Source organism: Leucopleurus acutus, assembly GCF_964270905.1.
Source record: "Leucopleurus acutus genome assembly, chromosome: 20".
Classification (NCBI taxonomy): domain Eukaryota; kingdom Metazoa; phylum Chordata; class Mammalia; order Artiodactyla; family Delphinidae; genus Leucopleurus; species Leucopleurus acutus.
Genome location: NC_139162.1, coordinates 46,570,143 through 46,637,450, shown reverse-complemented (window position 1 = coordinate 46,637,450; position 67,308 = coordinate 46,570,143). Strand labels below are relative to the sequence as shown.

The window sequence follows — 67,308 nt, the reverse complement described above, 5'->3', positions numbered from 1 at the left end:
CGCTCACCCACCCCTGCTCAACAGCTCTCCCATGGGCTCCCTGCTCCCCTCACTGTGCCCTGTCCTCTCCCTTCAGAGTCCTCTCTGGACTGCTGGTCTCCATTCCTTAAATCCACCTCCATGTGTCATCCTGGGAGAACTTTATTAATTGGCCTGACTCTCTCACTCCCATGAGTATAACCCCATTCCTGCCCTCAGGGTAAATTCCAGATTCCTCAGATCCACAGGGGCCTGTGCAAGGTGGCCATTAGAGACCTTTCCAGTATGCTCTCGTCCCGACACACCACTTCTTACCCTCTGGACTCCAGTCACACTCAGCTTCTTTCAGTTACTCAAATAAGCAGCCTCTTCTCACCTCTGTGCCCCCGCACATACTGTTCCCTCTGTGCAGAACACTCTCCCTTGCCTCGCTCAACTCATTCCTCCTCATCTTTCAATTCTCAGTTTAGATGTCCCCTCCTCCAGGAAGCCTCCCTGGACCTCCCAGATTAAGTTCCCACAGTCCCCGGGGCTTTCCTCATCCCAGCCCTGACCACTCTATGCTGGGCTTCCCCTCTGGACTATCGTGGTATGGGGATGGGTCCATCTCCCGGACCAGACCTGAAGCTCTGTGCATGCAGGGCTGGGGCTGTCTTGGTCAGCCTGTGTTGCCAGCACTGGGTCAGCCCCAGAGCGTTGCAGTGTCTTTCATGAAAGAATGAATGCCCAGCAGGCTCCACCCCTCCCTCACAGGCTCACCTGTCCGAGTCTCACACACAGCCGCACAGTCACACACTTCACCTCTGCGGCCGAGGCTAGGGCTGGGTTTGGACAGGCCCAGTCCACGGGCTCCTTCGGGCATGGCTGAGTGGCTCAGCGGCTTCTGCAGAAAGACCCCCTTCCTGGATATCAGGACCCCATAGGCCTCCCTGCCCCCCACGCTCAGAGGCTGGGGGCTGAGAATGAACAGTGTGGTCTAAATCCTGGGAGGGGGCCCTGGGAGTAACTACTGGGGGAGACAGAGGCAAAGTGATAGAAAGAGGGTAGCAAGGAGAGATAACACTGAGAAAAAGATGGAAAGGGTGAGACAAAAGAGTAAAGCGAGCGAAAGAGTCGTCCAAGCTGTGAGTCTGCTGTGTCTGGGGCCGGAGGCTCAGGGATCCTGGGAACTTTTGGGCTCCGGCTGGAGCCGAGGGCGAGGGGCAGGGCTGGGAAAAAGCCGTGGGCGGGAGGCCGCGGGGTCCCAGGGGAGGGCGGAGGAGGCTGGGGGACCGGATGCCAGGGTCCTGCAGACGGCTCCCTCCCCCGCGGAGAGCTGCGAGTTGGGGCGCTGGCCCTGAGTTCTCGACCCCCTCCAGCCAGTCCCTCCGTGATCCACTCACGGTTCCCACCGCCGCAGCTCCCCTGCAGCGCCTCCCCACACCCCTCTAGCCCCCAACTCCCGCCAGCTCCTCCGCTCGCCCCCCGCCGGCACGCCCCCTCATTGTTCAGCGGCAGCGGCGCCGCCCCCTCCCCCAACCCGTCGGGGCCCCTCGCCTCCCCCCTCACCTCCCGGGGAGTCTCCAGCCCCGAACCGAGGCAGCCCAGTTCCTATTCGACCCTAGCACGGTCCCCGGGGAGGCGCAGAGCCGGGACTCCTGGGTCTCTCTGCAAGTCAGGGGTTTGAACTTCGGGCTCTCAGGATCCGTGAACCAGAATCCGGGGTCTCTCGGAGGATGGGGTGCAGTGGTCCAAATTTCTTTGGTCCTCTAAATGGAAGATGCTGGGGGCGTCGACTCTTGAGTCTCAGATGGGGGTGCTGGGAACCCAAATTCCTGAGTCTTCTAGATGGGGCCGTGGGGTGGGGGGGCCGGATTCCTGAGTTCCCCTAACTCTAAGAGCAGGGATTAAACCAACTCCAGGAGGGAGCGCAGGGAGCCCCAAATTCCAGGGTCCTCTTGAAGTAGTTGGCGCTTCAACCCCAAACGGGCTGGATGGGGCGCTAGGAGTCCGTATCCCAAGTTCCTCAAACCCGGGGAGTCCTGGGCTCAGCTTTCTGGGAAACTCTGGAGGGAATCTCCGGTCTGGGATCCTAAATTCTTGGAAACCGGGTGCAGGAAGCTCGGCCTCCAGGGTCGCGCGGCGCTGATGTCCCGGACTCCTAGCTCCTCCAGGAGGGGGCGCTGGGCACCTGGATATCTGGGGTCCTCTAGCCTGGACGCTGGGGCCTGGGCTTCGGGGTCCCTCAGGACGCGGTGCAGTTTCGGGAGGCTGGAGTCTGCGACTGTGGACCCCTCAGGCTCCGGGATGGGTGGCGCCGGCTCTGGCGGCGGCGGCGCCACATACATCTGTGGCTGGAGAGCCCGGTCCCAGCAGTGGGGCGGGGGGCGGTCGCCTGGGGCTTCCCCTCCCCCCAGCCGCCCGGGCTCATATCCTGTTCCCGCCCGCAGTGGGGAGGGGCCGCCTTCCGGCCGGCCAGCTAACGAAGGGTTAAGACCCCTCCTCTCTGGTTTCTGAATATTCATGAGAAGGCGAGTCCCAGGCAGGCTACACCCCCACATTCCAAAAGCCTCGCGGACTTTTCCCTTTTACAGCAAGAGCCTTCCAGGCGTGAGAATCCGGAACTGGTAACGCACTTTCTCCTATTGGCCAATCCATAGATTCCTATTTGTATATGCAAAGACGAGGCGGAGCAATCCATCAAGGTCACGTGGCCAGGAATGACTGAAAGACCCCGCGGCGCAAGGGTGCGGCCGAAGCTCCAGTGGCGCAATCGGTTAGCGCGCGGTACTTATATAACAGTGCGAGCGGAGCGATGCCGAGGTTGTGAGTTCGATCCTCACCTGGAGCACTTTTAGTTTTCTCTTACCGGTTTTTGTCAATTTATGCATCTTATTAATCAACCCGAACATCTATATCACTTAAAAGAATAAACGTTTCGGTCTCCTAACTTTTTAAGCTGGGAGGAATCCTGGGACTCTGGGTGACGATCTGTTAGGGAGTGTTTTCTGTTGTGGGGAGATGCCGTTTTCCTCTTGGTCACCAGGGGGTGGTATTGCCTCTTAGATGCCTGGTAATTTGAGTCTGCAAATCAGTAGGAGATGTGTCAGGCTGTGGGTCCTCAGCAAACTGCCTATGTGATACTGTCTCCTTCTCCATCTTTTTGTCTTGGATTCCCGCCCCCCCACCGCCCCCCAGTTTTATTGAAATGTAATCGCCGTATAACATTGTGTTAGTCCAAGGTGTACAAAATAATAATTTTAGATACGTATAAATTGTGAAATAATTACCACAATGTTTAATTAACATCATTACTTCACAGTCACTATTTTGTGTGTGTGTGTGTCTTGGAGTTTTCTCTCTTTCTCTCCCCATTTCTGAATCGATTTTTTTTTTTTTCCAACAAATTCTGAAGCTTGTGACCACTATGTGACTGGTTCCTGTTTAGGGTTTAGGTGTGAGTGATACAGCAGTGAACAAGACAAAGTCAGAGTCCCTGCCCCTGAGGATCTGACATTCTAGTGGGGGAGGAAGATTGCTATAAACATAAGATCTAAGTACATTTGATGTGTTAGGTGGTGATAAACATCTTGGAAAAAATACAGAAAGGTAGAGAGGATGGGGGTTGCAATAATAGTAGTCAGGGACCATCTCACTGAGGAAACATTTGAGCAGAGACCTGAAGAAGGGGAGTTGGGATACCTGGGGGAGTATTCCAGGCAGAGGGAACAGGAAGTGCAAAGGCCCTGTGGCTGAAGTATGGCAAATGCACTGTTTGGAAGCCAGAGTGACTAGAGCAAGAGTAATCAAAGATGAGAGCCAGGCTGTGTAGGCTGGTGAGGACTTAAGACTTTGACTTTTATGTGATCTGACTCAGGTGTCATGACAGCTTCCCTCTGGTTGCCTAGTGGGGGAGTGGGGAAGAGACTGAGGGTAGGGGCCTGGGCCAGGAGACCAGGAAGGGGCTGCTATGATGGTTCAGGTGGGAGATGATGCCCGATAGAACCAGGGTGGGGGCCAGAGGAGGAGGCAGGAGGGTGGATTGTAATATCTGTTTAGAAGGTGAATCAGACAGGACTGACGTTGAATTGGGGTGTGGGGGTTGAGGAAAGAGTCAAGAGGAATGACTCTCAGGTGTTTGGCACTGGTAGCTGGTGTTAGGTGCCATTTTTGCAAGTGAGGATTTGTTAGTTCGTTTGTTTTCAAGGGGCAGAGAATCTGTTTTTCGCGAAGGGAAGGACCAGAGATGTGTTACTTCTTGTTCTTTCAGTGCCTGTGAATGTCTGCGTGGCTTGCTCTTCCTCTCCAACGTCTTTGGGTTTCTGGGTTTCTCTCTCTCTCTTTCCCAAACCTCCTCTCCAAGTATGGGGACCTGAGCCCTTTCCCAAAACGGGGGGCGGGGGTGCTTCGTGGAAGAGGAGATCAAAGGTCAGGGCCTGCCAGTGGGCGAGGGGAGAGGGCCAAGGAGGGCTGAGAGGTCAAGGAGGCATGAGGAGGGGAGGGGAAGAGGAGAACACTCGATGGAGGGAATGGGGTGAAGAGAAATGGGGTGAGGAGGGAGGTGGAACAGAGGGGATGAAGAGTGTGGACAGGGAAGGAATGGGTGGAGAGAGAAGGAAAGGAGGCCAGAAGGGGGAGGAGGAGGGGAATTGGAAGGAAAGAGAGGAGGGGATAGAGGACAGGGAATGGGCGGCTGGAAGGTAAGGATATTAAAAATGGGAAGGGGAGAGGAGTGGTGGGGGAGGGGAAGAGCTGGGGAGGGTGGGGGAAGAAGGGGAGGGGAAGGTCGGCGCAGGAGGGTCTGGGCAGGAGGAACTGAGAGGGAGAAGGGGTGAGGTAGGGAGAGGAGAGGGAAGTGAGGGGCGGGGGGAAGAGGGGTAGGAGGCCGCGACGGAAGGGGGCGGGGCGCAGGCACTGACGCGAGGCGGCTTCCTGGCGCTGGGCTCCTCCGCCCCAGTGTGGTTCTCGCCGCCTCTTGCCTTGTATGGTCCGAGGACGCTGCTCTCCCGGGGGCCCCGCCCCGTCCCGGCGCGGCCGCGACCCCCACCCCGCCTGGGGCGCGAGACCACGAGTTTCCAAGGCTCAGAAATGTCGAGATCTCGCAATCCCGAACTTCTCGAATCCCGACAGGCCAAGATTCTGGAATTCCGAAGGTCTAGGAGCCCGGAAAGCCAGAGGCTACAGTTCTGCGATTCCGAAACGTCTGGGACACCCAGGGTCTAGAAGTCGCCGAGACCAAGTCTGAGATTCCCCAGTGTTGACATTCTAGAATCCTGAAGGCTTTCAAGCTGCCTCTGCCGAGATGCCGAAAGCCTGAGTCCCCCACACTCTCCGATCCTGGAAGGCCGGGTGGTGGGACCCCAGGACGCCCCGGCTTCCGGGACGACCCCTCCCCCACCCGCACGCCGGCCTCCTTCGCTTGCCCTGGGCTCGTGCCCCGGCACATTCCGTCCTCCCCACTCCGCCCCGCCCTCCTCCCTCGGCCCCATGGGGACGGAAACATCCCGTCCCCGCCCGCGCCCGGCCGAGAGCTGGGTCAAGGATCCCGGCGGGACGGGAGTGCCTCCCACGCCCCGGGAACTGGCTCTCCTGGTTCCTACCCGGTGATCTCACCTGGCCCCGCCCTCTCAGGTGAATGGCCGGGCCAGGTGACGTCACTTCCTGCCAGGTAAGCGCGCTGGCGGCTCAGCTCCGGGGAGGTTTGGAGGAGCTATCGGCTGATTCCATCCCGCTTCTAAAAAAGACCACACCGTCCTCCCCTCCCATCTCACTACCTCTAGACCGCAGAAGAGCCAGGATTCCAGTTTACACACAGATTTCTTTTATTTAAAAATTCCAAAAAAAATAAAATTTTAACAATATATATTACTTCATATATTATAGTATACTTATAACAATAATTAGTCCATCGTTTCCAATATTACAAAAAAGAGGAAGAAAAATACAAGGGAAGCAGACGACCCAATATATATAAATACTATAAAATCTATTAGAATAAATAAAGTCGTCATAAATAAAAGGCCCAAAGGCGTGGGTGGGTGGGAGAGCAGGGGGTTGGCAACGGCTTTGGCTGCTTGTTTTTGGAGGGAAATTTGAGCACCAGGATTCCCCTTCAGGGGAGGATCCAGTCACCATCAGACACCGGAACCTCAGGATCTAGAAAAAATTGGAAGGGGGCAGCGGGGGCTTATTATTCACAGCATTGGGCGGGGGAGAGGTGAAAGAGGCCTCACTACCTCCAATTTGCTACATTTTTTTAAGACCCCAGAAAACACTCCTTCCCCCAACAGCATGAACAGCTTGCACACCGGGGACCTGCCCCAGCGTTGGGTCAGGGGAGTGAGTTAATGCACTTTGGAAGGTGGGGTGGAGCTACTTGATTAAGAGTCCCTCAGTTCCCCCGCAGCCTTGGGACCCCTTGTGGAACCCACAGCATAAGAGAACTGGCCCCCCTTAAGATCCAGCTAATCTGCACTAGGCAGTCACTTGTCACTCCGAAACGGAGATACGATTGAAGATGGGGAGTCTCCTGGGGGCTGCAGATGGTTGGGGTGGCCCAAAAACCCCGGCCTCGAAGACAGGCGAGTCAGATCCCCCCAGGCTGCTGCCGCTGCTGGCATATTCGTCAGGATCAGATCCCAGGGAGTGCGCAGAGGGGCTCCGAGCCAAGCCACCCAAGGGCCCCCAGACGCTGCTGGGGGTGGCCCTTCGGCAGGAAGGACAACAGGCTGGGGTGGGGTCCCTTCGGGCCACCGGGGTCCCTGGGGCAGCAGAGAAGGCAGAGGGTGAAAGTGGAAGGTCCCCAGGTGGTGGTGGTGGGGAGCTGGAGGGTGAGAAGGAACACGAGGACAGGGAAAGCCCTGCTAGGCCTGCTGGTGGTGGCGAGGTTCGGCGGCCTGAGGGCAGGCCTGAGAAGCTGATGCTCTGGCGCAGCACGTGGGGGTGGCCGGAGGCACCCAGGTCCTCGCTGGGGTTGTGGATGAAGTGGCAGCGCGAGCCGTAGGGGCAGCGGCCCTGGAGGTAGAACTTGTGGCACAGTTCCGTCTTGTACTTGGGGTGGCGACTGGCCTGGCGCAGCTCACCCAGGCCGTGGGCAAACTGGCACTTGGCCCCATAGCGGCAGCGCCCGCTTTCTGAGAAGGTCCGACATAGTTCGGTCTTGTAGCGGGAGGAGGTGGTGGGGGTCGCAGTAGGCGAGGTGGGTGAGGGCGACAGCTCAGGGCCTGGACGGGGAGCCAGGGGCGCGAAGCCTGGGGGTGGGGGCACCCAGCCGCAGCTGCGACCCTCCACCAGGCTGGTGGAGCGGCCAGGCAGGCGGGCAGCCACCCCAGACGAGCTGGAGTCGGGTGAGCCGAGGCTCCAGAGTCCCGAGGAGGCCCAGGCCGAGCTGGACTCAGTCTCTCCGTGGTCGGAAGGCAGGTCAGGGCTCAGCAACTGGAGGGTCTGTGGGAACAGGGATCGGTCAAGACACCGAAAATGCAGGGTGACGCCCCGCCCCAGCTGCAGGGCACCTAAGAGCTTGCCAGTCCGGTTTGTGGGCTCCCAGACTGAGCCCCACCCGTCCGCAGAAAACAAACATGGGTTCCGGATCGCAAGGATCCCGATTTGGAGGTTCTGAGTTTATTCGCGATTGAAACTCATCCCGAGGGACCCAGGAATCCCGGCTCCCCCGGCTGGATCAGAGGGGCTCTAAAGTCAGGACACACCGCTGTCCTCCAATTTTCAGCCTCTGGGCCTCTAGGGATCTGAGGTTCTCCAGTTTCACAAGTGGAGGAGCGGGCAAAGTTAACCCAGGAGTCCGGATCTCTTCGGTTTTAGAGTTGCCGGAGTCTTCTGGGTCAGGGAGTGAAGAGACAGAAGTCGGCTCCCCCTCACCCTGAGACTCCAGCCCAAGAAACGCCTCCGCGCAAAACCGCACCCTCAGCAACTACCAGGGGTAAGCCAGGTGTGGGGTCATTTCCGCCTGCAGACAGCCCCCGTCTGAGAAAAGTTCTCCAGCTTTCCATCTCCGAGGGCCACCCCACCCGTGTTTGGACCGAGACCAGAAAGTCACGGGCTCCATTTTCACCTCCAGAGCATCACACTGGTCTGAGACGGGAGGCAGGGACCCCGGGCCGAAGTGTGAAGCACTAAGGAGTTCCAGTTTGAGAAGGGAGCCAGGGGTCCCGGGCGGGAGTTTGTGGCGCTAGAGAGCCCTGGTTTGAGAAGGGAGTCAGGCATTGCGGACCTCGGGGTGCCGATCAGCGGGGGCTCACCTCGTAGATGGCGGTGAGATCCATGGCGGCGCAGATGGCCGAAGGCTGAGGTACAGGCCGAAAGTGGGAGCGCTGAAGTCAGGCTGCGGTGGGGTGGAAGAGCCGCCGCTTTTATCCAGCCAGAGGGGGGCGGGGCCTTGAGGAGTTGGCCCGGGCGGGCGGGGCCAGGAGGGGCGCTTCCCGGACGCGCGCCCCCGGCTCAGCCCGCCCAGCCCTGGACCGGACCCCATCCGCCCGGCTCCCGGCCGGGACTCGCCTGAGGGGGGCCTGCGGGCGGTCGCAACACCGCGGGGAGTGCGTGGGGTGGGGGGCGTCGGCCCAGTTTTCAAAGGCTGGAGGCTGAGGCGCGGAGAAGGGAACTGGCACGGAGGTGGGGGCAGGGCTCCTGGGGGAATTGACAAGGGCAGAGGCTGAGAGGGCGTGCGATCGAGAGACTGACCGGCAGGGGCGGGGAGAGACGCACGGAGAGCAAGAGACAGAAATGGAGAGACCAAAGAGAAAAACACAGGGACACACACACAGAGGGAGGGAGTTGCGCACACAGGGAGACGTGCAGAGAGAGAGACAGGGTAAGGAGAGGAGGCGAGGTGGGGAGGCACAGATTGAAAAGACAAGATATAGACGGTCCCAGAGAGACAAATTCAGAGCGGGAAGCGGGAGGGAGGGAGAGTCACATAAAGAAACAGAGAAAAAGGGAGAAAACTGGGAGAAAAAAGCATCCACAGACAGAAATCCGCAGGAGCAAAACGGAGAGCGGAGACCCACGGGCCTGGTGGAGAATTCTCTTCTGAGACCTGCCGGCCTGGCACGGTCTCGCTCTCAAACAGCCCAGATCCGGAGACCTGGACCGCCCTCCCCGCCCCCACTCACGGGGGTTGGGGGTGGGTGTGGTTCTGGACACCTGGTGAGGCTGGAAAGGGGCCTCCTTTCCCAATTTCCCAATTCCTCTGTGTCTTCTCACCCTCACGCAGATAATGGCACTTCTGATCGCTTCCTCTGGGCTAAGCACTGTTGCATGAAAGTGCTGTATTTACACACATTAACTCAAAGAGGTATTGTTATGCCTATTTTACACACCAGGAAACCCTGGCAGAGAGAGGCCAAGTTATCCTCCTTTAGTAAATGGCAGCAGCCTAATACCAGGGCCTTAAATTATGTTAAGAGTTTGTGCTCAGAGAAAACTCAAGATTGGAAAGGGGGAGATCTTTATTACGGTGGCAGGTTTCCTTGATGGAACGCTGTCTTGAATGGCAGAAATGGGTCATCCCCAACTGATGGTCGGATGGGTCTCTAATAAAGGGATGTACCTTGAGAAAACTCTAGATGTGCAGAAATCACTCCCCTTATTGGCAAGTCTTTTATTGTCAAGGGGTTGCACTGAGTGATGCTCTCTTAAGATATGGAGAAGAAACTAATTTTTAAATTGGGTCTCGATGAGCTAGCTGGCTGCCCTGAGTGAAAACACGGGGGTAGAAATAAACCGTTGACACGGAGTGCAGTTATAATGGTGGAAAGTTCATTCTTGCAGGTTGCGACTGCAGGCTGCGGGCTTGTATTGAGGTGGGGAGATTCTGCTAGACACGCCGACTTGCTCGTCCGACAGAGCACGGGGGAATCCCTGGTGCGGCGCTTTCTGGGGCCGAGGGGCCTTCCCGGCCGGTCTCGTGAGCTGGGCGGCTGCGGGCGGCTCTGGCACGGTTGCAGCCTCCCTCTAGCCTGTGACTCACTCGCACGGGGCGAGGGAGGGGGGGCTTCCTGGAAGCCGTGACGAGGAGGCTAGGCCTGGATGCCAGGGTTCCTCTCTGTAACCAGGGCTTCTGTCGCCTGTAAACAGACGCTCGAGGGCTACGGGAAAAGGGGGAAAGGGGAGGTGCCTGGCACCCGCCACCCGGCTGGGCTCCAAATCCCTGTGCGGCTAGTGGGACTAAGGCGGCGGTAAAACGAGAGGTGGGAGGCACCCTGGGGTCCCCGGTGTCCGGCTCGGCTCTGGCCGCGATCCTGGAGGAGGGATACCAGTTTCGATTCCCTGGAGACGGGGAGCATTTCCCATCCCTGAGTCAAGCTGACCCCCTCCTCTCTCCCAACTGCTGAGTCATCGGCCCGAGAGCCAGGACGTTTCGGACTGGGCGACTCTCGAAGAGGCTAGAGGGGGCTTTGCGCGATGAAGAACAGACCACCCCTGGAAACACTGACGGGGGCGGGGGTCCTAAGAGCCCGGGCCTCCGCCCCTCCTTGCTCAGATCTAGGAGTCCGGGTTTCCAAGCCACCTCCTCGCTCAGACCCAGGAGACCCGGCCCCCAGCCCCTTCCTTCACCAGACCCAGGAGTCCAGGCCCCCAGCTACCCTCGATCTCAAATGCAGGAGTCCGAGCCCCGAGGCCCCTCTCCCAACGGTGTAGGAGTCTGGCTCCCATCCCCCCCTCACCCCCCCCTCACCCCCCTCCCCTCCCATCCAGGCCTCAGGCGTCCCAGCCCAGGAGGAAGTTCAGGGCAGGGCTCCGCCCCGCTCCCCACGTAGCCTGCGGGAAAATCCGTGGCACCGGCTAAGGCCGGGAATCCCCTCTGGAATGACGGTGGGGAAGGGGACGGCCGGGGTCCCCCGTGGGGCGCAAAGGAGCAGGTCCTGGGCGGGCAGACCGAGGGGGAAAGGGGCGGAAACCAGAGAGGCTAAAAATACGGCGAGCGCTTCCGGCCTAGGGGGAGGGGAACGTTGAGCAGTTTCCAGAAAAACAAGCGGGGACGGGAAACGCGGGGGTGTGAGAGCCGGCCAGAGTGCGCGGGCGAGCTGGGGACAGTGTACGCGCCGGCACGTGTGCCTTGTGCGCCCCAGGCGTGATTGACTGGACGGGAGCGGGTGCGGCCGACGCGGGCTGGCAGTGCGCGCGGCTGCGCGGGCCCTGCGGCGTGTGGACCGCGTGTGCGGTGTAGGTGCGAGGTGGGGCTGCCCCGGCGCACCTGGATGTGCAATTGGGCAATTAGGTGTGGGACACAAGTGCGCCCACTTTCCTGTGTCAACGCTGTGTCCTTACAACCCACCTGGAACGTATGGCTGTGAGAATAAATGCGGGAAACCGCCTATGCCTGCGTGTTTCTGACCAGACTGTATTTACTCTCACCATCTATGGGGGAGGGAGTGTGTACTCAGCTGTAACTGTCTTTGAGGTGGCATCCGTGAGAACGTGTGACTTACATACCTCCCTGCACATCTGTGTGTAGCTCTGAAACACCTTGGGATCTGTAGTGACTGAGTGATTGTAACTCTTTGAGGGAGGCTGGCGAGAGTCGCTGTCTGTGTCCTCAGGTGTGGTGAGGCTCTGTGAGCACACAGCTTGGGAGCTGAGGGTGTGTGGGAGCATGTGCGTGGCTGTAGGCAGCTGTGGCTGTGTGCAGGGCGCCTGCAGCTGGCTGTGTGTGTGATCATCAGGTGTGTGAATAGTGTTCCTGTGTCTGTGTCCTCGGGGTGTAGCTGAAAACACCCGGAGGCCAGTGTCTGGAAGCAGTTCCTCTGTGGCTCAGTCACAGGGCAGTGAAACTGAACTTTGGTTCCTGACGTCTGCAAGCGCACATGATAGGGAGGGCAGCTGGCCCACTCCTGCGGTTCACACAGGCCTCCGTGAGCAGAGCAGAGGAAAACACGCACGCACACTCGAACCTGAGAAGCATTATCTAAGTCCAGCCTCCGCTGCTTTTGATAATGTTGAACTGAGGGCAGGGCTGAGTCAGCCTGTGATGGGCAAAGTCTGAGATGGGGTAGGAGATAGCCGGTTAAGGGGTGGTTAGAGGGTTGTTTGTATATTCACATAGTTGGATTGTTCCTTGAGTCTGTTTGTGGGACTGCCCCCAGGATGGAGACGCCAGGGACACCATGATGGTAGGATGGTGGGTTATGCCATTCTCTGCTAGGGAAGAGGGGTGTCATGTGCGCCTGTGTTTTGCCATGGTCTGTTTTGCCCTGTGTGGCTGTGCATCTCATATGCATGCTTCCCTGGAGTGGGTGGTTGTGCACGAGGCTGTACAGTCTCCCTCTGGGTTTAATAATCCACTAAGAACCTTCACTAAGGTCCTCTCCTATCCCTGCCTCTTCACCATGGCCCAGGCTTCCACATTATTCCTCAGGCAGGGCCTCTGCACTTACTGCTTCCTCTCCCTGGAATGTCCACAACTTATTCCCTTTCCTTCAAGTTCACTCCAATACTACCTTCTCAGTGAGGCCTTCATGACCTGGGTCAAGGACTTTAACAGGTTTAAAAATAACCTTGTCATCTATTTAACAAATAATAAATACATGTAACATCTATTTACAGATCACATTAATACACGTGAACCACTACCCAACCTAAACTCTCAAACTTTCATGTTTTCCAGTAAAGTAACATAATTCTCCATATGCAAATCTTTTTTTTTTTTTTTTTTTTGCGGTACACGGGCCTCTCACTGTTGTGGCCTCTCCCGTCGCGGAGCACGGGCTCTGGACGTGCAGGCCCAGTGGCCATGGCTCATGGGCCCAGCCACTCTGCGGCATGTAGGATCTTCCCGGACCAGGGCACAAACCCGTGTCCCCTGCATCGGCAGGCGGACTCCCAACCACTGCGCCACCAGGGAAGCCCCCATATGCAAATCTTGTGTTACTTATTCCCAAATACTTTTCTTTTCCTCCTATTATCTCTCTCCACTTCTGATCTCACTTCTCTGCTTTATTTTCCTTCTTGGAATTTCTCATTACCTGACATACTGTGTTTTACTTTATCACACTTAACTGTCACTAGAATATCAGCTCCAGCAAGGCAGGGATCTTTGGTTCACACTGTATAGGGCTTGGCCCAAAATAGATGCTCGGCAAACGTGTGTTGAATGAATTCCACTTCCGGGTGCACAATTTCCACCGTGTGGCTGCGTGAACTGTGCGTCCATCATCTCACTGCCCACCAGGTGTCTCCGCAGTCTCCCTGGGTATGGTTTTAAGCACTGCTGGGCCCCATGTCAGGGCTGCTGGGATGTCATGCCCCCATCTGTGTGTGATGTTGTGTTGATGCTGCCTCACAGGGCCAGCTGTACTTCATTCTGAGTGTGTGGGCCTGTGCACTGACACATCTCTACCAGTATGTGGTGTGTGCCCACAGGCTGGAAGCCACTGGGCTCTTCTGGGGAAAGCGTGCTGTACTCAGATAATTGCATCATGTTAGGTGGAAATATAACTTTGTTTTTGTATTTATTTGGACCTTACGTATGGTTAAGGAGATGTGTATGGGTGTCATATTGACAAGGACAAGGTTATGGTGGTCAGTTTTATGTGTCAACTTGGCTAGGCTACAGTCCCCAGTTATTTAATCAAACTAGTCTAGATGATGCTGTGAACGTATTTTGTAGATGTGATTAAAGTCTATAATCAGTTGACTTTAAGTAGGTTATCCTAGAAGATCTGGGGAGTCACATGGGGGGGGTGGGGGCTGATTCAGTCAGATAAATGGGCAGAGCTGTGGCTTCCTTTCAGAAGAAATTCTACCTATGGGCCGCAGCTTCAGCTAGTGTCCAAGAGTTCTGCTGCCCTGCCTGGAGCTTGGCCCTATGTGCCTGGCACTTCAAGGAAGGTCAGGGAGAAAGGGAAGGAACTTCTGGGATGTGTGTACACACACACACACACACACACACAGTTGCAGGCTCTGGGTGAATTGCAGGTCTCCATGGTACCGGGTTTTCCTCACAGATGTGGAGTCCAGGACAGGAGGCCTCTGGGCGGTGCCATGGGAACCAGGGTACAGAAGGTTTTGGGTGGGTCAGTCCCCCAACGAGGCTGAGTCACTTGAGCCTTTCACACCCACCAGCTGGGCCTGGGCTGGTAGCTCCGCCCTGTACTTGCCCAGGCCTGAAGGCCATGGGGAAGCCTGGTGGGGCACTCCCTCCCTGAAGCCCCCTCCCCAAGGTCTGCTTCCCGGAGCTGGGGCCCAGGCGCCTGTCTTCTTCCCCAGGACTGATGATTCACCCCTGCTGGGGCCTTTTCACTTCTCCTTTGGGGCTAAAAATACAGGGACCCAGGCATCCAACTGCGCCAGGCTTCACCGCAGATTGCACAACGCCCCTCGTTTGAGTGCTGCTGACGCAGACCCCGGGTACGGGGGCTGGCGGGCTGGGTTGCTCCCCGATCGGGCGTGCTGAGGTCAGGGCCTAGACCCCTCCACTTCCTCTTTCCTGGGTCAAACAGACTGGGGGTTGAGCTGACATGGGAGGTGCTGGGGATCCCTGGATGTGACTGTGGTCCCTGGAAATGAAGCTCCTTCTAGCCCCAGGTAAGCCAGGGGTTCTGGCTTCCATTCTGGCCCCCTGCACAGAGTCCCAGTTAGGAGCTGGGGGCAGAAGACAGCAAAGGGGCACTGGGAGAGAGATGGTCAGAGACAGGGAGATGGGGACAAAGAGATCGAATGACACAAGACGCTCAGAGGAACAGCTAGAAAAAGGAGCAGGCACAGAGACCACCCCCAAACTGGGACAGAATCAAGGAAGGATTGAGGGAGAGGGACCCAGTCAGGGTTCCAGAGCCAGGCCTGGTTGGGGGAGAGCCCCTGGAAGAGGTCACCAACAGGCACAATCCAAAGTCCACCCTCAGCCAGGGAAGAGAGAAGGCAGCCCGCAGAGGCCTGGCCCCGCCCTGGGCGCTCCCTGCTGGCCTCTGCTGCCCCCTGCTGGCGCCAGCCGCAGTGCGCAGGCAGGAAAAAAGTCAGAGACACAGCTGCTTTGAGGCCACTCTTCATTCCCTCCTCCACTGCCAGCCCCGCTCCCAGCCCTGCCAGCTCACAGGGCGCCCCCCGGGCCCGTAGGCGGTGCAGGCGTCTTGCCTGTGACCTTGTTGGCGCAGTCCAGCAGGGCAGTGTGAATGTCCTTGGCACAGGCAATCTGGGCTTTGATGACCGCCAGGTACTGCGGATAGGGCAGGCTGTCAGGCTGGACGGCGTCGGGCTTGGTGGCTGTGGGCACCAGTGTCGGAGAGTGCTTGGCACTGTCGCAACTCTGTGACAGGCACTCATGGGCCAGGCGCTGTGGGCAGGCAGGCAAGGTGTGGCATCAGCCTTCACTCCGGGTACTGCCAACCCCACCCCAAGGGCCAGCCTCGGGTAGGCTTTTTAGCCTCTGGAATCCTGGGGTCTTAGGGTCAGAGCCTGGCCCTGCCACTCGCTGGGTGACCTCAGGCATGCGGCTGCTCCTCTCTGCGTCTGTTTCCTCCTTTGGAAAATGGGCTTAATAACTACTTCTACTATCTAATAAGGTGAGAATGGTGAGAGCAGTGTGCAAGAGACACAGGCACAGGTCCTGGCAAGTTAACTTAAGTGCTAGTTGATGAATGTCAACTACTATTGTTGTGACTGTCCTGACCCTAGGCTTGGCATTGGCACTAGCTTCTCTGGCGGCACCTGCTCCTCCTGGTTTTCCTCCTACTTCTCTGGCTGGTCCTTCTAGATGCTTTTTAATCTATCTAAGCCTTAAATGTGGTAATTCCCGTATCCCTTCTCCTCCTCTCATTCTCATGCCCTCTAGGGGTTGTCTCACTCACACACACTACTGTTCCGACCTCTGTACTGATGACACCACTTGTGTGCACCCAGCCTCCCCTAAAATTCCAGAGTTCCCATACTCTGCCCCCCAAACCACTCTCCTTCCTGGGTCCCTGTCTCAGGGACGGCCCTACCATTCCAACTAGAGCCCCGGGCCTCATCTTGGAGGCTCCTCCCCCAGCCCGTCAGTCCCATGGCCCTGTGCACAAAGCCTTCTGAGTATCTCTCCCACCTTCCCTTTCCCACTTCCTCAGGACCCTGCTCTGGTGGAACCTGGCCCTCCTGAATCCTGCCATGGGCTCCCAGCCTCCACTCTCAGCCCCTTGCACCCACCCCTCATGTGGCAGCCAGAGAGGCATATTCCTAAAAAAGCAAATGGGTCCATGTCCTTCCCTGCTTGAAACCCTCCATGGCTCCCCAGCACCCTCCAGGCTATATTCAAAATGCAACAAGCACCAACGCCTAGCACACCTCAGCCAGACTGAATTTCATGATGTTCCTAAAGGGAACTTAAAGCAGAAGCTGTTCCGTCTGGCTGGAATACCTTTCTGCCACTACGAGGCTCCTCAGACTGACTTTTCCTTCAAAGTCCAGTTCAAAATAATGATGACAATGAGGATACTACAGGAAACGTTTGCCATGTGTCCAGTACCAGGTTAAGTGCTTTATATGCAAGATCTTGCTGAGTCCTTCCCCAAAATCCATTTTCCAAAGGAGAAACCCAAGGCTCAGAGGTAGAGATTGGTGGTCCGTCTGACTCCAAAGGCTGTGCTCTGAGACACTTGCCCTCCTCTCAACTCCTGCCCTTCTTCCATTTTTGTTCCAGCCTCCGCGCAGATGTGCTCTCCACTAGTAGTCTACCCTGAGCCACTTCCTCCCTAAACCTGCCCTAGGCAGGGTCAGGTGCCTTCTCTGGACTTCCACAGCCCCCTGAGCTTCCCTCATTTTAATCTTGCCCCCTCTGCCTGTGCCTCCACGACTCCAGCCCTGAGCCTTCTGTCTATGCTTCCCCCTTCAGAGCCCTCCATGCCCTGAGCTTTTCCCATCAGAGCCCTGACCACTCTGAGCTGTCAGTGTTTGAGGATATATTTGTCACCCCACTGAACTGGAAGCTCTGTGAGGGCAAGGATTGGGCAATATTGTGCCCCCAGCATCAGTTGCAGCATCAGCACAGGTCTGGGCCGCAGGAGGTGCTCAGAGAGCGTGTGTCGATTGACTGAATGAAGGTTCCTGAAGCACCAGGAACTGAGGCAGGGTTGTGGTCACCCGGTGGCTAGGAGACCCCTTACCAGGCAGAGCTCTAGCTGGTCACAGAGTGCGTAGAACTCCTCCAGACACTTGTCAAAGCGCTGAATGGGTCCATCGCTGCTCTTCCTACAGTCCGGGAGAAGAAGGTGCGGAATGTATTTCCAATCTCTGGGACTAAGTGACTACCCAACCAAGTATCCATCAGAAAACGAGGTATAAGCCCAGGAGACCCGAGGCAGGGCCTAGGGGACAGTTAATAGAAGAAGGGGCAAAAAGGGCAAGGTCAGGCACTAGGGAGCCAGGCTTGAAAATAAGAGAAAAGTGGGGTGGGTGTGGTGCAAGGGGGATGAGTTTCTAAGACTAGGATGGAGTTAGGACAGCCTGGAGAAAGAGGAGTACTCACTGTCCATTGTCAATGTTAGTGTTCTGAATCAAGTTCTGGGCTGCAACCTTCATCAAGGTCTAGTTTAAAGAGAAAAAAAAAGAGGTGCAGCAGATGGAGAAAGAGAAGAGGTGACACTTTTGGTAGATCTACACTCTTCCTTAAGATACACCCAATCTCAGGCCTCCTCTTCACTTGGCACTTACCCTCCTGTCACTCCAGAGTAGCTCCAGCTTCCATTCCTCTATAGCAATAACCACCTGTATTTTCCCAGAGGCCCGCTCTCACCTGGGGTTCTCGCCAACCCTCCCGGACATACCTTAGAGTCCTCCCTCATCCACCAGTCACGGTCAGTCTCTGTACAGGCCAGTCCTTTCCTCAGGCTTTAACGACCAGAGCTAACTAAGTTTCTCCTTTAAATTCCCTCCCCCTCGAATTCCAGTCAGTCTCAAGCTCATAATTCGCCCTGATCCCACCCCACACTGTCAATCCACAGAGCTTCGCTTTGGCCTCACGAAGAAGATCAAGTCTCATTCCTCTCCCCTGCCTAACGCTCCTTTTGCTCTCTCCCTGACTAAACAGTCCCTCCGCCCGCCCCCGTGGTGTCACAGAGCCAAATCTCCCGACCAATCACCTGCAGACTTTCCTTCAGCTGCGGGATGAGCATCTTATAGCGCTGCACAGGATCGAAGTCCTGTTGCTGTTGCTGCAAAAGCCCGCTCTGGGCAGGTCCCACAAGCTGTGTTGGTGGTTGTGGCTGCTGCTGGGGACCCGAGCCACCGGCCGAACCCGGACCTGACACACTAGCGGCAGAGGAAGCCGCGGAAGCCTGCTGCTGGGAGGCAGCCATCTTTCTCGCTTCGCGGGCGGGAAGTGCGTCAGAAGCGCGTCTTCCCGGTTTCTTTTTAGCGTCTTGGTCTCTAGGCCCCGTTTGCTGGTTAGCTCCGCCTCCCAGAGAAGTTAACCAATGGGGGGAAAGAGCCCACCCTCCAACTCGACTCTCAAATCCGACGTCTAGACTGAGATACCGATTCACCAATCACATTGCCTCGCTCCGCCCTTTGCCCAGACGCTCGCCAATCCGGGTGTGGTTCCAATCAGACTCTATTTCCCAGAAGGCGTCGCCGCCTGAGGCGACCTGCGGTCCTCAGAGCACTGGCGGCAGTTGGTGTTCTGGAGCTGTGAGGCAGTCCCTGGCGTTGTTTGCGGGTTTACCTGAGTACTACGTAGTACTCCAGTGTTGCTGGAACTCTTCTCACCAGCCCACCTCACTCCGACCCTGTCCCTGAGGAGAGCGGTGTCCACCCGAGCCCTGCCTCGGACTGGGCGTGCGCCGAAGTCGGCCCGCCTTTTACCGTGGCTTTCTGAGGCTCTTGTTAGGACTTACCTCGCGTCGTCGCCATGGCGCCCACTATCCAGACCCAGGCCCAGCGCGAGGATGGCCACAGGTAGGCAATACGGCGCCTGACTGTACTGTTTTTCTTTACGTTTGGGTAGGCATCGGCGAGGTGGGAGGGTCGAGCCCAGTTGTCAGCCTGCAACCTCACCAGCGCCCCCAGGTCAGCCCGTGACGTCACGGGGCGCTCACCCGCTCACGGGGGCGGGTCTCAGGAGGCGCGTTGCCCCCCTCTTTCCCTGCCGTGGAGTTCTGGAATTAAGCTCTTGGGGACTTTACCCAGAAGGGATTGAGTTTTTATTCTTCCAGTCAAACGTTTGGAGACCCCTTTTCCCAAAAACAATGGAGCATGTGACTCTTATTAAAGTACTTGAACACATCTCCTTCAAAAGGGATTGAGCACTTGGCTTCACTCATTAAAGCCTTTAGGGACACTGAAAGGAATACGTGACACTCTCATTAGAGCACTTGGGACACCCCTTCCAAGAGGAATTAGCGTTTGTCACTCTCTCCTTCCCTTTTAAAAGCTTGGAAAAACCCCCTTTGCTCTCCTGTCAATCCCTTTCTTTCCAGCTTTTGTCAGTGTGTCTCTTTTACCCACCAGGCCCAATTCTCACCGGACTCTGCCTGAGAGGTGAGCTCCACTGTGTTTTCTTAGGACGGGTGGGCCAATGGGGGTTGCGAACAGAGGTGGGGCATCAGGGGCTGGGTTTTGAGCCACTGTGTTCCCAGGTCTGGAGTGGTCTGCCGAGTCAAGTACTGCAATAGCCTCCCTGACATCCCCTTCGACCCCAAGTTCATCACCTATCCCTTCGACCAGAACAGGTGAGACTGCGCATGGGGGTTAGGGAAACGCCTCACTTAGAATGAGCTCCTTGAGGGCAAGGACTGCTCTTGTTGACTGTTCAGGCATACAACAGTAGCTAGCACATAATAGTAGGTGCCCCGTAAATATTTAAGTAAAGAAGCAGTGTCCAAGTCTCTTCGAGTGCTGCTCGCCTGCTGACTCCAACATGGGGGACATTTCGTTCTGAGTTCCTTCCTGGAGGAGCTTAGCCTCTGGGAAGCAGGGATGTGAGGGATAAGCCTGGAATTAGGCAACCATAATGGGCATGTTTCCCCACCCAGGTTCGTCCAGTACAAAGCGACTTCCTTGGAGAAACAGCACAAACATGATCTCCTGACTGAGCCAGACCTGGGAGTTACCATTGACCTCATCAACCCTGATACATACCGCATCGACCCCAATGGTGTGTTGGGAGACAGGGAGGGCCTGCCCTAGGCTAGCGAGGGCTGGCTGTGGTCCTCCGTCATAGTCCTTCTCTCACCTTGCTCTCTTCTAGTACTCCTAGATCCAGCTGATGAGAAGCTTTTGGAAGAGGAGATTCAGGCCCCTACCAGCTCCAAGAGGTGAGGGGGTGCTGAGTGGGGACTCAGGACTGGCTCTGATGGGAGGAACGTAGTGGGGTCCTGAGGTGCCCGATTCTCCTGCCCCAGATCCCAGCAGCATGCAAAGGTGGTGCCATGGATGCGGAAGACAGAGTACATCTCCACTGAGTTCAATCGTTATGGCATTTCCAATGAGAAGCCTGAGGTTAAGTAAGTTGTGGTGGGTAGGGAGGGAAGGTGGAGCATTCAGGTATATCCAGTGGCCTCTAAAGGCCTTTTTCTTCCTCCCTAGGATTGGGGTTTCTGTGAAGCAGCAGTTCACTGAGGAAGAAATATACAAAGACAGGGATAGCCAGATCACAGCTATTGAGAAGACTTTTGAGGATGCCCAGAAATCCGTAATTGAGGCACTGGGATGAGGGGGTGGGGGGAGGCAGACAGAGGTGTGGTTCCAGAGCACTTTGTACTCCTTCTCACCCTGTTTTTGCCTCTGCCAGATCTCCCAGCATTACAGCAAGCCCCGAGTGACACCAGTGGAGGTCATGCCTGTCTTTCCAGATTTTAAGGTCAGATCCAGGGCAGGGGGCAGAGAGGGATAGCCTGCCATCTCTGCCTGTCCCAGTCTAACTCCAGTGTCCTCCATGTCCCAGATGTGGATCAACCCTTGCGCTCAGGTAATCTTTGATTCAGACCCTGCCCCCAAGGACACAAGTGGTGCAGCTGCATTGGAGATGATGTCTCAGGCCATGATCAGGTAAGTGGCCCTGCTGTCCACCTTGGCCTGCTTCTTATTGTCTCTTTCTCCTCACTCACTCTTAACTGCTCCTCCTCTTCCCCCAACCAGGGGCATGATGGATGAGGAAGGGAACCAATTTGTGGCTTACTTCCTGCCTGTGGAAGAAACACTGAAGAAACGAAAACGGGACCAGGAAGAGGAGATGGATTATGCACCAGATGACGTGTGCGTGGGTTGGGGTTAGGTTTTGGGTATTGAGAAGTGTCTCCTTTTCTCCCTCACAGGGAAGAAATGGGGCTGACCCTATCCCCTTTATCCTCAGGTACGACTACAAGATTGCTCGGGAGTACAACTGGAATGTGAAGAACAAGGCTAGCAAGGGCTACGAGGAGAACTACTTCTTCATCTTCCGAGAGGGTGATGGGGTTTACTACAATGAGTTGGAGACCAGGTACTCAGCACAGTCCTACCTCACTCAGATTAGCCTGGGCTTGTACTTCAGTACCCTGGGGTATTGCAAGAGCCACCTTGGAGGTCATTTATACCTAAAGATTTGCCATGTGCATTTATAAGAGCAGAAGCCTGTTCATGCATGTGGGCTGGACCTGGTTCTAACACAAGAACCCAGAAAAAATCTATACTTAACACTGGAGATATTTAGAGCTTTTACGTAGAGTAGGACTACCAAGTTTACCGATACTAATGAGAGACTTCGTGTTAAGAGTAAACATAGCTAAAGTATGGAGTAATACATAAAATTAACATGAATGTTTTAAATGAAGCGCTAGATACCCAAGTTCAAAAAACATGACCCCCCAGACTTCCCTGATGGTTAAAAGTTTACTGCTGTGTTGGGACCCTTGGTGTAAGGTTGGGAAAGTGTGACCTGGAGTTTCTATTTAAAGGAGAGATCCAAATTCTGATCCCATTAAGGCAAAAAAATCTAAAAAGGGGCTTCCCTGGTGGCACAGTGGTTGAAAGTCTGCCTGCCGATGCAGGGGACATGGGTTCGTGCCCCAGTCCGGGAAGATCCCACATGCCGCGGAGCGGCTGGGCCCGTGAGCCATGGCCGCTGAGCCTGTGCGTCCGGAGCCTGTACTCCGCAATGGGAGAGGCCGCAACAGTGAGAGGCCCGCATACTGCGCGCACACACACACACACACAAAATCTAAAAGGCACAGTGGGCTGCTGGGGGCTGGGTGACCTGGAGCTCTTGGCAACCTCCAAGGGGCACTGTGACCCAGCACAGCAACCCATCTGCTGCTATGCTTGGGGTGGGGGTGGGGGGTGGCGGCGAGGCAACAAAGGCCCCGGGGGGGGGGGGGGGGGGGTCACAGAATCTTATTTTCCAAAAGCCAGAAATCCAGATTATGTTCTTTTAAAGTGTTGGTATCTAGTTCACATTAAAGTCTCTTTCTTTATACGTTTATGTGTATGTGTACAGGGCATACATATACACACATATAAAGTGTAGGGCAACCAAACTGCTATCCTGATGGCTGTCATGCCGCCCGTCCCTTACCCCCAAGTTTAGTCTCCTTTATTCAGTCTGTATTTATTCTGGTCTGCTCTAGGCTAAGCATAGATGAGTAAGGATGGATAAGAACCATATTAGACCAGATTGCCCACGGGGGTCCTTAACTGAATCTCACACACCCCTCCCCCAACTCCACCACCGCAGGGTCCGCCTGAGTAAGCGCCGAGCCAAGGCTGGGGTTCAGTCGGGTACCAATGCCCTGCTTGTGGTCAAACACCGGGACATGAATGAGAAGGAACTAGAAGCCCAGGTAACAAGCACCACTGACCCAGGGCACCCATGGGGAGGGTGGTAGTTCGTGCGGAGTGGGGCAGGAACCAGATAGAACACCCTCCCCTTCCCCTCAACCCTGCTGCTTCCAGGAGGCACGGAAGGCCCAGCTGGAGAACCACGAACCCGAGGAGGAAGAAGAGGAGGAAATGGAGACGGAAGAGAAAGAAGCTGGGGGCTCAGGTAAAGCTGGACAGGTCAAACTCTGGGAGCCCTGGGAGGGTGGGGAACTGGGTCTTACTGCTTCTTGCTCCTTCACAGATGAGGAACGAGAGAAGGGCAGCAGCAGTGAGAAGGAAGGCAGCGAGGATGAGCGCTCAGGCAGTGAGAGTGAACGGGAGGAGGGTGACAGGGACGAGGCGAGTGACAAGAGTGGCAGCGGTGAGGATGAAAGCAGTGAGGATGAGGCCCGGGCTGCCAGGGACAAAGAGGAGATCTTCGGCAGTGATGCTGATTCGGAGGACGACGCTGACTCTGATGATGAGGACAGAGGACGGGCCCACGGCAGTGACAATGATTCAGACAGTGGCAGCGATGGGGGTGGCCAGCGGAGCCGGAGCGCCAGCCCCTTCCCCAGTGGCAGCGAGCATTCTGCTCAGGAGGATGGCAGTGAAGCCGCAGCTTCTGATTCCAGTGAAGCTGAAAGTGACAGTGACTGAGTCCCAGGGCCTTCAGGGCTGGTGCGGATAGCTATTTCGTGCAGGAAGGCACTTTTCAAGTGGTCTCTTTGTGAGCCTTTTGCTTTGTTTCCCTCTCCTCCAAACCTCTGCTGTTAATAAAGCCAACTTCTCTTTACTTACCCTCCAGGCACCATGGTCTCATTCTCCTGCCCCCCACGCCCACCCCCACCCCCCTGGTACTTAAGGCACAGAAGCAAAGGCCACAAAGGCAGGGCCACTAGGTTTTTCATGAAATGTAGCATAACAAAGGTCAGAATCCTTTTTGTTTGTTTGTTTGTTTTTTTTTTCCAAAATAAGCCCAGACCATTAAACAAGTGAAACTCCAACAAATAAGTCTTCTCCAACAGCGAGAAAAACTGTACAGTTACTCAAAGCTGATTCTGCCGGTGGGGCTGGGAATAGAAGGGAGAGTGAAATCATGGTGAAGGGGCAGGGGCCGGGGAGGGTCGGGAGTGGATCAGGGTCCTGCCCATCAGAGTGGGGCCGCCTGCGTCCTGCACACTCTGCTGACAGGTGGGGGGAGGGGGGCAACTCTTGCCTCCCACTGTGTATGGGGGTGTCCCTCACCGCCTCCCAGGGCCAGGAAGACCCAGCTCACCCTTATGGGTAGTGAACAAGACAGGACTGGCTGGGAAGAGGTGAGGGTCTCTAAGAGGAACACCCTGCTGATTCCAAAACGAGGTGGCCCCTGTCCATCCCACTTCCCCGGGCTAGGAGAGGATTGGAGAAGCCCTGGGAGTTGGAGGGGAATGAGCAAAGGCACAGAAACATGGAGGGGCCGGGGTGGGGGACTTGCATAGGTTGATGAGTGTGCAAGAGGTACATAAATAAACCTGACACCCTACCCAGCCCGGCACTGGGAGAGGAGGTGGGGACCTAGAGCAGGTCCCCAGGGCCACCCCACCCCCTGGCTTCCTCCCTCTCCCTGGGCTCAGAGTTGAGGGAGGTCCAGACCAGGAGAGCAGAGGCAAGAAGGTCTGGGGAATGGGTGAGTGCAGGGAGGGTGGTGGTTTTAAAATTTTTTTTTTTTTGGTTTTTTTTTTTCCCAACATTTTGTATCTTTAATAACATACACAATGGTTACCAGCCATATTCATAACAAAAGTTATTCATAAAATGTATCTAAAAATAACATTTTTTCCTTTTCGGTGTGAAAAGCTTGAGAATGTCCCAATGGGGGGGGGCCGGTTGAGGGGGACAAGGGGTTGGAATAGAGGACCCTGGCTTCCCTACAGCCTGAACCCCCAAATCCCCTCCCTCCACCTGGGCCCCAGCACAACCCCTCAGGAGGAACAGGGATCAGAGGGTCTGTATGACTCTGGGACTGGGATGAATCTCTGGCTTACGATATAGTGTTCCACTTAAGTGAGGTCATGACAGAATGGGGGGTGGGGGTGGGATAAGGGTGAAAGAAAAGGGGATGGGGGTGGGGAAAGAAACCAAAAACCATCCCCTTTCCCTTATTCCTTACCCCCAAGTCTTTCAGCAACCAGACCTGGGAGTGGAGAAGGATTTGTTTCGGTGGGGGAAGGAGACGTTAAGGCAACAGACTTCCTGACCTCACTGGCTGCCCTGGCTCCCAGCCTTCAACCTCTGCATCTGGGGAGCCAGGGCTGGGGGCAAGTGGGGAAGGGCTAGAGGGGTCTGGAGGAGAGGGCTCTGCCCTCTCCCCTCGTAAAATTCAGGCTCCCCCTGCCACTTTCTTGGCTCAGAGAGAGGCCTGGGGGTTCTAAAAATGAGAGGGAATGATCAGAGAGAAAAACCGTTAAGAACTATATAAATATGTATCTTAAATAGGCCTAAGAAATTAATTGCAGAGAACCTCTGATAAACAGGGCAAAAGGAGGTGAGGGAGAGGAGAGTGGCTCCTGTCCTTGGGGAATGATGGGAATGGGGAAGGAGAAGAAGACGGCAAGGAGGTGAGGGGCGGGGGGAGGGAGAGAGAGAGACAGAGAGCGCGCCAAGACAGACACGCTCCTCACCCGCCTTTATCTCCTCAGCTCCTCTCAAATAACGTTCAGGAGAGCAGATTATCTACCTCACTCATCTCTCCCCAAATGTCAGATGGTTCTGAGCAGGCCCCACAAGATAGTGGGTCAGTGAGTCTCTGGGGGAGACTGTTTCCTTGCGAGGGGCAGGTGGCCGGCAGTCTGGAGGAGGCAGGGGTGGGACGGGGCCAGGTGGGGAATGAAGGAGGGAAGGAGGGGGCAGGCAGGCTGGCCAGTCCCTGCCCCCTTTATCCTGGCTGCCCCCTACCTCCCTGGGCCTCAGCAGAGATCCCTCGACGGGCCTGGGAGTGAGCAAGGCGTGTGCCAATGTTAAACAAAAGTTAAAAGGGTGAGAGAGTAGAAAAATATTAGAATGTATAGCTGAGCCAGCCCACCCTCTCGCTGTCGCGGAGAAGCCCGTTGGGGGTTGGCCCCCGCCCGCCGCCCGGGGAGCCTATGGGTGCGCTGGGCTGTGGGTCCCGTCAGATGGTGGAGGTTTTGTCTGTCCCATCTGTGGTAAGAAAGGGAGGAAGGGAGGAAGGTCAGGAGCTGGCGGGAGGCCCAAGAAAAGGTGCTCAGGTAGCCTGTCATCCCAGTCGGGCCCTCCCTGGAGTCCGGCCTCCCCTGGGGACCCCTCAGGATGACTCTGAGTTGCTCAGTTCAGAGGTGGAGACGCTGGTGGGTAGGTGGGAGCTGGGTCAGGGAAAGAGGAAATGCTCACCACCCAAGGCGTGTTCTGTCATGCTCAGACACAGAGACTCCAGAGTGGGATTGATCTCCAGGTCAGGCCCAGGGACCGGGCAGTCTGTGTGGGAGACAGGAGAATGGAAGCAGTAAGAACTGGACTGGGGTGAAAGGTAGAGTCATGAAGACAAAGGCTGGCATGAGGCAGAGGCTGAGGGGGACGAGAGGGAAAGGGAGGAAGGGAAAGTAAAGGCAAGAGACAGAGACACAGAGAATGTAAGACATGCACACACTTGGATGGAAGGTATGACTGGGCAGAGTTGAAGGACAGACAGGCCTGGGAGTGCCACTAAGCAGGCAGAGGTGATGATGGCAAGGGCAGAGGCTTGGCAACACAGAGAAAGGCTGACAGGAAGTAATGTAAAGCTGGGGGAGCTGCTTGGAGGCCACGACTATTTTGGACACACTACACGTTCCCTTGGGCACAGTGAGGGCATCTGCCCTGAGCACTGGGCAGCCCCGTGCTCCCTGACTGATGACTTGCTCTGTACTTGGTGCGGAAGCTTAATTAGAGCCGTTCCCTCCCACCTGGACTTGCTCCTCTGTCAGGATGCTGTTGGGGAAGGCCTAGCAGGCACGGCAAATCTGGACAGCAGCCATGGGGGCTGGTCTTCATAGTCTCTCAAAGGGCCTCCTGTTCTGGAACCTGGGCAAGAGCCCACCAGGTCCCTGGGCAGACCTGACACCACCCACTGCTTAAAACCCTTCCTGGGCTCCTCACTGCTTCTAGAGGAACTCTAAGCTTTCTACCTAGGTTTAGAAGACCCTGCTCTTTTGTGCTCCAGCCTCACCTCTCACGACCTCCCCTCTGAACCCATGAGCCATGTCAGACCATCTAACTGTCTCTCCTTAATAAAAAAAATTTTTGACCTTGGGCAAATCACCTGAGACTCAGATTCATGACTAATAAGATGAAAATAATATCAGTGCCTTCACATGTGCAGTCGGGAGGATTTCATTCAACAGTGCAGAAAAGCTGTCTGACACAGTCTAGCACACGGCATACTGGTGAAAAGAACTGTTCTCAGTTTTTACTCCTGTAATTCATCCACCCAGTCATTTAATATCATTTACAGATGCCTACCATGTGCCAAGCCCTGTGCTAGGATGAATGGGACAAATGGGGTCTCCTGCCTCCCACAGATGGCAGTTCGCATAATCTCATAAAGAATCCCTACTGATTTGGCTATTTGTGACATGAAGAGTTTAGGGTTACAGGCAAATCTAAGCTCTCTCTAGAGGCAGCCCTTTCCAAACCAGCCTTATCTGCTTCTGCAGCCTCAGTGCCCACCAGCAGGCCTGGCATAGGGAATCACCCCTGACTTACTAAGCAAGGCAGGGCTAGCGCTTCTCTAACCTCCCTTTTGCCCACTTTGCCCTCATTCTAATCTCCCATCTCTAGGCTGATCTGTGAGCAGAGGGGAGGACAGACCTTCCACCCTTTAGTGTAGAACCCATTCCAAGAGCTGAAGTCTACTGGTTCCTGCTTGGTCACCTGGCTCCTGAAAGAATGCCAGTGGACTGATAGGCAGGACTCCCTTCTATAGACACCTGGCTGCTGTGACTGTCTCATCCCCTCCACCCTTCCAAACTGAGTACTTAATGATTCTCGAAGAAGATGGGGACAGAGACCAGTATGAACACTATTATGACACAGGGAGGGAGAGAGATAGAGATTGGGGGTGGTGGGAATGAGGAGTGAGAGAAGATGACAGGGAGGGGGAGAAAGACAGAAAGACAGAGAGACAGAACACATGCAAGGGATAGTGTGTACAAGACCCAGAAGAGAAAAGAAAGGCCAGCTAAGCGTGCTGTTGAGGCCGAGTCGTAAGGGTGGGCACTGTACCTGGAGGGAACATGAGAATGGCCTGGGGGGACGAGTGGACCGGGAGCGAGTGGGTCCGTTGCACAGAGCTGCGGCTCTGGCTGGGCATGCTGTTGCTGCCTCCAGGGTTGGCGAACCACAGGTTCTGCATGTGGCATGGGAGACAGAAAGCAGTGGGTGAGCGGGGAAGAGGCCCAGACCCAGAAGTGGTGGAGCTGGCAGAGTCGTCCCCTCCCCTCTACGCTGGGCCCAGACACAGAGATATGGACACATATCTCAGGCACCACCACCCCAACCCCAGAAGTGCCAGGTCCTTTGCTTCCAGCTGGCTCACCTGTCGGCCCTGGCCCCCAAGGCTGGGGCTGGTGAGGGCATGTCGCGGGGAGATGCCCCCAATGCCCGAGGGGCTCAGAAGGCCCATTCTGCCAGGCGGAAGGGCCCGGGGAGGCATTGGGAACTGCCGCTGGGTCCGCCGGGCCACCCCCATCCCCACAGAGCCAGCTATGGGGAGTGAGTTGGAGCCGAATGCCCAGCTGTGAGAGAGCAGAAGGCAGGGTGTCAGTTTAGGTGGATGGGGCCCATCTGTTCACCTCTTCCTCATCGCCCCCGCCCCCCGGCAGCCCCCATGGGTAGACAGAACACAGATCTGCTCTGAGCAGGGATTCCCTGTCCAAAGCCCTGCTCTGTACATTGTCTCCTCCTGCCCCAAGGGTACTCCCAGGATGGAGAAGGGGAGTGTACGAAGGTTTCCTCAAGTCCACTCAAAGTAGTTCTCCTAACTTCAATTCTCAAGCACAATATTTCTGCTGTTTGTTTGGAGTGAGAAGGGACTTCAGAGTCCTCTGCACACAGGTGAGGAGAACAAGGGACAGGCAAGGGGCCAGCTATGGGGACATGTGCTGGTTTTGCCAGCTCAGCACTCTATTCTAATGGAAAATCAGGGATCACCTGATTTTCTTATGGCAAAGTCCTCACTGGGTGACTTACATAAAGACACCCAGTTACTGAATGAGTATAACAGGATTCCCAGCCCAGAATGCAATCACCCCTCTAGGCACTATCTGTCAACCAACGAGGGCCTAGGGAGGGAAGTCCCTGTGCCCTGGCCGCCCGCCTACCCTTTCTGCTGCCGGTAGTTCTGCATCTCTAGTGCGGCTTTGCGCGGGAAGGTCCGGAGGAGCTTCAGCACTTGCTGTTTCCAGGACAGCAGCCGTTTCTTCTGCGTTTCCGTGAAAGCCTAGAATTAGGGGGGTGAAAGGGGTGTGTGTGCTTCTTTCACATTTGCCTTCCATCCATTTGCTCAAATATTTATCAACTGCCTGTGCTGGTCAAAGCTGGGACACAGAGGTGACCTGTGCTCACGGAGCTTACAGTTTAGTTGGGGAGAAGATACACACGCATTCATAAGTGATAAATGCTGTGAGGGAGAAGCACAGGAGGCACAAGAAACCTGATGTTATAAGGGGCTGGTCAAGGCATCCCTGAGATACAGACGTATCAACTGAGATCTGAGGGGCCAGCAGATGGGAGGGGGACTTACTCCCCAGAGGATTATGTACTAAGGCTCTAAGAATGAGTGCTCAGGGGCATCCACTGAACCCAACACTGGGAAGGATGAGGGCTGGAGAGGTGGGCACGTGCCAGTCAGGCAGGGCCCTATTGGTTATATAAGGAATGTTGGTCCTGAGAGTGATGGGGCAGCCTTTCCCTTCTTGGGACCCCTAGAGAAGGCCTCACCTCATGAGTCAGGCACTTTTCGATGAGCTGGAGGTAACTGGTGATGTTCTCCTCGTCTGGTCGGGACACCAGCAGCTGGGTGCACACTTGGGGACATGGGAGAGGGCAGGAGGTTAGCTACCAGCATGCCCTCTGCCATATTCCAGCTTCCCTGGCCCAGCTGGGTGGCACAGAAGGTGGGTCAGGAAACTCATGCTGGATGAGTACTAGCTATGTGCCAAGCACTGTACCTGGCTTATCACGAGGATATATAAAGTGCCCAGCATAGTGCCTGGCATAAAGCAGATGTGAAGTAAATGATACCTTTTCTCCTTTTTAAGTCTTGCAACAGTCTCATCAATGTAGGCATTTTTAGCCTGAGGCTCAGAGAGGTTGAGTCACTTGTCCCAGGCCACTCAGCTAAAAGAACTTAGACCTGGGACTTCCCTGGTGGTGCAGTAGTTAAGAACCCGCCTGCCAATGCAGGGGACACGGGTTCGAGCCCTGGTCCGGGAAAATCCCACAGGCCACGGAGCAACTAAGCCCGTGAGCCACAACTACCGAGCCTGCGCTCTAGAGCCCACGCACCACAACTACTGGAGCCCGCGCACCTAGAGCCCGTGCTCTGCAACAAGAGAAGCCACTGTAACGAGAAGCCCGCACACTGAAATGGAAGAGTAGCCACCGCTCGCCACAACTAGAGAAAGCCTGTGCGCAGCAATGAAGACCCAATGCAGCCAAAAGTAAATAAATAAATAAATTTATATATATAAAAAAGAAAACAAACTTATTAAAAAAAAAAGAAACAACTTAAACCCAAGTGTAAAGTTGCCTACACTGTGCTGCCTTAGGAAAAGGCGAGCCCATTAAGAGCTTCACCATACCCATCCTGTGGACTTTAGTCCCCTCTGAAAGAACCAACGGATTCGCCTTATCTGTTCACTCCTTAGTGTATGCAGTTTCCACTGACACAACGTCCCATCTTCTGCTCAGGCTGGAGACACTTTGAGGGTAAGGGCTGTCTCCCACCATCAGCCTGGATGCACCTGAGGGCAGGGGCCCTGTCATCTCAGTCTTAGCCACTCTCTGTAGTGCTCTAATCCCCAGAGTGCTTTGAAAAGTTTTGCTTCCATCATTTAAACTGGATTTGACCTTTGATGCCGGGGTTCACTTGGCACCCTGCCCCAGAATTTCCTGCTGGGCCCTGGGTGGTCTCACCTTTGCCCATCACCCGTGTAAACTGACTGGGGATGTCTCCATCAGCGACGGGAGCCGGGGCTGGCTCACTGCCATCAGTGGGAGCTGGAGCTGGTGGAGGGGGGTAGCCCTCTGCAGCTGGAGGGTCCTTGGCCTCACTGCCCTTGTCTGTGCCAGGGTGAGCCAGGGGAGGCTCCGCACCTGGCAGCGGCGGCTCCCCCCGGCCCCCGTCCTTGGCAGTAGAGGTGGTGGCGGTGGCGGCAGCCACAGTGGCCTGAAGGACACTGTAGGCCTTGATGGGGGTGATGATGATCTGCTGCAGCTCCTGCAGAGCGTTTCGCAGATTCCCGCCTTCCAGCACATCCTGAGTGGGGAAGACACAGCCTGGGTCACATGCCAACCCCCAGAGCTACGTAGAATGACTATACATGTGGGCTCAAACAGTCCTTGCAGAGAGCTGGTGGGACCCTGGGTTCCAGCACACAGAGAAGGCAGGTAAGGGCACTGCCAGAGCATACATACACACACACATGCACAAACACACACATTTGTACATACACAGTCCCTGTTCCCCCCTCAAGGTAGAGTCCCATGGAGCTTAGAAGGTGGGGCCTCAGGGTCCCACCGAGGATGGAACCAGATTCAGACCCAGAGATCTGGACTAAGACACCGAAGGGGGCAAAAACCAGAAGGTAAGTGGCAGGGAAAGGGAAAAAGGGATGCAAATCAAGGCAGATGTGTAAGGAGAGTGAGCGGATAAGAAACAACCAACTGGCAAGAGAGATCATGCACACAGGGGAGACATTCTGCTCTATCAGAAAGAGCTGCTAGAAATGGAAAAGTGAAATGGAAGAGAGGGGCTGAGTCAACAAACAAGATTCTGGAGACACAGGCCAGGACAGACAGGGAGGAGAGCCTCTTAGCTTAGCCACAGCAAGTGAACCCTGTGATCCGACCTGCACTTGGTCCTTGGACCCTGGTTCCCTAGGGCTGGGGAGGTCCCGAGGTGGGGGCCACATGGGCAACAAGGCTGACCCAGAGACTTCAGCCACTAGCACCACTGGGTAGCCAGTTGGCCTTGGATGGGGATAGCAGGTCCTCACCTTCTCCAGGGATTTGAGGACACTCTGCCTCTCACGCAGCTTCTGGATGCTCAGGGCTATCTTGTGGCGGGCACCTTTGGTGACATTCTGCGGTAGGGCAGAAGGGGAGAGGAAGCTGGAAATGGGAGGCTGAGGTACTGAAGGTGCCCCAACAAGGCCCAAAGAGACAGAGGAGGCTTGGGCTGCAAGGGTAATGTCAAAATGGTACTGGCCCAGCCCCGCCCCGACGGCCCCCTCGGCTTTACCTGAGACTCCAAGTGCTGCTCAGTCAGTGTCATCATCTCCTCATAGCTCATCTGTGAGAAGAGGGCCGCGTACTTGTGCAAGCGGAGGCTCTTAAGCCACGAGGGCACATCTGTGGAAAAGAAGGGAGGGCCTAAGATCAGGAATCTGGCCCTGGTGACAGATGTGGGGAAGGACCAGGCATAAATCATAGGCAGCCTTAAAAGCTGTAGAAAATTGGAAGGAGGTAGGGAGAAGCCAAGGGTCCATAAGCTACCTTCTTCTGTCCAGCCAGACCCTTCCAGGTGGCCTTCCCTGGTCAGAACACCCGATCCTCCTGAGTTGCTGGGTTGGATGTGTACTAGGATGACCTCTGATGTCTTTAAAAGTATTCCTGGAACCTCTATTCCATCAGTTACCTCTGTGTCCTGGCTTTCTTGTCAGACTGGTGTGCCTGAGGGCAGGGGCTTTTCCCCCATCAGACTGGGACCTGTGGGGGTCCCTCTGCCCAGCCTTAAGCCCTAAGGGCAGGGCCTGTCCACTCTCCTCAGACCTGTCCCCTTCTCGGGGATGGAGGGGGGGAGAGGAAGAATTGGGTGGGGAGGGACAGGACAGGTGGGCTGGCAGCTACAAGCTCTCTTCTGTCCTTGTAAGTTCTGCGGAAGCCTCTTGAGGAGGGTCCTAGTGTTACTCTCCCACATTGTACCTTTCATGCCACTGCCGTCCTCCTGAAAAGTGTTCCGGCTGGAGCCCTGCTCCTCCGTCTGCTCGCTGCCAGAGGAGGCCACGCTGCTCTGGGGCGAGAGGGGTGCGTGGTCGGGTGTGTTGAATGCAGCCCGGGCCCCAAGCTCCTCTGGACTCGGCCACTCACCAGGGGCCTGGGGGCTCGTGGGGATGAGCGACATGGAGCGCTTCAGCGGGCTGGGGTGGATTTGGCAGGGGAGACCTGGCCGGAGGGGGAGAGAGGCAAGAGGTCAGGCTTGGGGATCTGACCACAGGAGACCGTGTCCCCCTGGTTAGTGCCATGGACGGCAGCTCAGCCCTGGAATTCAACAAGAGGAAGGGAACCTGGGGTCTGAGGGGAACCACCTACCAGGTACTGCTGGTTCCCTCACTCCTCCACCCCCCAATCCATCAGCAAGCTCTCAGCCACTTCTCTGAACCGCTCCACTTCCTCTGCTAGCACCCTGGGCCAAGTCACTGGCGTCCCTAGCTGGAATTACTGTCACAACCTCCTCACCGGTTTCTTGCCTTCATCCTTGCCCCCTACAGTCTAATCAACTCACAACAGCCACACTGATCCTTCTTAAAAATGCAAATCTGACCCAGTCAGTCCCCGATTAAATCTTACCTGTAGCTTCCCTTTGCACTGAGAATAAAATTCAAACTCCTCCCCCGACACCTACAAGGCCCTGCAGGATCTGGGCCCTGCTCACCTCTGACTTCTCATGACTCGCCCCTTTGGTTCAAGCCCTTCTAGCCTTTGCCGCACACCCGCCCCAATTTGTTCCTGGAACAGTCAGGCTTGTTCCAGCCTCAGGACTTCTGTGCTTGCTCGCTCTTCTTGTTCTCCTGATCTTAGCAGTTGGCTCCCCCAGGTCTCATCTCAAACACTCACCTCTTCTGAGGCTTTCCCTGAACCCTCAGTCAGCAGTAGCTGTCCCCCACCAACCCCCTATCATATCACTCTGCCTTATCTTTTTTTTTTTTTTTTGCGGTACTCGGGCCTCTCACTGCTGTGGCCTCTCCCGTTGCGGAGCACAGGCTCTGGACGCGCAGGCTCAGCGGCCATGGCTCACGGGCCCAGCCGCTCCGCGGCATGTGGGATCCTCCCGGACCGGGGCACGAACCCATGTCCCCTGCATCGGCAGGCGGACTCTCAACCACTGCGCCACCAGGGAAGCCCCGCTGCCTTATCTTTCTTACAGCACCTATCACAGCTTGAAATGACCTTATCTAGTTATTTGTTCACTTGCTTATTAACTGTACGCCCCTCCTACAAGACCTGTGACAGCAGGGCCCTGTCCTGTCTTAAACATCATTGTATCCTCAGTAATTACAATGGGGCCTCGACTAGAGGAGGTTCTTCACAACTACTTGCAAAGTAAGTGAATGAAGTACATAAACTGCTGCCTCAACATCTCTGTTATTGGGCTTCACCACCTCCCAAAGATTTTTCCTATACTGAGCCCAAATCAGGGTGAATCCAGGCCCTCATCCACAGGATGTTTCACATCCTCCATCCATCCCATTCCTGAGGTGAGAAAAAGGATCCAACTTGATTTTTAACCATTCTAAGGACAGGGCAGGTTCCCATGAGCTTCCAGACCTTTACAAGTGCTATTCCCTCCCCCTAGCTCACCGCTCGTCCACCCTTATCTGCCAGCCACTTCAGCCTTCACTCCTGGCTCAAGTGTTCCCTCTTCTGTGACTCCTTCCTCTGCGTTCCCTGGGCCCCTGTGCTACCTCAAGTCCAGCACTTACTGCCCCCTTCACTAGCCTGCCTCACACTGGACTCTGGGCTTCTGTAGGATGGCTGCAAGCCTGCCCAATCATTTCTGTACCTCCAGGTCAGGGCAAGATACACACGAATTTTCGAAGTTTCACTAAGTCCAAAAGGAGGGCACCCACCATCCTAAGGGTGCTAAGGGGGCCTCTGAGCTTGACACAGGAAATCTAGAAGTATCCCAAGTCAAAAAAAGAAAAGGAAACAAAGCCAAAAGCCTCACCCTGGGTAGGTGAGAACATCAAGGCCTGGGGAACTGAAGTCCTTTGCCCCAATTCCCACAAAGAGTTGGGAGGCAGAGACAGAAGAACCCCAGCCTTGTTTGTGATGGAAAGGCTGGGATTCCTGCCAGTGCTACACTGACACCCAGCCTCAGAAGGACAACCAGCCTGGTACAGGTCCCCAAAGCACCTTCCCTCATCTGTGACAGTTATCTATGATCCTAGCCAGGAAGTCACCTGAGGAAGAGGGCAGCGCATTGATCCCACCCACTAAGGCTAGCCTCCTCCCCCTATCTGTGACTTCTGGGGTTCTCTGCAAGGGGCTCCTCCAAGCCTCTGGACTCCTAGAAGATGTCACCCTCTGGGCCCTGGGGGGGGGGCTGGGTAACCCTTAACACAGGCCTTTTTTTTTTGCCTGTCTTGGTGTTCCTGGCTTCCTCCTTCCTCCCTTCTCAACCAAGAAGCGGGAAGGCGAGGCTGAGAGGGCTCGAAATTATCCTCATTGGAACGATTGTGCAGTTCCTGAGGAGCCCATTTTGGACCCACACTGGGGTGGAGGCTGGCCACAGCATGAGAACCATAAAAACAGGAATGCCGGCCAGACATCCAGGGCCTCACACTCTCCAAGAAGCCCTGGCCTGTCCTTGGCAGCACCCCAAACCCACCCTGCCTGCCCTTACAGGCCAATCCTTGCTCCCCACTCAAAAATAGTTTAATGGCTTCCTGTTTCCTGCAACTGCTTGAAATTGAAATTGAAAAGCTTCATCCTAGCCTTCAAGGCCCCCTCTGAATGTGGCCCTAACATACTGAGATCTGAGAGTCAAGACAGACCTGCGTTCAAATTCTGGCTCTGCCATCTATTAACTTCATGATCCTGAGCAAGTCACTTCATCTTCCCCCTCTGTCTCCACTTCCATGTGAAGTCTCTGGCACAGGGTAAACATGAATATTTGCTACTGCTATTACTCATTTAAATCCTCGCACTTCTCCATCCTAGCCAGACCTGTCTGCATACTGTCCCCTCCAATCTGACACCCCTATACCTTCAATTCATGCTGTGCCCTGTACCTGGAATGCCCAATTCCTCTTCTGGTTCAAATCCCCTATTCAACATTGTTCCAGCTTGGTCCTCTAAAGCTGCTGTCCCCATCGTGGGGAGGAAGGACTGTATGGGCACCCTGCATGGGTGACCCGTCCCCTTGATGAGCATCTTCGGGAGGGTCACTTTTAGGCGGGGGCAGTGTAGCACAGTAACAAAGAATATAAGCTGAGAAGCCAGACTGCCTCGATTGAAATTCTGGCTACACCACCTTGGGCAAGTGACTCCTCTGTGCCTCAGCCAATGAATTTATAAGTATAAACTTCTCAGAACAGCTCTTGGCAAAGACTAAACACTGAATATATTTTAGCTAGAATTACGATTATTAATATACCCTCCCAACATGGACCCAGAAACTGTCATGCTCTGAGACTAGAAAACAAGGTCCAAGACACCTTGGGTTGCTAGAGTTCCTGGAAGTACCCTTCTACCCCTCTATCTTCCCTGATTCTTGCCAGCATCTTGGAAGGAGGCAGGTGACCAGGATATCCATATTCAGCTGGGGAAGAAAGAGGCTCAGGGGTAACTGATATGTAACAGGTGCCACACAGCTGGGCAATGAAGACCCAGGGTTCACCCCACCCACTGGCACAGGTAACATTTCACTGCCACCCTCTCCTGGCCTGCTTTACCCAGTGCCTGCAAAAAGGGGCTGGCCACCTTGAGGTTAAATTTGGAAACTTCTTGCTTTGAGTCAGGTCCTGTCACCTCATCAATCCTTGGAAACGCCATTCTCCCTTATACTGTTCAACTAATATTTCAAAAACTCACTGGAATACCAGCTCCTCCCGCTGACCCCAGCCTCTGTGGGTGCTTGCTAAGAAGCCACTTAGTTGAAGGATGGCACAGTGGTCAGATGCAAGCTCTGGTATCAGACTGCCTGGGTCTAAACCCTGGCCAGTTCCACCACTTGTTCTGTGACCTTGAATACAAGACTTCGTCTCTTTGAGTCTCAGTGCCTTCATCTGCAGAATGGGGCTAATAATATTGTTGTGATGAGGATTAAACGAGATCATGCCTGAAAAGTGCCTATAAAAGAGCACCTAGCACAGTCAATGCTCAACAATGTTACCTACTATTACTAATGCCTTGCAGCATAAGTTACACCTAATATGAACAGGCTTACAAACATACATTTCTCAGAAATGAGTCTGTAGGCTGGAGCCAGATACAAAAATCCAGAATGTCTGGGCTGGAAGGGACCTCAAATTATGATGGTCTATAACTGAAGTCAGGCAGTTATCACACATGCCCAAAGTGGGATGGTAGGGGCAGAGGCCGACTGGGACACATGTGCAGGGTCAGAAGGTGGTGACCAATATTCAACTCCATCTTACGGTTGCCACCAGGAATACAGGCCTTGAGTTGCCAGATCTTTTGACTTTTCAAGAGAAGCTGAAAATCCAGATTTTTAGGAGAAAATTCCCAATTCCTTACATCACCAAATTTATTTAAAAACATAACAAAACAAAAACCAAAGTTTTGTTGAGTTTGAGCTCAATAAAACATGTCTGCAGTTCAGAAATGGCTCTGGGAATGCCAGTTCACAACCTCTGCACTGTCTCATAAAGCTGAGGCCCAGAGAGGTTATGTGACTTGCCCAGGGACACAGAGCGAGTGAAGAGAGAGCCCGGTCCGACCCTTTTCAAGTAGGCATGGCCTCCCGGACTCCCACCTCCTCACCTGCGTTTGCGTTGCTCCCAATACTGTTGATGGCTGGCGGCACTGAGCTGGGTGGGTGGAAGGGCACGTGTCCATTTTCCCGGGGTGGCTTGTCCTGCCAGCCTGGTCCTGCCTCCCCAGGGCCCAGCTCTGCAGGGCCACCCCACTCATCCGAGCCCTGGCGTGAGTGGTAGGTGGGCTCAGGCCGGGTGCGGAAGCCGCTAGCTAGCCGCTCTTCCAAGTGACTCAGCCAGAGGGCCAGCGCATTGCGGTCCTCCAGAGTGGTGGCCGGGTGGATGAGGGCATAGGAGAGCAGCTGGCGGCTCTCCTCGATGAAGGCATTGCTCTCAATCGAGTAGGCCAGCACTTTCTGCAGCAGCCTCATGTACTCCGACTTGGCCTCTGTGTTGCCTGGCTGAAGCAGGGGTAGGTGGGACAGCAGGAGGGACACCACCTTCTCTTTGGACTCCTGCTGCCACTGGCTGACGATGGCTGCAGAGGGGACAAGAGGGAATGTCAGGGGAGCCAGGGTGGGGGACTCCCATAAAACCAGGAGAGGTGCCTATAGCTTGCTCCCTCAGCTCCAATCTCATTTCCCTTCTCCTTTCATGACTCTGACCTTGTCCCTCATACAGGTGATATCTAACACACTCAGCCTGCTTCCAGAGTAATTTTTTTTCTGGTTCCATCACTCCCACTCTCAGAAACCTGCTTTGACTCCTAATAAGCCAAACTTGCTACTCTGGAATCTGAGCCCCTCCTGCTGCCCCCAGGCCTGCTCTTCTTGCTGTATCCCGACTCTTTATCTTCATGGCCTGTACCTGCTTTCCCCTGACTATCAAAACACCCTCTTTCCTGACTTGGAGGACAATGGAATACAGTGGTTAAAAGCTTGGGCTCAGGAATTCCCTAGCAGTCCAGTGGTTAGGACTCCACACCTCCACTGCAGGGGGCACAGGTTCAATCCCTGGTCTGGGAACTAAGACCTCACATGCCATATGGCTTGGCCAAACAAAACAAAACAAAAAAACCTTGGGCTCTGGAATCAGATGGTCTGGACTCCCCAACTCACTAGCTGGACCTCTGTCACTTGAACCTCACAGAGCACTGATTTCCTCACCTGAAAAATTCTGAAGATAATTACAGTACCCAATTCACAGTGTTGCTCTGAGATTCGAGAAGCTAAGAAAGAATGGAAAGTGGCCTGGCATATAGGACATAGTTAATAAATGCTTACTGTTGCTTTTTAAACTGGACTCAGCCTCTAGATTCTCCCCTTCCAATTCATCCCATACACCCAGATGGAGTGATCTTCCTAAAGCACACCAGGATATCATGTTCCTGACCAGGAGCTTATAATGGCAACCAGCACCAATGGACTCAAGTTCAAGAGCTCCTAGCCCAACATCACCTTCATTTCCAGGGCACTCCCCCACCTCCTATTCATCCAGATAAAGACTTGGTTTAGGATATCCCCATCCTCCCTGGGGCTCTCTCCATGCCATATTCATCCAAGCTTCCATACTCAGGCTGAGATTCAGCGCTTTAGCCTGCAACAGTCTCCTTCCTCCTATCCAAATTCTACTTCTTTTAGGGATTGCCTACACCTGCCCTTCTCCAGGAAGCCTTCTGTGGCTACTCCATGCCCTGGTGATCTGGTGATGTCTCCTTCCCATCCCATCGTCTGAGGGCCTGTCTGTCCTGTGAAGATGAGTGAGGCTTCCTCTCTCTACCCAGAAGTGAGCTCCCCAAGAATAAGGCCCCAAGCTAGCCACATAAAGGAGGCCTCGGTACTCCCCGGTGGTCCAGTGGGTAAAACTCCACGCTCCCAATGCAGGGGGCCCGGGTTCGATCCCTGGTCGGGGAACTAGATCCCACATGCATGCCGCAACTAAGGGCCTGGATGCTGCAACTAAAGGTTCCTCATGCCGCAACTAAGACCCGACACAGCATGAATGAATGAATGAATAAATAAATAAATATTAAAAAAAAAAGGAGGTCCCAGGAAGGAACTGTTACAGGACTGACTGTCCTCCTTGAAAACCTTGTTACCACTTCCATGACTAGCTCAATGGAGTGGAGGATGGCAGGTAATGCTGATGGGGCAAGGGAAAGGGACAAAGTATACCAATACTTGAGAAAAGAGACAATGATCAAAGACTGGGACCAACTCTGCCCTCACTCTTGGGCAACTGAGCTCATATCTATAGCCACGGTAATGATTTTCAAACACCTAACAAGGAAGTTCTGAGAGTTGAGTTACTGGGATATTGGTGAGGTCTTGGAAAGGGACAAAGGAGCTGGTTCTAACCGAACAGAGCTAGGACCCCAGAGGGGTGGGTGATGAAAAAGAACAGGCAGTGATGTGGCTTATGTCCCTCCTCTCCTACTTACTGATGTAAATGTGATCACCTCACTGAGCTCTACTTTCTCTATCCATAAAGTGGGGCTCACAATCATTCCTACCTGGCATGGTTGCTATGAATTGAGACCAAAGCACAAAGGAAGGCACAAAGTAAGTCCTCAGTAAACATCAGCTGTCATTTCTAACACCATGGTTATTATAACTTACAGGGGCTCCCTCCTTTTGAATACCCACAAAGATTCTCAAGGCATAAGCCAACTGCCGGACCAGGAAACAGAGAGGCTGGGAATGGGCATGTATAGAAGGAGGGCCTCAGAATTCTAGCCATCGGGATTTCAAGTGAGCCCTGATCTGGAGCCCTCTGCCTCTGATGGTGTCTCAACCCAATTTCCTTAAGGCTTAATATTCCAAGGACCTCTGGTCTCCTTTGGCCACACTACAGACCAGACACCTGGCCACTGGAAGCCTTGCATAAAAACCTGAGAAATACTTTTTTCACACATTTCTTTCCCTTAATGACCTGTCTGGAAATCTATGGCTTGGGAATTCACATAACTAATTCTTACATTTGTAGCGCTAAGAAAATGAAACACATACACCTCTCAACTCCTGGCCATATAAGTGCACATTTTCTTGCCTGGGCCTCTCTGACCCAAGCTTCCTAGAGAACCCCTGTTAAAGTGTTCAAGGGTTCATCCATTTATTCAGAGTCATGTTATGCCCACAGTACTGGCCAAAACAGATCGAAGAGTAATACTACACAATAATAGTAATAATGGATATTTACTGACCATTTATTCTGAGCCAGACACATGCTAAGAACATGACCGTCTTTCATCCTCACCTCAACTCTTGTTTTAGCACCCCCATCTTGTAGATGAGAAAATACATTTGGGAAGGTGATGTCCAAGGTGACAGAGCCAAGATCTGAACCCAGGTCCCTCTGCCTCGAAAACTGGGAGGAACTTTTACCCACAACCCTCTACTATCTCTCCAATGCTGCCTATCTTCTTCTTCCCCCTGTCCCTGGCTTTCAAGATCCCTTTCAGGACCTGCCACACAAGGCTAGGAAACCTCATCCCCTCCATCCATCTTCTCCTGAACTAGCTCCCCATGACCATGAAGCTATCTCTCAGGTCAGCTCCATATCGAAAGATCTTTCCAAGGTGGGATAAGCCTTCCTGACTTCAGGGAGTCTTCACCTTTCGAGCTCTCCCACCTCCATCTGGCACTGGATCACATGGGAAGGACCTCCCTGGTACTCCATTTTCCTGACTTAGTCCCTGAGTTTTTAGTTTTTGATGAGAAGGAAGAAGAAATATAGTGACTGAAGATTAGGGACAGAAAGTTAAGGACTTGCATCCCAGGTGTGGTACAGTTGCCTGGGCAATATGCCTCCTCCTCTGTAAAAGAGGGATTACAGGGCTGTTGAGAGGATTTAAGGAGACAATGAATATAAAGCACCTGACAGAGTCTGCCCTTAGTAAGCACTCAGTATGTGACTCAATGATTGGTGTTTTTCTCCCTTCTCCTCCAGCAGAGTTGGCCTACCCCTTTAGCCCTACCCTGATGCTCTCAATCGCTGTTGTTCAGGCCTTGCAGGGTAGCCAGAGGCATCTGGGACAGAGAGAAGCCTTGTCTAGTCCCTCCCCCACCCCAGAGTACTGCCAGGGCTAAGAGACACAGCTTCTCCTCTGGTACTGCCAGGGGACATGACAGAAGAGCCCCAAGGGTTGGGCTCAATGAAGGACCTTGTTCTACTGCAGTGAAAGGGGAGAGTGGTTTTGGAAGAATGGAGGCTGACCCTAGGGAAATGTGTGTTCATGTGTCTGCACAGCGGTGAACTGGGAAGGGTGGGCCTCCCATGACTGGAAAGCATCAGAGAGAACTGGAACTGGTCCAAGGAATCTGCACAGCCTCAGGCCCCTTGGGGTGAGCCCAGCAGGGGCTGCAGATGATAGGTAGGGATGGAACTTCTAGTTTCCTGCCCAGGGCAGAAAAGTCTGGCCCAGAGTTGAGGCACAGCAGAGGCCCAATGAATACCTGCACAGCTGAACCCTGATGGTCCCCTGGAAGGTAGTGGTGCCTGTGTGTGTATAATGTGCCCTGTCTAGGATCCCTTGACCTCAGGTCTCTCTGTCTCATGTCCTAGCAGAGTATACTGAGTAAAGAGTACAAGTTCAACTGGCAAACTTGCCTGGATTCAAAATCTAGCTCTGCCTCTAAGACTAGGTCAACATAACTGTGGGCCAGTCCTTTAAACCTCTCTGAGCCTTGGTTTCCTCTTCTGTACAACGGGGGTAGTTAAAAGCCCCTACATCACAGGGTTATTGTAAAGATTCAATGAGACAATCGTGCAAAGCACCTGATCTGTGTTAAGTGCTCCATGCATTTCAACTATTATTGTCATTGCTGATGGTTGAAGATCTAAAGCCTACGCTATTTCGGGGCTGGTGGGAGCAATTCACACAGGAGGGCACATCTGGTCTCCCCCTTCAGATTCCCCACAGGGGTGAGGAATTTCATGCAGTTATTTACCAAAAACAGACACGTCTCTGGTTCCTCTGAGCTAGAGGCACAACAAGCAATGATGAAATTCTGGAGGTGGGCGGATGGGGGAGGGCACTGGGGAATGCTGTGATGTCAATGACTGCTGCTCACCAAGCTGCAAACCTGGACTCCAGAAAGGATGAGGGAGACTGCATATGAGTGCTCTCCTTGGCCAGGTGACCAGAGCTAAGTAGGTCATGACCCTGGTTGCTGGCAAATCACAGGAGCCAAATATATCTTGGAGACTGCCATAAGAGCAAATCCATTTTTACATGCTGGGCTGTTGCAACAATCGTGGCAGCCTGAGGCACCAGCCAGAGGGGATGCGTTTTGGCTCCAAACATGCCCCTCTATGCTTCATCCCATCTCACACAAACATAGGGGAGGGCAAGGGGGTTCACATTTTTGTTTGATGAACTGTGTTAGTAGAGCTTGAAAGGGGAGGGTGGAGGCATTAGAGTTGAGCTTGGGTGACTCACTCACCCACAGCCCCTTCTTGACCTCGGTTTCCCCACCCAGATTCGATGAGCCAGAGAGGGCAGGGCTTAAACCTGCTGGATAGGGGGACTCTGACTCAGAGGACAGGCGGAGGGAAGAAATGCAGGAAATGTGGCCCAGGAAGCTATAGGACCAGGGAGGGAAGGAGATTTCAGCTTCCCCGGCCCCACCCTTCTGGTCCAAGTCAGCATGGGAAGTGGGGTGGGTTGTAGGATTACTGTAATAGCTCCAAGCAGGCAGAGAAGACAGCACTAAGAGAAGGAACAGGGATAATGACAAGGGTAAACCTGGGGCTTCTCCTTCCCTGTTCCAGAGACCCTTGGGTGTTCCTTTTCTGTTCCCAGGTTTTATCTCAGACTCTGCTTCCATGAAACCAATGCTGGCTGCCCGGGCTGGGGGACTTCCCTACACCCTCCTAGCTGCTTGAGATGAAGGGACACAGCCCAGACCAGAGCCTCTTCCATGCCCCTCTTCTCTCCACTCCCAGTAGGTCATGTGACAGTACCTTCACCATCTTCCTGGGCCCACCCAGAATCAAGTGTCAGCATCAAAACTAGTAGTTCTCCACTGGATGCACACAAGGGCCAAGTAGGGAGCTTAAAAAACACCAAAGTCTCTGGAGATAGGACCAAGGCCTCAGGTTCTTTTTATAAAGTGACTCTGACATGAAGCCAGCATTGGAACCCACGCACCGAGATTGAGCTCTCTGCATTCCCTGGCCCTTTCTGAGAAGGAGATGGGTGGGTAGGCAGCTCTGACCCAAACCTGAACCCAGGGTCTCCCTGGGAGAACTGAAGGAAGTAGCAGGATTGGATGGGTGGGACATGGAGTATAAACCCAGAAAAAGGCAGAGGATCTGCCTCACTGTTCGGCCCTCCTGGCCTGATGGGATCTGAAAAGCTGAAGAAGAGCTTCAGACTCTGTTATAGGCAACCCTTATCCAGAATTGGTAGACCAACTGAACTGAAGATTTGGTTTGTGGGGTAAGTGTGCATCTTGGTGGGAAGGAGGGACAGGTTCGCTGAGGGGCCCACCCCATAAAATACTAAGGGCTACTGATGTACTTGGAGAGTATCTAGAACAATCCCCGTACTGTCTAGTGAATCCTCAGGCCCAAGAGGGATGGGGCTGGCCCACGTCACAAAAGGTGTTAGTGGCAGAGCTTGATCTAGAACTCCTGGGTGTCCTGATTCCTATTCTCATGTCCCATGACAAATGAATCATCAGTAAAGCATCATCTCTCAAACTGCCTGGTCAGCAAGAGAACTTGGGTACCCACTACCAGGCCTATCCTCTCAGGACTCTGATTGAGTGGGTCTGGGTTGGGGGCCCAGAAATCTGGATTTTAGGTCACATTCTCCCCCATCAGGTGATTCTGATGATGCAAATTTGGGAAACACAGTGGGATGGGAAAGCCGTAATGAACAGAGGATGCAGAGCTCCTCCAAGCCCTCCAAAAGGATGCAGGCCTCCAAGCCCAGGAAGCAGCTCCTTCCTTCACAAATAAGGCAGGGCAGCTGCTCTACCTGAGGTTGGGAGGGAGACAGGAGACACAGTCTTGGAGTCCCCATGTCTATTAGGAAGAGGCCTTCAAGGCCCCACAGGATTTACCTCTGTGATCACTTCTCTCTCCAGTCATGCTCTGCTCTAATCCTGGCAGGCTTCCTGCTGACTCTGGAACACACCATGGCCCTCCCTCTCTTCCCTCATTTTAAGTTTTCCCTAACTCTCCATCCACCTAAGTACCAACTTGTTTTCCTCTCACCACCTGACATGGGGCTATGGCTAAAGACCTTGATTCATATATTCATTCACTAGTCAACTCATTCCACAGCAGTTCTCAAGGACAGGCATTAACCACAATATCTTAATGTAAACCGTCTGAGATGGGTCTCAGGCATAAAGTATACCATGGTATAAAGTGTACCATGTCTTTCAAGGGCAATGTGGTAACAACAAATATTTTAAACGTACATAACTTCAAACTAGCAGTCCCACAGAATTCTAGAAATTTATCCTAGAGATGCTTAAAGGGTACTCATTATAGCACTGCTTATAAGAGTAAGACAAAACATACCATGCAGTAGAGCCTACTTACTGATCAAGAGGAAGAAATTTAAAGTCAAATTCCAGCTCCACCTCTGACCAGTTGTACAACCCAGGGCAAGCCACTAATCTCTGCAGACCTCAGTCTTGTTTGTAAATGGGGGAGTTAAAAGACCTTCCTTACAGAGCTGTTGTGAGGGTTACGAGTAATAAAGGTAGTAAAGCACTGCCTGATACACAGGTCAGGCTCTGTTACCTTACTGTTCTTACAATCAAGCAGCCATTAACAACAATGAGGTATACACGTATGTGCTGAATAAGGAATGATCTTCAAGTAATACTGTTAAGTGAAAAAAGCAAATTGGTTAATATGTGCAATGTTCTTTGTGCTAAAACAATCAAAACAATGAAAAAGCTGGAGGGAGAACTTGTATGTGCTCATACATGCACAGAATATCTCATAAAACATACACAAATTGGGAACGTGGAAGTCTGGAAGGGGACCTCACTTTTTACCTTTCATGTGGTTTGATTTTACCACAAATTTTGAAAACAAAAGCAAAAACTAAAAATGCTCTAATAAACAAACAGCAGTAAGCACGGGTGTGATTCTGATATACAGCCAGGATTGGCACCCAGTGCTCACCCAACTCCCTGCTCAGGATGGGGTGGTGGGGATGTGTGACCAAGCTTCTTAAGACACTGGCCTGCCCCAAAGGAGCCCCCACTCTAGGGGCAGAGCCATACCACAACCCCAGAATGCTTGCCCTGGTGCTAGAGCAGAGGGGAACCCTCCCTGGCGGGGAGGATGGGAGGGCTGTGAAATAGCTGAGGCCTGGGCTTGCTGGAGCTAAGCTGGGTTCCTGCTGCCCACTGTCTGCGAGACAGGGACTTAAGCTGATGATTCCTGGCCTGAGGAACTGTCTTCCCCTACAGCCATGGTGCTTCTGTGAATTGTACATAAAAACTCAGAAAAATGAAGGTGACTGCTGCTAAGACGGGTAGGCCTGAGAAGAGGAAGGAAGCAGCTCTGGGGGTCCCCAAATCCCAATCCTAGCAGCCCATGCTGATTTCCTCACCTATAAAATGGAGACAACAACATTACCTATCTCATGAGGTTGCTGCGTGGACTAAATGAGTTACTGACAAAAATAACAGTTAACATTTATTGAGTGTTTAGTACATGCCAGGCACTGTTCTCAGAGGGGTCGTAACTAACCTAGTAGCACAGTTATCATCTTGATTTTAAAGAAGAGGAAACCAAGGCTCAGAAAGGTGAAGTTACTTGATTATACAGCAAGTGACACAACTGGGATTTAAACCTCGACAGTCTGACTCTAGAGCCACCAAAGAACAGTTTTCAAAGTTACTATACAAGTAAAACCAGTACTTGGCTTGTTGTAGGGACTCAATGTGAACTGTTATCCTGAGGAAGAACATGGGAAAGTTTGGACACATGCTACTTGGGGTCCTGGGGTCCTCTCCCCAGCTAGCTTTCAGGTGCACATACGCCCCCCTTCTTTGGCCTCCATCACTCCCACCCGTCACCTAGGTCAACACCTCTCCATCCAGCCTTGTGGAGGCCCAGAAGGCCAGAATGGCTTCAGCAGTGCCCCTTGAGATGGTTCTCTGGACTGACTCCTAGCTAGACCTGGGGCCTGGGGGAGAGGTTCTAGCAAAGCCTAGCTCACCCATCCCAATGTCAACTTCGTGGGACAAAGAGCACTTCTCTACTGAGTGTTCAGGAAACTGATACGGACTATATCTAAATTCAAAACTCTCTTGAAGCTGTTTATGCCTTAGGTGCAACCTACCTTTGAGGGGGTAAAGAACAGTATAAGATGACATGTGAATTTTGGAAGAGTTCTAAAATTTCCTCCTAGCTCTGACGTCCCGTAGCTTGAGAAATGAACTAATGCTCACCTTCCGTCCCCCTTTCATAGGTAATGACTTTAGTCTGTTCCTTTTAGCCACCCAGACCAGCCACCCTACATGATCCTTCCTCTGTTATGGGTAGTTTCTAGTTTGCACTGCACTCCCCCAGGAGCCCCCCATTCCATGTCTGAGGATTTCTGGCAACTAAGCCCCAGAAGAGCCATGACGATGACCTGGGAGGTCAGGGATTTCTCACCTACCAACAAGCCTAGAACCCACATTTCTTAGTGCCATTGCTGGGTAGGCCTCCTCAGACACCTGATATCTGTTCCCGTTCCAGGTCTCCCTCCTGCTGTGCGCCCATCGCTGGAGACTCACCAGCACTGTTGGCCTCCGACTCCAGCAGGTGAATGTCATTGCAGTCCGCCAGTGAATGCTCCAGGCAGAGCTGTAGGAAGCGGGCCTGGGTGCGGGTGACTCGCTTCAGAAGTGACAGCAGGGCCACTGTCTGTTCACACTCATTCCAGCCCTTGAACCAGCCAGCGAGGATGCCCACCTGGTCTCGGAACATCATGGTGCCAGGCCTGGGGCCAGGGTGGGGGGGACGGCGGTGGCAAGGGCCAGCGCCGTCACATGGTCTCGGCTGCGGGCTCCTGTTACCTCTCCCCTGAGGGCCAGGGCTTGAGGATGTTCCCTGGCGTGGTGGCAATGGGTGGTGCAGGGAGGAGGACACCTGCTCACATCGGGGGAGATCTTGGTCTAGCCACTCCTCTCCAGGCTCCTGGAAAAGGAAGCAAGGTCGTCAGAGAGAATGAAGGGGCTGGAACTGGCCTGGTGAGTGTGGGCTGAAGGGGTAAGGAGGCCTCATGCCTTCCTCTTTCAAGGTACCTACCCTGCTGAGCTCCTGGGAGAAAGATGAAGCTAACCAGATACTAAACCAACTCTCCCTCCAATCTCCAGATCCAGAGAAAAGGCTTGATTGGGACTCAGAGACCCAGACAAAGGAGAAGATGCTGCCCCTCAGGTCTGGCTGTCACAGGGCCAAAGGAAGTGGATTTAAAGCAGAGAGTAAGTTGGCAAGATATTCTAGATGGGAAATAGGAGACAATGCACACTGTGGCAAAATATCTGAATTAATGGAGACCTGGCCCCAGGTGACATGACTAAGCAGACATGTGATGCTGAGCACATGCCCTTTCCTTGCTGGTCTCTGGTCACCTCCTTCAGGGGGCTGGGCAGAGTGACTGCTCGCCTGCTAAAAGGACCCTATGGACTCTTTGTATTATTTCAAGCTAAGACCCACAAGGCTAGGATATAGGTGGGTGGTGACCCTGGTGGAGATCTCAGGTATGTGGATAGCTAACTGATCAGTAACTGGGTGCCTAAGGGTAGGGGCAGAGGTCCTTTTCAAAGATCTCCAACATGCTGGGGGGAATCTCATCTGTTCCAACCCAGCTCTCCCACTCTGATCTCTAAGATCCCACCTATCCCTGTTCTGAAGTGAATCTCTCCCTTCTTCTTCATTCCCTTGAAGGTTACTCCTGACCCAGGTCCTCTGGGTTGGGATGTCCCCTTGGCTCCCAGACATGGCAGCTTGTCACTCAGACTCCTAAGAGCCAAGAGGATACCAACCTGAGAAGGCGACACATCAGATGTTAAAAACTCCCAAGCAAGAAAGTGTCCAAATTCCTTTTGCAGGCAGGAACTACACAGGAGCTGTGTCAACTGGGCAGACAACAGGCCTATTCTTCAGTTGACTGGTTTCTGGACACTACTCTTAAGGCTTTTTCTAAGTGTCTCCCGCTCCAGGTCTCCACTCACATTTCCCCTCTGCCTCTCTTGCATCCAGTGCTCTTGGCTCCATCCCCAAACCATTTGGCTCCATCTCCCTCTGGCTGCCAAGAGGACTGAGAACTCCATACAAAGACCCATTGAACCTGCTGGGCTAGGTTTTAGGGAGCTATTGCCATCTCCCTGAATGTCTATGCTCCTGCTGAGGAGGGCTGTGAGGTACAACTGACAATGGCTGTGACTCACCTCAATAGATCCTCAGTGGGACAGTTGAACAGAGCAAACTGGTCTGGCTGTCAATCCCTTTGGATATAAGAAACAAGAGAAAGTGTGTGAGGGGGGGGGGAATGAAACCTTGCTCCCCCAGCTAAACAAGCCTCCCAGAAATCTTTTCAAAAGACAAATCAAATGTTGCCTCCCTGGCTTAAAATCCTCCAATGACTTCCTACTGTATTTAAATAAAATGCCTACAGGGCTCCCTGCAAGACTCTGGTGGCCCCTCCACCCTCCCTGTGTACCAAGCTCTTGTTCACTTGGACCCATCCATGGCTTCCCCCAGACCTATGCATGGCTGGCTTCTACTTGTCACTCAGGTCTCAGCTCAATGTCATTTCCTCAGAGAGATCTTCCCTGACCATCCAATCTAAGGAGTTTCTCTCTGTCACTCTATTAATGCTATTTCATTTATTCTATATAATTTGGCACCCTCAGATATCATCATATTTTTGTTTGTTGTTTCTCTCTTCCCAACAAATGCAAGCTATATAGTTGCGCAGTGCCCAGGACAGTGACTAGGACTTAGAAGGTGCTCAATATATATTTATTGAATGAATAAATGAAAGTGAGCATGGAAGTCACACTTGGGACTTCTACAGCCCCTGGGGAGAAGGTGATAGAAGGAATGGCCCAAAGGATGGTAAAGGGATTTGGAAACCTTGCCCTAAGAGAAAAATTTGAAGGCACTGGGGAAATTTCCCCTGGGGAAGAGAAGACTCAGGAAGAATGGTATAACTGACTTCAAATACCTGAAGGGGTAGCACACAGAAGAAGAATTAGATTTGTTTATTTACTCCAGAGGAGAAAAAGGGTAGATGGCTCTAAGTGAGAGGCACTTAGATATGGGAAATGTTGAAACTCAAGAAAATTCAGTTCTAGTCTTGCCCTAGCCACTCTGTCACTTTAATCTTTGAGCTAGTCTGCTTCCCTTCTCTAGAATGTGTGAGATAAGGAGCGAGACTGACATTTGTCAGACATGACAAATGTGTTTTACCTCACAGGCTAACTCCAATCGATTGGTAGTGGCTGCCCGGAACACTGCAGTGAGAAGGGTCCTGAAGAAATGAAGCAATGGCAATATCCATCACTGGAGAATGACTAATAAATTGGAGCACACCTCATATAAGGGGATGTTAGACAGTAATTAAAAATATGCTTGATCTTGATAGCAGCATACAAACAATATATTTAGATCTAAGTACGGTGTTTGATCTTTAACTACGAAGATGGTGGGATGTCCATAAGTACATAGTAATATGTACAATCATGCCATTTTTGTAAAATGAAAAAAAAAGAGCCATATACAAAAGCCCTTATATATCTCATATGTCAATGTCTATGTATATATGTAGAAAAATGTGTATGCTGTTCATATTGGTTACCTTGAGAGAAGGAGGAATTATTAACACTCTCTTTATATAACTTTGTACTATTTCGCTAGTTGCAAATGAACATACATTACTTTTGTAATTTTTAAAGATAAATTTAATTTAAAAAAATTAAGGCTGCATTTTACTTTCTGGCTCAGTGAGAAAGAGTAATGTGATTGATTATCAATGTTTGCCCTGGATACGGGATGGATGAGTGGTAGCTCATGTGCCTGAAAAAAATCAGTTTCCCTTCCCAGCTCCAGCATTTTGTGGCTTTCAGTCCCAAGGAGACAGCAGCTGCCTCAACATAAGGAAGAATTTTAAAATAATGTATCTGTCCAAGAATGGAACTGGCTGCCATATGAGGAGGTAATAAGCTCCCTGGCTGCTGGAAGTGGTCAAGCAGAGGCTGGATGAATATCCCTTGGGAGTGGGAGGGATTCCTTCACTGGGTGGCAACTCATAAGATAGAAGGACATGTTACTATTTCAGAGGGAACAACTGTGATGGGAGGTTTGCTATGCCAACAGCGTTTACGGCAAAAAGATGACCAAATCCACAAACAGACCAAAGTTGTGCACACTCTTTCCTATAAACACTTTTACTGGGTTGTTACTTTTCCCAAGCAACAGCACTCTGCCCCCCAACAGCACTGTGCCCCCGAAATAAACTGCTGACTGAACATTAATCTAGTTTCTTCCCCTGAGCCAAATGCTAGAAGCAAAGCCTTGGGACACAGCAGGATCTCAAACATGATGCTTACAAGGCCAGGTTTTGAATGGAGCAGGCTGGTGAGGACTATGGTGAGCTGGAAAGCACACACCCTGTCTGAAGGGAGAAGTTACTATTTAGCTCTAATCAACTGCTGCCATGTAGGAATTTGGGTCCAGTATTGTTAGATCTTAGATTATTATATACTTTTTTTAAAGAGGAGCCAGAAATCTGGATTTTAAAATAAAATCCCCCTATTTTTAAATGTTGGAAAATAATTCATATTAAAAGAGCAACAATGAACCACTATACAGAACAAACAAAGCCTGGGGCCTGCAGTCCTTAGACCAGATAGACACAAACTGTGATAAGACCAAAAGTCCGATAACTATCCCTCTCGAGGGCCTAGAGAAGGTCCTACACGTTTAAGCCACCCCACTGCTCAGGAAACATGACTGGCAGAGAGGATCTAGTGCCCAAGTATGGCTTGGACAGTCCTCAGGAAACACTGGGGCTTTAGGTAACAAACAGTCATGTTTAAGAATATACTATTAGGGGAGGGACAAATTAGGAGTTTGGGATTAGCAGATACGAACTACTATATACAAAACAGATAAAACAACAAGGTCCTACTGTATAGCACAGGGAACTATATTATCTTGTAATAAACCCTAATGGAAAAGAATATGAAAAAGAATACACACACACACACACACACACACACACACACACACTTAACTGATTCACTTTGCTGTACACCAGAAATTAACACAACATTGTAAATCAACTATACTTCAATAAAAATCATCCCTAAAGGAAGTGTTCCTATGTTTTGGACAGGAGAATGCTCAGTGTTTGGTCTGGATGGTGACTGGAGAGGAGAACTGCATGGCTTTCTTCCATCAAAAAGCCAGAGGCCCCCAGCTACCTCCTCTCCTGCGTGCTTGGCAACAGTGAGAAAGGAAGACCTGGCTTGGTGAGACTGGCCAGGGAAGAGGCATCAGCCCTGACTATTTGAAGACACCTTACTGTGGTAGCAAATTACTATGATACATTCTGGTGGATTTGTCTGCCAAACATCCATGCCCATCTTCTGGTACCAGGCCCCTAAATTCCCTTTGGAGAATTAACTGTCTTTCTTGGATCTAGGAGCGTACATGGAGTAAGGCCTGGCCAAGGAAAGGCCTCCCTGGACTTTTGCTGGAAATATTGGGGAAAATAAGTTCTTGGTTAGGGTTGCTCAGATTATACAACATCTCCTGATATTCCTGGTTGCCACTTCTGCTACCTCACAGTGAGGGCCTACCTCAGAATTAAGCCAATACAGATGAAAGCAGAGTCAAAAGAGGGGAGAAAAAGAGAGACCTGTTCACATCATTTGAAGACCTGTCTCCAGTTAGCCTGAAGCCCCCCATCCCACCTCCCCATCCCAGACTTTTCAGTTACATGGTCCAATAAATTCCTTTTGTGTTGAGGTCAGTTTGAGCTGGGTTTCTACTACTTAAAGTTTCAACTTTAAGCCTTGACTGCTCCCATACAAGAGAATTCACCAATGCTCTAGTCTCCATCCTTATGTGACCAAAAATGACTCCCTGCCTTTGAGAAAAGACACTAGAGGGGAACCCCTATGGTAAAGTCTTTCAAATAGTCCAACAATATGGCTGCCATACTTGGTCTCTAAGAGACCAAGTAACCTTCTTGAGAAGCATCTTCTAACCCTGGAGGGTGGGAAATGGAGTCAAAAGTTGGCTAAGAGGTTCCAGGAAAAACTGTCCACTGGACTCTTTCTTTGGCCCCAGTGAAAAACAGCCCACATACAGGAGGCGCCTCTGGAGGTCAGCTCTCCTCATCCACAAGCAGCACCGTGGAGTGAGACCTGGCTGAACCAGAGCTCTCCTACTGATACCAACTTGCTGTGCTGACCTTTGGCAAGTAACTCAGTTTCTTCCTCAGTGAAGCTTGTTGTAAGAATGAAAGAATATATATAAAAACACCTAGCATGATGCTTCAAATATCTTCACATCATATATTATTGTATCATGTGCCAGGCCTTATGCTAATAGCTTTCCATGGATGAGCTCATCTGATCTCAAAAACTATAACTACAAATATATATATGTATATAATAGTATTCTCATTTTACAGATGAAGACACTGAGACACAGAGGTCAAGCCACTTACCCAAGACTGCACACAGCTAAGCTGAGATTTTTAAGGCCAAGCAGTCTGCTTCTTCCTGCAAATAATGCTACAGCGTATTTATTTATATTTAATTATATAAACTTATAAATATATATGTTTATAAGTTTATACATATATATATATTTGTAAGTTTATATATTATATATTTATATATATTTATAAGTTCCCTTCCACTGCCTAGAAAGCTGGACCAAGCTGGACCAAAGCATACAACCTTTAACGCCAACATCTCTGGACAAATAACGGGAGGGTCCTATTAGCCTTCCCACCTATCCCTAGCCTTTCTACAGCATCCACATAGGCCTTGGAGGAGCTTGTTCATTTCATGAGTAAAGTAACAGGCTAGTTACCTAAGGTTAACTCACTATCCCAACTTGAGAAGAACAGGAGAACGTCAGAAGCCAAGGGACCCCAACTTCTCTCTTATGAAAACCAACCATTATTTTCAGAAACTCGTGAAATATGTATACAAAATATGCGTATTACTGCCTCAGCCAAGAATGAGGCTCTTGTATGAATGGTCCTGGAGAAGGGAAGGAGAGGAGGGGAGAAGCCAGGCAGGGCCTCCTGGAAGATAACAGAGCCTGGGGAGCTCTGGGAAACCTGCATAATTTGGGGCAAATGATTTTACCTTGCAGTGTCTGTTTTCTCATCTGTAAAATGGGTTTAATAATAGTACCTACTCTCATAGTTTTGTGAGGCATAAATACCCTCACAGGCTTGTTACCTAGTATCATCATCCTGGATTCCTCTTTCTCTAATCCCATCATTAACTCCTGTTTTCTCAACATGGAACATGTATATCTGTATCTCCATTTTTACTACCACCACCATATTCAATTCATCATCCTTTCTCATCTGGACAAATGTATTGCCTCCTGCTTCCATTCTTGCCCCTGTTTTCCTTGCAGAAACCAGTGAATTTTCTTTACAAACAACCAAACAAGCAAACAAATCATGTCACTGTCTTGCTTTAAAAATCCTCTAATAGGGACTTCCCTGGTGGCGCAGTGGTTAAGAATCTGCCTGCCAATGCAGCGGACATGGGTTCGATCCCTAGTCCAGGAAGATCCCACATGCCGCGGAGCAACTAAGCCCGTGTGTCACAACTGCTGAGCCTGCACTCTGGAGCCTGCGAGCCACAACTACTGAGCCCACATGCCACAACTACTGAAGCCCGTGAGCCTAGATCCTGTGCTCCGCAACAAGAGAAGCCCGCGCACCGCAACGAAGAGTAGCCCCCACTCGCCGCAACTAGAGAAAGCCCACGCGCAGCAACAGACCCAACGCAGCCAAAAAAAAAAAAAAAATCCTCTAATAGCTTTGCAATGCTCTTATGTGAAAATGTAAACTCCTTACCATAGCCCACAAGGCCCCACATGATCTGGCCTCTGTCAACCACTCCAAGCCCTTGCCCCTTCTGCTTCACTTATGCTTCAGCCACGAGCTCCTTGATGTTCCTTGAACACATCTCAGGGGTTTTGCACTGGCTGACCCCTCTACCCGAAATGTTCTTCCCCAGATCATCACATGGCTGGTTCCTTCTCATCAATCAGATCTGGGCTCATGTGTGCCCCAGTCTTCCTCATCTCCCCAGTAGGAAGGAGTCTTTGGTCTGATATCGTCGTCAAAAACTGTTTCTTCAAAGGCTGCAGCTCTTCCGGAAACACCTAGACTGTAAGATCCACGAGGGAAAGGAAGACTGTGGCTGTATTATTCATGGCTACATTTTCAATTCCTAGAATAGTACCTGGCACATAACAGACCCTCAGTAAGCATCTGTGAAAAATTTCCCCACCTTGCAGCAGTCCTTTCTCCACATGTAACTATGCTTAGATTAGAATGCCCAGCTCTTAGATCTTCCCACAACTGGTGCCTTCTCATCTTTCAGGTTATCAGGCTCAACTGTCACCTCCTCAGAGGCCAATTCTGACCGTCCTGTGTACAGTGGCCAACCTCCCACCCCCTTCACACTCTTTTAATTCCTTCATAGCACATATCACTATCTGATTTCTTTTGTTTATATATCTTCCCTCCATCAGAATATAAGACCCAAGAGCTCTAAGACCTTGACTGTTTCATTCACTGCTGTATCTCCAGTACCTAGAAAAGTGCTTTCATAAATTGTTTAATTGCTGGAGATGTTTGAGATGTGCACACTCTACACTGCTGTTCTGTTACTTGCCCTCGACCAGACTCTATTCAACACATTTACCCTAAAACAAACAAAACAAAACTCTACGCACAGTAATCTACTTAACCTTCTTCTAAAGTTCTGAGTCCTAGAAACCCAAAGCTGAGGTAAGGAACTGAACATGAGTACTCCTGGATTCCACTACCCCAAGGCTATAACCAAACCAGGCCAGTCATCTCATTCCTGTTTCTCCCAGTGAGATCCCAAAGGAAGGTCTGGTGGGGTGAGACCAGCCATAAACTCTCTGAATCCAAACGACCATAGAGAAGAGAATGATTGGGGCTGGGGAACAGTGAAGAGGGGGACTACCATCAACCCTCAGAAAGGTCATGGGATGGAATCACAGTCCTGTCTGGTTTAGCAAGCAAGAGAGTCTCTAAGAGCGCCGCTCACCTAAACATGTCTCAAAGGATCTTCTGTCACCATTTCACACTTATTCAGAGAGGAAACTGTTTTCAAACTGGGGCTCTCAGGAAAGAGTTCTCTTTCCAGTGAGACTGCTAAGAAGGTAGGGTTTAAGCCTACAGTTGCTGAGGGTCATCTTTGTCGTCACAAAGCAGAAACCAGTTGAGGATGAAGCTAAGTCAGTGGAGAAATGGGGAGAGATTACTAGGAAGACTGAACTCCTGGATGCAGGTAGGTCTGGAGCCATCCTAGTTCTGGACTTTTCAGTAACATGAGCCAATTAATTCTCTTTATTTTTATTAAACCAGTTTGAGCTAACATACTGTCACCTATATCTTAGAGTCTTGGTTTTTTTTTTGCTAAAACTGAGCACTTATATACAAGGCATTGTTCTAAATACGTTATATATATTAAGTTATTTAATCCTTATAATAGTTCTATGAAGTAAGATATCATTATTACCTTCATTTTTCAACTCTGGAAACTAAGGACCAGAGAAGTTCAATAACTTGTCCTAGGTCACAAAACAGGGGGTAAGCAATGATGTGGGATGCAAATCCTGTCTGGCCCCAGAGTCTGCATACTTGATCACTACACTACAATGCCCCATTGCACCCAACCCTATCTGAACAGAAAATCCAACTCTCTGACCCCAGACACTATCATCCCGGGACAGACAGAGCCCAGAGACCTTCTATTTGTGCCACCTGTCCTCAATTTCATCCTTTGTAAAATGAGGATAATCACAGTTTACCTACCTCATAGAGTTCCTGTGAATATGAGATGAGACAATACATGTGAAGCACTTGAACAGTGACTGGCAGATAATAATTACTCAATAAACAGTGGTCATTAACATTATTACTCTGTGGGTCACTAAAGTGCATCTGGCAAATACAATGCAGATGGAAGAGATCTGTTTTCTTTCACCTCTGTCCTTTAGGTGAAGAGAAGAGATGCCATGGGTTAGAGATGAAGAGTCTTTCTTGTCTTTAACCCACTGCATAAGCTGCATCCTCTGCCTGGAGAGCCACTCATCCTTGTCCCAACTCTTGTGGAACAGCACCCAGAACAAGTACCACTTCTTCTATGAAGTCTCTCCAGATAGAGGGTGCCTTCTCTCACTGCCAAATTTCCACAGTATATAATTTGTACCTCACGTTCTGTCCCGTGTACCTGCCCAACCTCTCTACTGTACTGTGAGCTCCCTGAAGGCCAGCCCCAGTATTTACCTCGTGATCTGTTTATTCTTCTCAAACTTAGAGAGAAACAAAAACCCTTGGAGAAAGTTGAGAGCCCTGTGGAGGCCCCAAACCTACAAAGGCTGAGGAGGGCTGAGAAGCCAACTAGGATGGGGTGAGGCAGATCCCCAGGAATAGGACGTGGGGTAGCTAAGAATCAGGAAACAGCACAAAGAAAAGTTCCAGATGAGAGAGGGTGGGGAAGGCAGCCTCTCCTAGGAGGAGTGGCCTTCCCCTCTCCTAGGAGGAGTGGCAAAAGGAGCTGGGTAGAGAGAATAAAAGAGGTGAGAGGAGAGGAGGGGGTGGATAAGATGTGTTGAACCTGAATGGGGAGTGAGAGTAAGGAACTCAGAGATTTCTGACCAAATGCAGGAAGAGCTGCCCATGAGCCAATGATTCCTAATAACTTACAGAGGGAAGGATCCCAGCTTGTGGGATTCAGAAAAGAACAAGTTACATCCTGGTACTTTCCAAACTCCCAGGCCAGTGAGGGTGAGTGGACAAGTACATGAAAAACTACAAGGAAGAAGATGAGCGGTGCTCTAAGAAGTACAATGGAAGGCTCTGGGCAGTAAGACACAGAAAATGAAAAGACTGGAAGGTGCCTTAAGGCAAGGGTGCCTATGTGGAGAATAGATGAGGATTAGATAAGGATAAGAGATGGACACGTGTGTTCAAGAAAGGAGCAACTTGAAGCAGAAGCACAGAAAGGGGATGGTATGGAGGGGTGGAGGGGAAGCCAGAAGGAGAAAATGCTGAGGAAGATCTGAAAGGGAACCATTCAAAGACGGAATATGAAGTAATTGCTCAGAGGGTGGGGTAACCTTGTGGAGAAACCAGAAACCTTTCAAAGAGGGTAAGGAATCTTCTGGAGGGTAGGTACTTCACAAAGGGGACTCCCAAGAAAATGGGGGTGGGCAGTAGGGCACAGAGGCATATGCTGAGATATCTTTCAGGGGGGCTTTCTGTGGGGAAAGGGAAATCCTCTTAGAGGGCAGTGGTTCTCAAACTTGAGCATGCATCAGAATCACCAGGAAGGTTCCTAAAAACAGCTGGGCCCTACTCCTAGGTTTTCTGATTCAGCAGGTCTGGGTTGGGACCTAAGAATTTGCATTTCTAACAAGTTCTCAGGTGATGCTGATGTTGCTGGTCCAGGGACAACACTTTGAGAACCACTACTACAGGGGGAGGGATTCTTTTGTGAGGAGGCCCTCAAAGTGGAAAAAGGAAGGAGAAGGCTTCAGAGAGGAAAATCAGGGGAGTCTTCAAGGAGAGTCTAAGGAGGGTGGGAATTCCCTGGCGGTTCAGTTAGGACTCCATGCTCTCAATGCTGAGGGCCTGGGTTCAATCCCTGGTCAGGGAACTAAAATTCCACAAGCCTTGCAGCGCAGCCAAAAAAATAAAAACCTTAAAAAAAAAAAAAGAGTCTAAGGAAGGTGTTAAGGGTCTCTCCATCTCTCTGAAGGGAAGATCTAAAGGGAGGAGGGGTTTATGAAGATAGAACCTAAGAAAAATGGTCTGAGAGAAAGATCTCTGAGAGTTGGGATTTCAAGAGGTGAGGGTATCTCTTGAGGATCTGTTTAATAAAAGGGGACATAGAGACTCTTGAGAGGAGGAGTCTGCAGGATGCTGGGGGCCTATGGTGGGATAATGGGGGAAGGAGGCTCAGATCTGAGAAGGATCTCTACGTTGATTGCAGAGGAAAGAATGGAGGAGATGAGAGGGTGTAAATGGGGGTTCTAAAAGGGGTATATCTGATAGGGCCCTGAATAAGGTTTCTTGGGGATGTCAGAGGGAGAACCTGAGAGAGAGTGTTCTGAGGAAGTCTTACAAAGTGCTGGAGTTGCTGATGCACAGCAATTTTGGAGAAAATTCTCTAAAGGGAGTCTGTGGAGGTGTGGTCTTCTGTGAGAGATCTTAGATTTACTGGAGCAGGATGACAGAGGCCTTTTTAGGAACAGCTCTCAAAGAGCTCAGATGAGAAACGCTGAGTAAAGGTCTCAATAGGATATACGGGGAAGGTGGGTCTTGGGGTGGGGGAATATGGGAACATCCGAGTAGAGGGTTTTTCAAAAAACAATTCTGGGGGCTTCCGTGGTGGCGCAGTGGTTGAGAGTCCACCTGCCGATGCAGGGGACACGGGTTCGTGCCCCGGTCCGGGAAGATCCCACATGCCGCAGAGCGGCTGGGCCCGTGAGCCATGGCCGCAGAGCCTGCGCGTCCGGAGCCTGTGCTCTGCAACGGGAGAGGCCACAACAGTGAGAGGCCCGCGTACCGGGAAAAAAAAAAAAAAAAATTAAAAAAAAACAATTCTGGGACTTTCTAAGAAAAGGAGCCGGTTGGTGCTGGGGGTCTTCTACAGGTGGTTCTAGAGGATTTGAGGGAAGCTGTGAGGGTGAGTTCAGGGAGGGAACTATCTAGGAAAAGTCTCTTAGTAAAGCAGGAGGTCTCTAAGTGCTGATTCAAGGGTCTCTGTGCTGGAAGGGTCTCTGGGAGGGATTTCAAGGGCATATCTCAGAGGGCTCAAGGAGGTGGCTGGGGTCTCTGTGAAGACAGGAGGAGGTCTTGAAAAGCTGCATCTCAGAGGGGTCGTGAAGAGAGGGTCTTAGGGTTTACAGGGCTTGTGAGGAGGAAAGTTCATCTGAAAGTAGGTCTAGAAGGAGAGATTTTGAAAGGGGGATTCGAAGAGCGATTCTAGAAAATATCAGAGAGAAACTATGAGGAAACGTTTTGGAATCCTGAGGAAGCAATTTCTGTAACATTTTGTGTGGGTTACTAGGAGATTTGGGATACATAAAAAGGGTTTTGGAAGAGACTTGTGGAATGTGGACGAAGAGTTCTCCAGAGATTTCAGGGAATCTCTGGAGAAGATTTCTGGGATAAGTGAGGAGGGTCTCAGGGGAAGATTTCTGGGGTATCTGAGGGTGATCTCTAGGGCATTTCAGGGTGGTGAGATTTGAGAAGTATGAGGAGGTCTTTGAGAGAGATTTTTGGGACCTGTGGGAGAGGCCAAAGGGATGACTTTTGGGATATGTCAAGGGGGAGTGTATATGGGAGATGGATTGGTGGCGGGGGGGGGCGCTCCAAGTGAGTTTTGAGGATCCGAGGCCATTTCAGAGAGTCTCTGAGGAAGATTTTCAGGGGACATCAGGGGCATTCTGGAGGATTCCAAGGGGAGGGGCTCTGAGATTTGGGGGCTATGAGTGGAAAATCTCCAAGGCGATTTCTGGTATGGGGGTAGGTGGGAGGGAAAATTCTTGGGATGTGTGAGAAGGAAGTCTGGGGGAGACTGTTGGGATGTGCGAAGCAGGTCGCTGGGGGAGATTTCTGGAATGTACAGGGTCTGGAGGGGATTTCGGGGAATCTCTGATCTGAAGGAGATTTTTAGGGCTTACGAGGGAGGTTCCTTGAGAAGATATCTGACACATATCGTTGGAATATGAGGAGTGGCCCCGGGGAAATATTTCTGGACGGAGGAGGTTCGGGGATCTGGGACCAGACGGGGGTTCTCTGAGGAAGATATTTGAGGCGTAGGACGGGGTCTGGAGCAGACGTGGAAATATCAGGGGTGGCCTCTCGGGAAGCCTTTCGCACCGCGGAAAGGTACAGAGAGCTTCGGGCGGATTCGGGGGGTCTGTGGGCGTGCCCTCCAGGGAGGTGTCCGAGGTACACCTGGGGGGGTCACGAGATAGGCTGCTGCCAGACCCCCGGCCACCCCGAGGGGCAAGAATTTCGGAGAGAAGCTCGAGAAGCGGCCCGTGAGGGCGACTCGGGGGATGGGTGTGGGAGATCCTCTCGAGGGTCGGGACCCCGGAGGCCCGCGCTCCGCGCCCGCCGCCTCCCAGGGTCCCTGAGGGGGCGGGGCCGCCCGCGGCCTGGGGCGCCCTGAGGTGAGCCCCGCGCGCTCCGACCCGCCGCCGCCCCGCGTCCGCCCGACCCTGCCCGCCACTCACCGCCTCGGCCTCCGCCGCCGCCGCCGCCGCCGCCGCCCGGGCCTCCTCAGGCCTCCGCCACTGCCGTCGCCCCCTCTCCGGCCCGCGAGCTCCCCTCCCTCCTCCCTCACCGACCACCGCCGCCGCCACCGCCGCCGTCGCGCTGCGTCACCGCGCCGTGCGTCACCGCCCCTGGCCCCGCCCCGACGGGACTGCCGCGCGCCGGCATTAGCTGACGCCGAAGAGAGGAACGGTACGCCCGCCAACGGGCTGCGAGGGCAGCCCGAAGGGCGGGAGGTGTGCGCGGAGAAAGGCGGGGTCCCAGCGGAGAAGGGGGCCGCGGGGGTTGAACGAGGCCCACGAGGCCCGCCCCCCGCTCAGTGGGATTGGCCTGCTGCGCGGCTGACGGGCAGTCAGCCCGGCGGGCGGGGCAGGGGCGGGGCGCGCGCGGCGTTGCCACGGGCAACGGGCCCTGCGGAGCCCGGCGGAGCCCGGCGGAGCCTGGGATTGGGCCTCCCGGCCTGCAGGGGACAGTCTCGCGCGCGTCTACCTCAGCGGCCTCGAGCTAAGTCACAATTCCTGATTCTGGCGTTCAAGGCCCGGCTGCGCGACCCGCCTGCACGCTCCGCTCTAGGCCTGGGCCCCGCCACCACCTGACTGTCTAGGTTGCGAGTAACCGCTCCGGCTGCTGGAGTCTCAGCTTTCCCACCGCAACCGTCTGTGAACCTGTTGCTTCTTCTCTCAGATAGGAATTGAAAGAGAGGAAGCATTTAAAAGTGCCGGGCAGGGCTACCCTGGTGGCGCAGTGGTTAAGAATCCGCCTGCCAATGCAGGGGGCAATGGTTCGAGCCCTGGTCCGGGAGCAGCTAAGCCCGTGTGCCACAACTACTGAGCCTGCGCTCTAGAGCCCACGTGTCACAACTACTGAGCCAGCGTGCTACAACTACTGAAGCCCCCACGCCTAGAACCTGTGCTGCACAACAAGAGAAGCCACCGCAGTGAGAAGCCCGCGCCCTGCAACGGAAGACCCAATGCAGGCAAAAATAAATAAATAAATAAATAAAATTAAAAAAAATTGTTGATAAAGCGGTGGGCGCAAAGCCTTCAATAAGTGGGAGTTGTTGCTCTGACTGTTGTAACCTATTCATTCCGCACACTGTCCTGGATCAGCGTGAACTAATCAGAGCGGGGCGCTCACTCAGAAGGCTGTCAGGTGACAGAGGCGTGGTTGTTAGAGGAACCCAAAGAAAGGCAGTCGGAGTGGAACATAAGAGTTCACCGCGGCCAAAAGTTTGGCCACTTGAGAGAGTTTGGATTTGTCCCGAGGACGCTGAGGAGCCATGGAAGGGCTTCAAGCCAAGGAGAGTCAGTGGGGGTTTGCAAAGATGTCTCTGGCTTTTATATGGAAGATGGATTGGAGGAAATAGAACTGGAGCTGAGAGTCCAGGGAGGCAGCTGGGGTAGGAGAGGGGCGTTTGCACCAGGGTGGGACTGTGGGGAGGGGAGGAGGAGTGGGTGGCAGGGCTGGATGCCCAGGAGGCCCGGGGAACCTGCTCTGGGACTGGGTGGCCGCAGAGGGGTAAGGAGGGAGAAGTTCAAGATGAGGCCCTCTGGCTAGAAGGTTGGGGGGATTGGGGGCTTCCCTGAGAAGGAGACCCAGAGGAGAAACAGGTTAGGAAGATGCTGAGCCCAGTGTGTGCCACCCAGCATGAGGATTTAGGCGGCTCCACACCCCTGGGGCTGGGGCTTAAGAGAAAAATTGGGGCTGGAAACCAAGATCTGAGGGTGATCAAAGATGGTAATTGAAGCTGCGGGAGTTAGTGACCTAGTGTGCGGTGGGTATGAAGGATGAATGGAGACAAGGACTGGACAGAACCTTGAGAAGAGGAGACGTATAAGGTTTGAGCAAAGGAATTGACACTCTCAACAAAGATTGAGAAGGAACAGCCAGAGAGAGAGAGGAGGAAGAAAACCAGGAAAACATGGCATCTCAGACGCTGTGAGGAAAGGCCATTTTATTAAAAAAATTTTTTAATTAAAAAAATTTTATTTATTTTTGGCTGCATTGGGTCTTTGTTTCTGCTAGCGGGCTTTCTCTAGTTGTGGCGAGCGCGGGCTACTCTTCGTTGCAGGGCGCGGGCTTCTCATTGCAGTGGCTTCTCTTGTGGAGCACGGGCTCTAGGTGTGCAGGCTTCAGTAGTCGTGGCACAAGGGCTCAGTAGTTGTGGCTTGCGGGCTCTAGAGCGCAGGCTCAGTAGTTGTGGCACACGGGCTTAGTTGCTCCGCAGCATGTGGGGATCTTCCCGGACCAGGGTTCGAACCCGTGTCCCCTGCGTTGGCAGGTGGATTCTTAACCACGGCGCCACCAGGGAAGCCTGGAAAGGCCATTTTAAAACAGAGTGTGGGGGGGATATCACAAACCCTAAGCATTACCCCCTCCATTTAAGCAACCACTTTCACACCATATAAAATGGTTGTGCTCTAAGGGCGCTGGTTCATTTATTCATTCAATAAGACTTCTTGAGTACCTAAAATGTGCCAGGCACTACCCGAAGTGCTAAAAATTCAGCAATGAACGAGGCAGACAAAAATCCCTCTCTTCATGAGGCTTACCTTCTAGTTGGGGGGGGACAGAAACAAATAAATACAATGTAGCTTGGTAATAAGTTCTATGGAGAAAACTTATAAGGGGATTGAGAGATGCGGCTGGCACTGTTTTAGATGGGGAAAAGCACCTTTGATCAGGTGACATTTGAACAGAAATCTGAATGAGTGAAGGGGTGAACCATGAAGGAAGGAGGGTTCCAGAAAGAGGAGCCAGCAAGTGCAAAAGCCTGGTGACGCCAGAAAGGGGCTAGTGTGGGTGGAGAGGAGTGAGCAAAGAGGAGGGTATTGAAAGACAAGGTCCAAGAAGTAATGGAGGAGGGGTCGTGGCAGATGATTTAGAGTTTTTAAGGCCACTATAAGGACTTTTGCTTTCACCCAAATAATAGTGGAGCCATGAGAGGGTTTTTGAGAGCGCAGGCATGTCATCTGGCTTGGTTTTCTTTTTTGGCCACGCCGTGCAGCATGCGGAATCTTAGTTCCCCTGACCAGGGATCGAACCTGTGACCCCGCAGTGGAAGCACAGAGTCCTAACCACTGGACAGCCAGGGAGTTCCTGGCTTGGGTTGTTTTAGGATGTCTCTGACGGTCCTATGAAGAACAGAGTGTTGAGAGGCGGGCAGGAGCAGAGAAACAGTGAGGAGGCTGCTGTGAGATTTCAGGCAGAAGAATATGGGCTGTGGAGGGGAGCAGTGGACCAGTTCTGGTTATATTTTGAAGTTCAGAGCTGACAATTTCTGAGGTACGTTGTCAGAGGAAACAGACGGGTCAAGGATGACTCTTAAGACATGCAGATGGATATGTCACACTGGCATTTGGATATAAGAGCCTAGAGTTCAGGGAGAGACCCAGCTGGAGAAATAATTAAGGTATCCCCTTTGAAAACCAAGAAACTGTTGCTATCAGGAAGACAGGAAGATGGATGGAAAAGAGAAGGGGACCAAGGACTGACCCCTGGGACACCTGACTGTTAAAAGGAGGCTGACATATGATCCTGCAATCGCACTTCTAAGCACATATCTAGAGAAACTATAATTCGAGAAGATACATGCACTGCGATGTTCCTTGCAGCACTATTTACAATAGCCAAGACATGGAAACAACCTAAATGTCCATCGACAAATGAATGGATGGACCTAGAGATTATCATACTAAGTCAGAAAGAGTAAGACAAATACCATATGTTATCACTTATATGAGCAATCTAAAATGTGACACAAATGAACTTATCTACGAAGCAGAGACAGACTCACAGACATAGAGAACAGACTTGTGGTTGGAGGGGTGTGGGAGAGGGATGGATTGGGAGTTTGGGGGTAGCAGATGCAAACTATTATACATAGAATGGATAAACAACAAGTTCCTACTGTATAGCACAGGGAACTATATTCAATATCCTGTGATAAACCAAAATGGAAAAGAATATGTAAAAAAAGTATGTACGTGTATAACGGAATCACTTTGCTGTACAGCAGAAATTAACACAACATCGTAAGTCAACTATACTTCAATAAAATTAAAAAAAAAAAAAGAAGGTCTGGGGCTTCCCTGGTGGCACAGTGGTTGACAGTCCGCCTGCCGATGCAGGGGACACGGGTTCGTGCCCCGGTCCGGGAAGATCCCACATGCCGCGGAGCGGCTGGGCCCGTGAGCCATGGCCACTGAGCCTGCGCGTCCGGAGCCTGTGCTCCGCAGCTGGAGAGGTCACAGCAGTGAGAGGCCCGCGTACCGCAAAAAAAAAAAAAGAAGGTCCGAGCAGGCACAGCCAGAAGAGCCAGAGGAAAACCAGGCCAGGGTGGTGTCCTGGAAGCCAAGTGAAGAAAGTGTTTTGGGCATGGGGAGTGATGGATGGCGTCAGATGTGGCTGACAGGGCACAGCAGATGAAGACTGAGAATTGACCATTAGGTCCAGCACCACAGATGTCCTTGGTGGCCCCGACAAGTGTATGTCATTGGAGAGAGACAGGAGTGAGTCTGCTGGGAGAGAGTTGAAGAGTGAAATGGGAGGAGAAATTGGAGGCAGTGAGTGTGGACTGTTCTTTCAAGAAGTCTCGCTGAAAAGGGAAGGAAATGAATGGGCAGTGGCTCGACCGGAGACAGGGTTTTTAGTTTTTAAGATGGAAGACATAACACGGCGTGTACGCTGAGGGAAAGATCCAGTAGAGGTGAAGACATTGATGATGCAGGGAGGAGAGCAGCTGCAGCAATGCCCTTGAGGAGGTGAGAGAGAGTGGGATCTGCCCACTGCTATGGAGGGAAGTCAGTACAGTGGGCCAGACATCGTGGGGCTGGATCCTTTAACAATCCTCTATTGTTTGCTTATATTTTCTCATGGAAATGCACAGGTTTCTGATCAATCACTTCCCTTTTATTTCTCCTTTATATGACAATTAGGACATTATATTGATTTGGGGGAGAACTTATGTGTATAACTATGTTGCGTTATCTAGGAATTTCATTTCAGGATGGGAACTTGGGGGGGGAATACAAAATGCTCTTAATAAAAAAGGAGGTATTGGTCTGATAGGATGGAACACCATTGTTGTAGCGCCATTATAAGGCCCATGAGGTTGAATAATTGCAGGAAAAAATTCATCATTACTTGGGTGCTGTGGAGTCTTCTCTCTATTCTCCATTTCCCCATCAACCTAATAAGTGGCAGTTTGACCAGCAAACATCTCTAAGTTCCCCCTTTCAGCTCTGGAATTAAAATATTCCAGATTGGGTGGGTGGGAATCCAGGAAGGCTTCCTGGAGGAGGAGCTAAAGAGCTCATTATTCCATTATCAAAAAATCTACAGATAATAAATGCTACAGAGGGTGTGGAGAAAAGGGAACCCTCTTACACTGTTGGTGGGAATGTAAATTGGTACAACCATTATGGAGAACAGTATGGAGGTTCCTTAAAAAACTAAATATAGAACTACCATATGATCCAGCAATCCCTGCGCATATATCTGAAGAAAAACATAATTCAAAAAGATACATGCACCCCAGGGACTTCCCTGGTGGTGCAGTGGTTAAGAATTCGCTTGCCAATGCAAGGGACACAGGTTTGAGCCCTGGTCTGGGAAGATCCCACATGCCACAGAGCAACTAAGACTGTGTGCCACAACTACTGAGCCCACATGCCACAACTACTGAAGCCCACGTGCCTAGAGCCTGTGCTCTGCAACAAGAGAAGCCACCGCAGTGAGAAGCCCACGCACTGCAATGAAGAGTAACCCCCACTTGCTGCAACTAGAGAAAGCCCGTGCACAGCAATGAAGACCCAACGCAGCCTAAAATAAATAAATTTATTTTAAAAAAAAGATACATGCACCCCAATGTTCATTGCAGCACTATTTACAATAGCCAAGTCATTGAAGCAACCTCATGTCCATTGACAGACAAGTGGGTAAAGAAGATGTGGTACATACACACAATGGAATATTAGTCAGCCATAAAAAAGAACAAAATAATGTCATTTGCAGCAACATGGATGGACCTACAGATTGTCATACTGAGTGAAATAAGTCAGACAGAGAAAGACAAATATATGTCACTTATAGGTGGAATCTAAAAACAATGGT

At 52.2% G+C, this 67,308-nt stretch overlaps 5 protein-coding genes across 8 annotated transcripts in view; 1 reads left to right on the top strand and 4 right to left on the bottom strand.

Moving 5' to 3' along the window:
- The window catches only part of PLEKHG2 (pleckstrin homology and RhoGEF domain containing G2), a gene marked incomplete at its 3' end in the record, with an annotated part of 9,562 nt that extends 7,924 nt beyond the window's left edge, over positions 1-1,638 (bottom strand). Inside the window, exons 1-2 of the mRNA XM_082862843.1 lie at positions 1,528-1,638; positions 739-862 (exon numbers count right to left, since the gene is read on the bottom strand). Of these exons, the coding sequence (XP_082718969.1) occupies positions 739-841 (103 nt within the window). The 5' untranslated portion in view covers positions 842-862; positions 1,528-1,638. The remainder of the gene's footprint in view (positions 1-738; positions 863-1,527) is intronic.
- A 4,124-nt stretch (positions 1,639-5,762) lies between these two features.
- Positions 5,763-8,284, bottom strand: ZFP36 (ZFP36 ring finger protein). Its single transcript, XM_082862611.1, has 2 exons — positions 8,214-8,284; positions 5,763-7,401 (listed from the first exon to the last, which is right to left on the bottom strand). Exons 1-2 carry the CDS (start codon positions 8,235-8,237, stop codon positions 6,448-6,450), a joined length of 978 nt encoding a protein of 325 aa, XP_082718737.1. The 5' UTR covers positions 8,238-8,284; the 3' UTR covers positions 5,763-6,447.
- A 6,667-nt stretch (positions 8,285-14,951) lies between these two features.
- MED29 (mediator complex subunit 29) lies at positions 14,952-18,287 on the bottom strand. Its single transcript, XM_082862414.1, has 4 exons — positions 18,021-18,287; positions 17,408-17,466; positions 17,046-17,130; positions 14,952-15,241 (listed from the first exon to the last, which is right to left on the bottom strand). The coding sequence occupies exons 1-4, from the start codon at positions 18,234-18,236 to the stop codon at positions 14,999-15,001; spliced, it is 603 nt and encodes a 200-aa protein (XP_082718540.1). The 5' UTR covers positions 18,237-18,287; the 3' UTR covers positions 14,952-14,998.
- Positions 18,288-18,567: 280 nt separating this feature from the next.
- Positions 18,568-23,504, top strand: PAF1 (PAF1 homolog, Paf1/RNA polymerase II complex component). 4 transcript variants are annotated; one of them, XM_082862331.1, is made up of 14 exons: positions 18,568-18,834; positions 19,387-19,416; positions 19,515-19,607; positions 19,911-20,032; positions 20,126-20,192; positions 20,280-20,381; positions 20,464-20,569; positions 20,669-20,737; positions 20,822-20,925; positions 21,016-21,132; positions 21,230-21,358; positions 22,589-22,694; positions 22,807-22,897; positions 22,976-23,491. In XM_082862331.1, exons 1-14 carry the CDS (start codon positions 18,788-18,790, stop codon positions 23,371-23,373), a joined length of 1,581 nt encoding a protein of 526 aa, XP_082718457.1. In that variant the 5' UTR covers positions 18,568-18,787; the 3' UTR covers positions 23,374-23,491. The 4 variants fall into 4 exon arrangements, with proteins under 4 accessions (XP_082718457.1, XP_082718456.1, XP_082718459.1 ...); XM_082862330.1 differs by having other exon boundaries at positions 19,366-19,416; XM_082862333.1 differs by lacking the exon at positions 19,387-19,416 and having other exon boundaries at positions 23,160-23,504.
- Positions 23,505-24,113: 609 nt separating this feature from the next.
- SAMD4B (sterile alpha motif domain containing 4B) lies at positions 24,114-47,771 on the bottom strand. The gene is made up of 12 exons (XM_082862254.1): positions 47,390-47,771; positions 37,699-38,169; positions 32,896-33,135; positions 32,213-32,322; positions 31,968-32,054; positions 30,886-31,228; positions 29,689-29,774; positions 29,070-29,188; positions 28,286-28,484; positions 27,973-28,096; positions 26,104-26,187; positions 24,114-25,893 (listed from the first exon to the last, which is right to left on the bottom strand). Exons 1-12 carry the CDS (start codon positions 47,583-47,585, stop codon positions 25,865-25,867), a joined length of 2,088 nt encoding a protein of 695 aa, XP_082718380.1. The 5' UTR covers positions 47,586-47,771; the 3' UTR covers positions 24,114-25,864.
- Between the last annotated feature and the right edge of the window lie 19,537 nt (positions 47,772-67,308).

What these genes read in the sequence shown, in the direction of transcription:
- ZFP36 (XM_082862611.1), bottom strand. Translation starts at nt 8,237, where the DNA reads ATGGATCTCACCGCCATCTACGAG. An exon ending in ATCTCACCGCCATCTACGAG is followed by an intron (nt 7,402 to 8,213) that starts GTGAGCCCCCGC and finishes CTGTTCCCACAG; the next exon opens with ACCCTCCAGTTGCTGAGCCC.
- MED29 (XM_082862414.1), bottom strand. Translation starts at nt 18,236, where the DNA reads ATGGCTGCCTCCCAGCAGCAGGCTTCCGCGGCTTCCTCTGCCGCTAGT. An exon ending in AGCTGAAGGAAAGTCTGCAG is followed by an intron (nt 17,467 to 18,020) that starts GTGATTGGTCGG and finishes TCTTTAAACTAG; the next exon opens with ACCTTGATGAAGGTTGCAGC. An exon ending in ACCAGCTAGAGCTCTGCCTG is followed by an intron (nt 15,242 to 17,045) that starts GTAAGGGGTCTC and finishes GCCTGCCCACAG; the next exon opens with CGCCTGGCCCATGAGTGCCT.
- PAF1 (XM_082862330.1), top strand. Translation starts at nt 18,788, where the DNA reads ATGGCGCCCACTATCCAGACCCAGGCCCAGCGCGAGGATGGCCACAG. An exon ending in CACCGGACTCTGCCTGAGAG is followed by an intron (nt 19,417 to 19,514) that starts GTGAGCTCCACT and finishes CTGTGTTCCCAG; the next exon opens with GTCTGGAGTGGTCTGCCGAG. An exon ending in AGAAGGAACTAGAAGCCCAG is followed by an intron (nt 22,695 to 22,806) that starts GTAACAAGCACC and finishes TGCTGCTTCCAG; the next exon opens with GAGGCACGGAAGGCCCAGCT.
- SAMD4B (XM_082862254.1), bottom strand. Translation starts at nt 47,585, where the DNA reads ATGATGTTCCGAGACCAGGTGGGCATCCTCGCTGGCTGGTTCAAGGGC. An exon ending in AGCAGCACTTGGAGTCTCAG is followed by an intron (nt 32,055 to 32,212) that starts GTAAAGCCGAGG and finishes GCCCTACCGCAG; the next exon opens with AATGTCACCAAAGGTGCCCG. An exon ending in TTGGGGGCCAGGGCCGACAG is followed by an intron (nt 28,097 to 28,285) that starts GTGAGCCAGCTG and finishes TGCCACATGCAG; the next exon opens with AACCTGTGGTTCGCCAACCC.